Here is a 61468-nt window from a genome sequence, read left to right as displayed (position 1 = left end):
TCCTTTCCAACAGTCTCCTGTACCAAAATTTCAAATTCAAAAATTTATGCAGGCATTTAAAAAAAACCATAGTAGTACCATTTGATGCTTACAGCTTAGCTTTTGTATCAATAAGAACTTCTCATGTTTAAAAATTACCCTGAAAAGAATCTGGAGATATTATCACTGAATACTCCTTTGTACGAGCAATCTAAAGCTGTCAGGGAAAGCTGAGAGGCATGATGCATCAAACAAAATATAGCAAACTCCCATGTCTTCAGCATCCAACCCCACCCCCACTAATTCTAGTAAGTCCTAGGAGTTTAGAATTACTTCACAGTACCAACAGTGGTGACAGACATTTATAATAATGCTCCTAGGCCATTCCATAAAGTCTGGAAATACATCTTCTAAATCAAAGATTAAATGAAGCGTAAGCTCCAACTTTCCAGCTTTATTTCACAGTTCTCTCCTTAATCCATTCAATGCTCGGTTCTACATCAGACTACATCCCCACCCCAATACCCACCCACCCATGCTCTCACAATTTTATACCTCTTAGAATCCTCAATGCACTTCAGATACCCTTATCACGTCCAATCTCTCATGCTAATTTGCACTAAAACTTATAGTGTACCTGTCTCATCCACTGGACTAGACTGTAGAGTCCGTTAAAGAGAGAAACTTTTATTTTTCAACATATCTTCTCACTGTCTAAAAAAGTGCTGTGCAAATCAAAATATTTAGCAAATGAATACCGAATTGAATGATACCCTGGCCAAGATCCTTTAAATACAGTTCCCACTCCTGTCCAGTCCTTGCCTGCTTCGCCACCCTGATCCCAGCAGCCCAACTGCTGCCCAACATCACTTAGAGTAGTTGCCTGTCTGGCACAGGACTCAATTCAGATGTTACCTTCTGCAAGTGGTTCTAGTTTTCCTAGATGAGGGCACAACACCATGATTTTCTTCTTTCTGCTTTCTATGTACATTTCTTATTTGCATGTTTTCTCCCATTAAACTGCTGGCTCCTTGAGGGCAAAGATTGTTGTTTTTGCCTTTCTGTGTATCCCCAGCACTTAGAATTGTTCTAGGCATTTCTAATAAATGCTTGTTGACCTGTAATTGACTTTCTTCTGGTTTCAAAACATGAGTTGATACTTCCTGCTTGGAACAACTCCTTTATTTACTCTCTTGATCCCATCCTGGGGCAGCTAGGTGGTGCAATGGATAGAGTACCAACGCAGGAGTCAGGAGGATCGGAGTTCAAATCTCACCTCAGACACTTGACACTCACTAGCTCTGTGACCTTGGGCAAGTCACTTAACCCCAATTGCCTCATCCTGGGTCATCTCCAATCATCCTGATGAATATCTAGTCACTAGATTCAGATGGCTCTGGAGGGGCAGTGAAGCTGGTGATGTGCACAGCCCTCCCTCACGCAAAACAAAGTCAAGTGCAAGTCATGTCATCATTTCTCTGATGACATGGTCTTCTTCAGTAACAAAGGACGAACACATACACACACAACTGCCACTTTTAGCACCACAGCAAGTGATCACCAACAGTGAGCCCAGCATGGGGCAGCACCACTGAGTGGTACAAGCTGCAACACTTTGATTCCAGTCCAAGTTGGACTCAACAGCATTGTCACACACACCAGGCTGGGCAGCCACGGGGGTTGAGTAGGCCCAGTCTGAGCAAGAGTTGGAGCAGACATTCTAGGGAAATGATCCAGATGTACAGCTATCTGGTTCACTACCAGTCTTCAATACAAGCAGAAATGGACTCCAGTTTATTTTATTTCCTTATCTTAACTTGCACAAACACATTAGTCATCTAAATTGGTGCAATAAAATTTCAAATTTAAATCAGCTTTCCAGTCAGCAAATAATCTGCAGTTCGAAGAATTCACAAACTAAGCAACAATCGTTATGAAGGTAAATCTGCTTCCAAAAAAACCAAATCATAATCTATTTGCTTTGGAGGTGCCCCTATGCAAAATCTTAAAAATGGATCACCTTCATTTGCATGGAAGAGCAGAAATTCATGTTAATATCAGTTTTATGTAATTGTGACTGATGTCCCCAACTTTTAAAACATTAAATTCAAGCATGTACCAATGGTTTAACTACATCTAGTAAATATTTTGACAGCCTAAAAAAACCAAAAGATTCTTTAAGAACATGCTTTCATTTGTGTAATTCCTGAATTTTTTTTAAAATCTGGACCTGGTTGTTGAAACCAAGACACCTACCTGGGGCCATATGTCCAGATTAAGATAACATAATGAGTTACATCTGAATTATGTTCAACTTGGTAGAAACAGATTTTCCCAATTCTAATCCTAATTTGAAGTGTGAAAAAGGTCTGGGGTAAGCTATCATTCATCCAAAGGGGCACTGCTACATTGTACTTGAGGCCCTTAAAAAGACCTGCCTGGTATGGTCCTGGTGGCAAAGGCGTATAGAAAGAATTATGATGGCCCCAACGATACCATTTTTAGGGCTGTATCCCAAAGGGATCATACAAATGGAAAAAGGACCCACATGTACAAAAACATTTACAGCAACTTCTTGTGGTGGCAAAGAATTGGAAATTGAGGGGATTGTCATCAATTGGGGAACAGCTGAACAAGTTGTGGTATATGAAAGTAATGGAATACTATTGTGCTATAAAATAATGAGCACGGGAACTTCAGGAAAACCTGGACTTAAATGAACTGATGCTAAGTGAAGGGAGCAGAACCAGGAGAATATGCTATGTACAGTTACAGTCATATTGTATTTTGACTAACTTTGATAGACTTGGCTAGTCTCAGCAATGCAAGGTTCTAAGACAACTCCAAAAGGCTCATGAGTGTAAAGGCTATCCACATCCAGAGATGGAATTAGAGTCTGAATGCATAGTATTTGTTCTCTGTTTTGTTTCTTCTTTCTCGTGGCTCATTCCATTCATTCTAATTCTTCTTTACCACATGACTAATGTGAAAATGTTTAATATGAATGTATATATAACTTATATCAGATTGCATGCCATCTTGGGGGAGAGGGGAAAATTTAAAACTCAAAAGCTTGTGGAACTGAATGTTGTAAACTACAAAGAAATTTTAAAAATTTATAAAAGAACTATGATGGGCTCTAAAAAACATAAAGCCACCCTTTCTTTTGTATTTGTCTATGCAATATAAAAAGATCTCTAAATAACAAATGAAAACTATCAGGTTTTTCCTAGGAGATTTTCCCTAAGATTCTTGGAAGTAAGGACAGATAAAACTTCAAAGAATCAGAAACCTGAACTTATTTGCAACTCAAAAACAATCATTTTCATGAATCATCATCACATTTCACCAACAGTATTCAACTTAAATAATATTTATTAAATTTACTATTTACACAATTTTTTCAAAAAATTTCACACTCCCAAACTAGATAAGGAAATTACTTAACAAAAAGAAAGTCAATCTTCAAAATAACTAGTGATTCTTAACAGATGCAAACAGTAAAGGATCTATAGTTTCAATATAACCCGGTATGAGTGTTTATGACTTACTCTCAAATGATCTGACTTGGCACATAAGTTTTGGGAACCAACTAAAGCACAAAGAGGTTCAATGATTCATCCGGGGTCAAACGAGCTGTAAGTGTCCCATGCAGTATCTGACCTGCACTCTATCCACTACACCTGGCTGCCTCTATAAATAATACAAATGAAAACTAATAAAAATGCAAAAATGGAAAAAATAGTAATTAAAATGTTTTTTCCCAAAGGAAGAGAATAAAAAAATTCTTCCAAAAAGTAAATTGCATGAGATTTAACTAATATGAATTAGAAGTCATCCCAGAAAAAAAACGTACAAAAATAAAATTTTAAATAAAGTTCACAAGTCGTGTGAACATTCTTTAAGAGTTTCATACACAAGGTTCATACATGGTTCCATTTTTAGTACATCACATTTAGAGAAAATAAGTTAACACAATCATCTGAATTGGCTGCCTACACACTGGACAAGGCTTATTTCTCTTTTTCAGCTTCTTAGCACATGTAAAACATGCCATAAGATGTCCTGTCCTTCCATGAACAATGCATCCATTTTTAGGTCGGCTCTGACAGATGACACAGGGCTCTACTGTACTAGGGGGAAGAATGGATTCCACACTTGCTTCTTTGTCTTGCACTTCTTCCCTCTCAAATTCTCCAGCATCTTCCTGACTACTACAGATGATACTTTTAGATGTCGATGGCTGAGAATAATCCTCACTTTCTTGCGAGTCTGACGTCTGTACTATTTTTTCATCACTTTCCTCAACACATGAATCTTGAGAGTCATTCATTTTATCTTTCTTACAATCTGGAACATCAAAGCCCTCTTCCTCCCCTTGTGTGGGGCGTTCTAGTCTGCCTTTATCTGACACGTCACCTTTCCCCTCAGAAAGCCAATTCTCTCGCAAAGCCCAGCATCTATGGCAATGTGGTGGAAGTGGAGGGTTCATTTTATCACAGGAAGTACACTTCCAATAGTCCTGCAATGAAAAAAGAAGTAGAACTAGTTTCAATAGTTCTCAAATAACCAGAAATAACAATGCTAGTCATGCCAATTTATTCAGCTTGTTTGTTAAAAATCAGGTTTTGCAATAAAAAGATTTGGTAGCTTATTTTGTAAAACATTTCAAATTCTACCCCATTTTTAAATCTTAGCAACTTCTCCTGAAACCTGAAATTGTGGGTAAGTGGTCTTTTCACCTTTTGGAGATTCTGACGTGAGGCATTCTATTTCTCTTTGTTGTAGACCTTTTTTCAATAGGACTCCATCCTTATCCGTATCTGTCAGGAACCATCTGATACCATGTCTATTTTGATTGGGTAGTATTCAGAAGAATCTGTTTTAACTATTGCCCCCCCTCCCCCTTTTTGTAAAATAGAGAGTAATGCAATTTATAGGAAACTAGCCAACTTACATTTGTAGCCAGTTCCCACCTTACAAATGATTTTTGTTATTTTACAAATCAGGTTTTTTTGAAAGTGAAAATGAATGTCTTCATAGAAATATTGCTAGAAACAGAAGTTAGGTTCCCAGGGCAAACTCAGAAAAGTCTACTTTATAATACAGCCTAATTAATAATACTAGATATTGAGAACACTGAACAATGGAGAGGTGGAAAAGGCTGAGAGGATGGCTGGAATTATGAATGAAAATCATCTAATGGATCCCCCTCTAGTTCTCTTGCCCTGTGGAGAAGGTTAAGCCTAGATGAAACCTGTCTTTGACATCTTCATTACCATTGTACTTTCTCTCATTTCTCCCTCTATGTATCCTAATGTGATTCCCCCTTAGCATTTCCTTATATTATCCTCAACTCATATGTGCCCGCCAATGTTCTTCATGTCCCCAAATTACCTATAATCCTTTCACTCTAAACAAAATTCTTCTTTCAAATATCAAGCTGCGTTAGGAAGAAAACCTAAATTAAAAGAAATTAATTCTGAGCCTCAGCAAACCTCCCAGGAGTGATAGCTCCATTTTTTTTCAAAAGGCTTGCAAATTCAAACGAATCCCTGGTAGTCATTTCAGGGACAAAGTGAAATGAAAATATTTAGTAAGCATACGTTTGGAAGAGAAAATATTTTGGAATGGGTACAGAGGTTACTAAACAGTCTGTTATCTTTAAGTTTGTCAACTGCTTAGCTCTAGAGAGCTAAACTAGAGAAAGAAGCCATAGTAATTCAGCAGTCTCTCTTCTTAACACTAAGCCTAACTTTTACTTGTTTCTTATGCCTCGAAGATCTACGATTTCACTCATGTGAGCATATTCTCACTGTATTGACATACATATGCTGCACCTTAGCACAGGGTTTCCGACTTATCACTTCTGGTGATAAAATTCTCTGATCTTGAGAGATCTTGGGTTGATCTTGAGAGAACAGACTAATAGTGCTTCACTTGGCCTAGACTTCTCACCTTGGTAGGAATTTACTAAATTTGCTAAAAAGTCTGAGTCTCACTGGAATAACTTGAAAATTCAGGATTACCTGAATTATATAACAAGACATTAAGCTAGGATTTTAGTGAAGGTCCCTCACTACCATCTTATGAGAAACAATACAGAAAACAAGTTTCAGTAAAAGGCTTTGTCTGCAGGTTTGGTGTTTGTTGAGATGGGGTCAAAGAGAGAAGCAAGAGAGAAACAAAAATCAACCTTCCCTCCTGACTCTTTTGTTTCTGCTAATAATACCAAACTCTCAAAGGAGTGGAACCACCTCTGACTCCCCCCATTTCCTTCTACCCCCAAATTCAGTCATTATAGTCTCCTCATACTTCCTCTGAAACACAACATCCAAAAATTCTTCCCATTCTTATTGCCATTCAGGATCTTTATTATCTAGAGTAATGAAATGATTTAAACGAGCTTTCCACCAATCCATCCTGCACATTAGAGCCAGTGTTTCTCATGTCATTTCCCTATTCAAAAGCATTCAATGGTTTTCACTACCTACAACATAAAAGTCCAGACTCCTCAGCCCACCATTCCAAGGCCTCCACAACAGACAATATTTAAGAAGTGAAGTATTAACAGTGAACACAGCATTGTGCAAGATCCTGAGGAAGGTATGAAGTTTAGAGAAAACATAGCCCTCACAGAGCTATTCTAGTAGAGGCATAAGACATACATACTACTAGAATGCAAAAAAGTATATAAAACGCTTGTGTATTAAGGAAAGATTTCATAACCAAGTGCTATGTAAAATTTGAGGGGAGAAAGTCATTGAGGGGAAATTAGAAAAATCTTTATGAATGATGAGCATTCTAAACTGAATTGGAAAGGATAGGTAGAAAGTCAAAAGTGAGGAGGAAGGGAAGGGAAGAGAATAAGCATTTATACAGCACCTACAATACGCCAGGGGCTGTGCTAAGCACTTTACAAATATTATCTCACTTGATCTTCACAACAACTCTGCAAGGTAGGTGCTATTTTTTATCCCTATTTTATAGTAGGGGAAGACTGAGGCAAGCAAAGATCAGGTGATTTACCCAGGGTCACAAACCTAATAAGTGTTTGAGAATGGATTTGAACTCAGTTCCTCCTGACTCTAGTAAACCCTCTCTTCACTGAGTCACTTAGCTAGATAGACATGCTAGGTAGAGAAAATGGCTTGAACAAAGGCAATGAGGTACAAGACACATTCAAGAGATACCAAATAATCCAGTTTAGCTGGAGCATTGAGTCCATGAAGGGAAACAGTATGAGGTACAGGTAGAAAAGCAGGGTGATCAGTATATAGATTCATATTCAGCACTTTTTGTGATGGTAAAGCAGAGTGTCCATCAAACGGACAATGACTAAATTGCAGTACATGAATGTAATAGTATAGAGTTACACAATAAGAAATAGTAACTATGAGAATAACTTAGGAACAACTGCATAAAATGATACAAACAGATAAGTAGAACCATACATACAACTACAACAATGTAAATTAAAAGAAAAAAAAAAACCTGAACCCTGAGTCACTAACAAACCAATAAGGCTCAGTCTGAAGAGAAGCTGGAGATAAGGGCAGAATGATGCAAACAATGTCAAATGCAGTTATAACTGATGGGTGAAAGCAAAATTCTTGAGCAGTCAGGTTTAAAGACCAGAGCAGAGGCATCAAACACAGCGTTCACTGATGCACCACAACGCTTCCAAGCACTCCCTGGAACCAGAATAAAATGTGCCTGGGAAATGTTACAAAATAAATAACTACAATAAAACAGAGGTAACCTAAGTCAATAAGTAGCCCACAGGGATCTTGATGTAGAAATCGGTGGCCCCTATATTTAGTCTGACACCAATGGACTTTAAAGCACATCATCTCACAAAACCAAGCATGCCCAGTGTCTACAATGCTATCTTATAATATTAAAATGGAAGTCATAAAAGAATGTTAGAAAATAGTTTTCACTAAGTTCTTTTAAAATCATAACGGTATATGTTACTGTTTCTGTTAGGATGAGATAAAACTATTGCTAGATCTACTATGTGACTATGTACTTCAAAATTTTTATATACAGTATGTTATATGAAACAGCTTACTCAACTTGACCTCAACTATATCAATATTATGAAGTCATTTTAATTTTCTAGTTTTTGTCTTCCAACATTACAATGAAATTTAAAGTTTTCTTTTCAAGTCACACAGTATTATGGTGTTCTTACAATTCTCAAATACCTTTGATCTCAATGATTTGGACATTCCCTCTAACAGAAATGCACGTCACAACTCATCCAGGCCTTGCACCACATCCTTCCCTAAGTTCACCATGGGGGGACAATCTTCCTTAGAAGTTGTTTGGCACAAGGATACTGAGTGCTGTGTCATCCCCCTGCCATCCTCTGTCCTCAAAATGTAGCACCCAGGCCACCTTTTTTAACCTTTTTTCTTATTCTACATACAAAGAGAGTATTTAAAGTCAGGTAAACACAGATATCCCTATGGTGTATACCTGATTTTATAATCTTTTCTCTTCTTTAGCATACGAAAATACACTTTACTACTAATCTATTCTTAGAAGGAAAGAATAACTAGCAAGATTAACCAAATAAGAAGCTAAAACAATAGTTTTAACAAAATCTTTCTCAACATCAGTTAATTAATGAACAGGAAATCCTAAGTGTGCGGCATAAATGTGAGCATTTAACAAAAAAATATTAATCACATTCCAATAAACAAATATGTAGCAACAGATGACTGCCTTACGTCATTAATGTATATTGTAATGTTAAAAATAAAGTAAATTCCACAAATTTTTTTACTTCTTACAAAGTGGATATACTTTTCTAACCCTACTCTAAATTCACATCTCACTGTCATTTGCTTTTGTATCGCAGGAAATCAGATTTTATACTTACAGCTAAGGATATTTCAGGATCTTCATCAAACGAGTCAGTGTCACTATCCTCTGCCTGATATAAGGTTACCTGGGATATCTAAAACAAGGCCCAACAACTCCATTAATACCAATCTATTACTTCATTTTATCTAAACAAGTTCCCTAGATTTACTAGAAGTGGAGTTTCGAAAATGAAGAGCTGACCCACAAGCAAACAGAAGCACAGCACTGGAGCTGAGCAGAGCCCAGACAGGCTCCGCAACTTGCCAAGGGCAAGTAATTTCACCTTTCTAAACTTCTATCTACAAAATGAGAATGATACTGCTTGTGTTAGCTACCTCTCAGAATTACAAGGTAAACAGACTTTGCTTTCATGCATGAAGGGTGATGAAGACAAAGATAAAGAAATTTCTGGAATTTTAAATGAACCAATACATTCAAAAATCGGGATTAACATTTCAATTTGCTGTACAGAATGCACTAAAAACAAGGAAAACACTTCACTTATTTCTTAAGCAGGTATGTTAAAAAAAAAAAAAACCCACCTCATCATCTTCATCTGTGAGTTCTTGTCCTTCTTCATTGTGGCTATAATCTTCTGAATCAATAGACTCAACTTCAAACTCAACACTGAATTGGTCTGAAACTGAATCATCTGAATTTTCACTTAATACACCAGTATCAATATCCTAAACAAAAGAAAAGGAATTTTAACTCAAGCAAAAAAAAACGATCCACAGTTTCCTAACTGCTCTCCCTTACTTGTCCAATCCCGCCCCCACCTTAAAATCCAATCAGCACATCAAACTAATTCTTCCAAAAAAACTTTGTCATTTCCTTACACAAAATTGGACAAAACCTAGACTCCTTATCCTGACATTCCAGGCCTTCAAAAACGCTAATATTTAAAGCTCTTCTTACACTTGATAACCTCAAAATGAACCATCCTCTCCAGGCAGACTGTCCCTACCTCCAAGCCTTTGCTTTAACCTTTCCTCCTATTTGAAATGTTTCCTTCTTCTCCTCCCCAACCACATCCCACTCCTCCACAGTCCTTGAGGGTCAGCTCAAGTTCCATATTCCTGGAAAACCTTCCCAATCACACATCTGAAAATTATTTGTCTCCTTTGAATTACTGAATTACAGATGTACTATCTAATTTTCCCAAAAGATTACGTATTTGAGGACAAAGACTGTCCTCTATACTTTCTTAAGGCCTCCCCCACAGAACTAGCACATGACTTGTGCACACTTGGGTCTTTAATCTGTTGACTTAGAAACATAAACTTTATACAGTTTAATAAATAGGATTACAGGTTGAATTTGGAGAGGTAAAAGAATGGTCCAATTTACATAATTCTAGCACTTACCAGAGGGCTTGCCCAGAAAATACAAATAACTGGCTATGTAAAATAGTCTAAATTTGAGACTATTGATAAAAAATCCTGCTAAAGGTTCTCAATTTTGAGACAATTGCCTTTCCCAGCTATCTCTGAACATTTCAGAAATCAGGAGAAACTAATGTTCATCAGTATTATGTGCCTTATACAAGGTACAGCTTAAAGATGAGTTTTTGGACTCTGAGCCAAAGAGCTATTAAATTTGTTAACCAAGGCAGGTGTGACAAAGACCCTTACTGTGGAATGAGATCTAGTCACATAGCTGAGTGTAAAGAATTGGAAGTCAGAAAAACTGAGTTTGAATCTTAGGTCAGTCATTAACAACCGAGTGACTGTAGGCCAATCACTTAACTGCTTAGGTTTCAGTCTCCTCATCTGGATTATGAGGTCTACTAAAATATTTCTAAGGTCCCTTCTTGCTTCTCAATTCTATCAACTATGAAAAATGCAAGTAACATCTTCTTGAAGAAATCAATGGAAACTATATGACACTCATTAACCACCACAGCTTCCACGGATTTTGAATCTTTGCACAGAAAATGCAAGGATCACACTTAAAGAAAATACTTTAATGAGATGATCAGCCAGTCCCTAGCGGATGCTGCCATATCCCAGAGAAGGCAGAGGTGGAATGGGTAATTGTTTTCAGCATACCACTTCTTTAATCAATCATCCAGATGTGGCTGGAGACACTCTAGAAGCTTGATTATAATTACATGGCCATATGCTATTAGAAGTCCACATTCTTCATTTGTAACACAGTCTGATTATGGCACCAGCAGCTATACAATTCAATAATATAGCACTGGCACTTATGAAAATAGTACCAAGTTTGTACAGCTCCAGTCCTAAGTGCAGCAGGTGAGGACAGCCAGTTCAGTAGCCAGCATGACTGATGTCACATTTCCCTAGCTTGGGGGAGAATTCCAACCAATGAAGTTACCAACCCTCCCTCAAAGAAAGCCTTTCCTTCTTTTCTCTTCTCCCCTCCCCTGCCCTTTTGAATCACTATGATTTGTCTGTTATACAGATGAGTTAGAATTCACTTCTAATTTTTCCCTGACAAAAATGATTCCAGCCAGGTTACAAATTTTGAGTGTGTAGCCATATAAAGAGAGTTTGAGGAAATAATCTTTTTAAACTTCTTGCATATTGAGAGAATTTTAGCCCTTAGTTAAGAGAATAAAATATTTTAGGCAATTTAATCCTAGCCCCTTTTCTACACTACAAATTTTGGAAGTAGAAATGAAGGTTTAAATGCATAACAAGGAAAGAATGCTGCTATGCTCTAATCTGATTATTTTACTGGAGGGTAAAGGTGAAGATGGGCAGCAAAACATTTGCTATTATTTCCTAAGTTCTTTAAGAAAAAGCAGGAATTAAGAAATATTAAAGAAGTGCTTCTCAGGAGACTGGCCTGCATATTGGACTTACAGCTGATCGCATGTGAAAGGAAAAAAGGAGTAACCAAACTCAAGGTAGGATGAGTTTTCTGATTCTCCCCAGCTAACATCCACCTTAATAGATCAGCCTAATTAGATACCTACCTTACCAAGGAATGGAAGAAAAACATTTAAATAATACATAAATGTGTTAAGCTAGAAACTGGACTACTGTACTTCAATTATTGCCAGAATCGTAAGGTGATTCTTAGATGTCAATTTAAAACCATATATTATTTTCTACGCTATCTGAAATGCTGTATCTCAGCTACAAGGTGGGTGCTACATATGTCAATCATACTAAAAGGAATCAACAGTTTCCAAATGTCCCATATATACAAAAATATTGACAACAGTGCTTTTAGTTAGTAACAAAGAACCAGAAGGAAAGAACATCCTTATATCTTTTTATTCAGAGATTTTAAAAAGATAACAATGGTTCATTGAAGAACTCTGCGTATACCTTTTTAATCTCTGCAGTTTTATAAGTGAGCTGAGTATTATTTCTCAAATATTCTTTTGCAACTCAGCTTTTAGAATTTATAAAGCATTTTAAAAGGGAAAGATTCAAAACGACATGCATTCAATTCACTATCTATTTGCAAGCTGGTAGGCATTTCCTATTCCTAATGAAGTATGCTGCCTATGTGAAGTTTTTTGGCATAGGACATAAAGGGCAGACTCTCAATCTGGCAAGAAAAAAATTATGCTTTATGTCTAATGCCCAACAAACTGACATCAGTGGGAGAAACTGAAAACATCCACTTTGACATTCTAACTATGAAATATGAATAGAATACATAAAAGAGGTCACAACTACATGGATGAGCAGCTTGTGAATAAAAAAGCTGGCTGTGTTTGGTTTCATTGTATACTCAAATTATTTCAAAAGATTCTCAAAATAAACATAAGCAAATATACCACCATGAAGATAAGTAGTTCATGTCGCAATATCTACTACAGAGAGTAGTAGAGAAATTCTACTTAAGAACTTGACAATGTTCTTCAAGATAAATCAATATATACTTTGAAATTCAACAACTTCAATACACAAGTGAACACGGGTAGAAAGTGAAAACTACACTGGCACATATGGCTTATGATTAAAAAACTTAAAAGCCAAAGTGAAAGTAGACTCCTAAAAATTCTCATACAAATCTTAAGTACAGTCGTTTAGAAGAGCCGGAAAGGCACTAAACAGGGCAAGAAACATTAAAAATTCAAATTTGCCATTTTTCAACAGACAGGAAACAAATCACATCAAATCAGCTGTCTGTGGAATCAGCTGACCAGATAGAGCAGAGGCTGAAGTAAGCATCCAAAAAGGATAAAGGTATAGACACTGCATACAATTACAGTAGCTCCTACAAATCCAGAACATATAAAGTAGACTTAAGAAATTGGATATCACCATTTCTAGCCCAATCTCTCATCTCAATTCTGGTCTGTCCTTAATTATATTTTATTAGCATTTAGGTAAAAGGGATAAAATTGCCCTTATTTCATTTTAATCCGATTCCAACCTTAACACACAACAATCGCACTCAACAAACAGGCTCTCTTTAAGTTCTATTAGTTTTCTAAAAATTCCAGTTCCCTCTTCCTCCCCTTTGAGATCAGTATTAAGAGTGCTTACCCTTTCTGCTCTCTTCCTATTCTTTGTCGTTTGTTCTCCATTTTCTTCACCTTTGATGCTTATACTCAATTTCTCTTCTTCCCTCCTCCCTTCTCCCTCACCCCTAAAACGATCTCCCTAGAGTGATTACATTGAGTTAAACTGTAAAACTCACTTTGGTTTTCATACCTTGACGATGATCTGCCTTCTTGTTGCAAAGCTGCCTTAAGACTGGCTCTCTCCTCCACAAATCCTTGAAATCCCCGTAGACTCAAAATGACCACCTTTTTTGTCTTCAAAAAGATTCTATTAGAAACTTAGCACAAATGGAAAACTGAACTGGATTTGGGATGAAATTTTATAGCTTTAATTTTTTAGAACTAAACTATTTCAGATTCTGTCCTTTTTCTTGTTTTGCTAGAAATGTTATATAATTCAAACTGATGTTTTCTGGTATGAGATGCTTTTCTCAGTGACTTGCAAAATCATCTCTTTATCAGGGCAGTCGTGAAGTCTAACAATGATGTATCTAGGCAAGATTACCTTAGGATTAACTGTTCCATTAACTTATAATCTGTCCCTCATTTTCAATATATTCTCAGATTTCCCTATATAGTTTCCCAGAACGTCATCTTGTTTTCTTCAGCTTCCAGACACTGAGAATTCTGATATTCTTTTGCCTTGTTCTGGCTTCCAGATACAATTTATCCAACTGTTCTAAATCTTTGTCCAGTTGTGAAATTTTTTGAGCATGTTTCCCTTTCTTGGTTTCTTCAATTTTGTCCTCCAGGGAAATAATTCTATTTTAAACATGTTACCTTTTTCTTCAGATACTTCTAAGCTGTTGTTTCAGAAATCTCAGGAAAGTTCTCATTCAGTTTCTTTTCATTTTATTTCAGCTCCTCCATGGCATTTTTCTTAAATTCATTTCTTCCTTAAATTCCTTTACTACATCCACTGTTCCAATATCCATTGTGTCCTAAAAAGATTAATGCTTCTGTTTTGTATTTTATACATTCTATTTGTCTGGTGTTTATGTCTCTACTCTTATATTCATTTTGATTGTATCAGAACCTTTTCTCATGTTTATTAAGCCTTGAATTTTTTCCCCCAAAAGTTTTCTCTTGAAAAATGATAGTGTTTTTCACCCTTTCAGGCATTTATTGACACAATTTTTGGCTCATTTGGGATACTGAGAAGGTTCTCCATGGATCTTTTACTCCTCCATCTTCACAGAAGTTCATTAATCACATTTCTTAAAATTTCAACTCCTGTACAACAGTCATCACAACAAAAGAGTGGGGAAAAAAAGCCCATAAAGTATTTCAACCAGCAAATACTACCTCATTGGCAGGTATATACTACCTCAAATGGCAGCCAAGGGCAATACAAGTTGAATACAAACTCAACTGTAAAACTACAGAAAAATGTTGGAAAACTACAAGCAGTATTACCTCAAAACAATGAAAAGTTGTTAAGAAAACAATCCAACAAAGATGTTGTGAGATCCAGATTAAGCCAGTTCATCCTGAATGAATTTGCAGATAAAACCAGATGGAATCAAACACAAGTAAAATAGCAGAATTGTGAGGATTTTTTATGGTAGTATATCATTCCCATGAAAAAGATATGAAATCATCATATTCAATTCAGGCTTTGTGAAGAAGTGACAATTGTACTTAAACCACAAGTTGGGAGCCATTAGAAATGGCCAATTAGACACAGAAAAAATCCATGCTACAGGAAACAATTCCTGAAGCACTCAAGGATCAATTAGCAGATAATCAAAAGAGGTGAAGATTCCTAAAGACTGAAAAAGTTACGGATTTTGCTCTTACCCTGCTCCCAAAAAACAAAAAGCAAAAATGGGTAGGGGAGAAAGGAAAGGAGGGAATTGAGAAAACAGCAGCAACTAGCACCCCATTTATTCAAATGGTCACAACAGTGCATGATCACATCAACAGTAACCTCAACAAAAACCATTTAAGCGTTATTTTCTTAGACAATTTTCTACAAAAGACCACAACTTTACAGTCAACTCTATTGACTCAAAGATACAGAGAACACAATACACCACTATTTATTTTTCACTGATTTTCTTCTTTGGAGAATGGGTCTCCTCAACCAGTCCAAGATGGAGAACATACAGCAGCCACTAAACAAGCCTGATCCAAAACCGACTGTTATGGAAGCTTCACTCTGCTCCGTCTACGACCTGCGCCACTTTGCTCCTCCTTAGGCAGCCTGGTGGTCTTCCACTCCCAAAGGCTGACCACATTGGTGCTGCACTTAGCACACACCATTAGCTTCAGCCACACTGCAGCTCAGCACTCCCGAAATCAAGGGGATCCATCAACCTACCCCAGTAGCAAGGATTATAGATGTGCATCATCATGCCTGGCTATTATTCAGTGATTTAAAAGAATATGACTCAAAAAACAAAACAAAACAATGGAGACTTGAAGTCTCCTCAGATGTGCATCTGGGAGGCACATATCAAAATCACATAAGACTCACAGCAAACAAGACATCATGAAAAATATACTTTACATAAAGTCTGAATGAAGGATTCCTTATCAATTACAAGCCTATCCAAATGCTTCTAATCAGATGACTGTACTTTTTGCATCATCCCCTGTAACACTACACAAAACTTCAAATAAACTCACAGCAATGTGAGGCTGGTCTAAAAATCCACAATTGGAAAAAAATAGTGGATTAAAATATTGCCTAGATAACGCCCGATGGCCAATCAAATAAGTTTGCCAATGTTTGTAGGATAGGCGTACCAGATGGAGAATGAGCTTGGGCATGAATTGGGTAGGGATGAGACTGGGATGGGTTACATTTGGAAATCAACAGCATGTATTCATTAGTTCTAAATTACCTGATGATGCAAAAGCCTGTTTTAACACCAATCAATCACACATACCAAATGGTTCTGAATCATAAAACAATGATCATGCATAAGAAGGGAAGTTATCAATGGGAAAATTCATTGTATTCAATAGTTCATAAAAACGAGATGTCTGTAAGATGCTTTGCAAAACTTAAAACACCATGTAAATGCTAGCTGCTATTATCATCATAATCACAAATTATCTAAAGAGCTGTTGCCCAATAGTTAAGCAGTCAATATCAAGTTTTCAAAAGAATTACAAACTGTGAACAAGCATACAAAAACATGTTCCAAATCACTATTAATAACAGAAATGCAAAGAAAACAATTCTGCAGTTTCATCTCATACTCAGCAAATCATCATAACAAAAGATGAAAAGAGTCAATGCTGGAGGATCTATGAGGAAGACAGCACTGCTGATGGACCTGCAAACTGGTCCAACCATTCTGGAAAACAATGTGGAATAAAATGTAGGAGAAAAATTCTCCTAAATTGTTCATAATCTCTGATTCAGAGATCCCAATGCTTAAGAGTATAGTCCTGGGGGGTGGAGAGGGAGACAAACAGCTCTCACATACACAAAAACAATCATAGCAACACTTTTTGTGGTTTCAAAAACTGGACCCATTTAGCTGAGGAAACAGTTGAACAAACTGTGGTGCATGAACATATAATATATTATTGTAGCATAAAAAACAATAAATATGAGAAATTTAGAGAAAAAACACTAGATAATGAAGAAATGCAGAGTATGAAATAAGTAGAAACAGGAGAATAATAAATTGCTGTGGTCCAGTTGTGTCCTATTCTTCTTCCTGACTCCATTTGGGGTTTTCTTGGCAAAGATACTGAAGTGGTTTGCCATTTTCTTCTCTAGCTCATTTTACAGTTGAGGAAGAAACTGAGGCAAGTAGGGTTAAAATGACTTGCCCAGGGTCACACAGCTAGTAAGTGTCTGGGGTCAGATTTGAACTCAGGAAGACGAATCTTCCTAACTCCAGGCCTGGCACCCTACCCACTGTGCCACCTAGCTGCCCAAAAAGCAATATATATAAAAATGATAAACAACGCAAATTGAAACTACACTAAAATAAAGCCAAACACAAAAAATTTAATGATCAATATGGGCTCCTCCCCTTCCCAAGGAGAAAATAAATATATTTCTCTTCTTTCTCTGAGAAGATAAGGAACTGTGGGTTTGGAATGATGTAGACTACTGTCAAAAAGTTGCTGACAGTAGTTTTCTTTACCCATTTTTCTTTGTTACAAGGCAGGGCTCATTGTATATATGTTGGGAGGGAAGAGGAGCTATAAACTGAAATGGTGGCAATGTAAAAACATAAAAAATCCATACAAGTCATTATTCAAAACAATTCAGCTGTACTTCAAGGCAAGGTTTATTTGGTTTATCCCTTTACTAGTGAAAATGGATTCTTCCCTCAGTTGCCATCCCCCTTCTCCAAACAGCCCCCATGTCTCTTTCCCCCAATAATGTTTTCACAATACCTAGATTAAATCCCTATTTGCCCTAAAAATCAGCCCCCCCTTCTCTCAGTTCTGACCCAGGAAGGCTGCCCTACTCCTCCTGTCTTTATTCTCTCCAACCCCTAAATCTAGGAGTAAAAAGGACCTTTGACAGGCTCAGCATACACCAATAATCTACAACCCTTTCCTTTTTCTCACAAGGCCTGCCCCTTGAAGCGAGGGTAGAATTTTGGGATCCAAGTTGGAATGGGTAAATTTTGAGCCCAGGTTCTAATAGTTCAATGAAGGGAGCCTGAGTTTGAACGGAGCAATGAGGGTTCCAAATTCCAACAGATTGATCAAGGCTCTGAGTTCCAATAGACCAGTTGAAGAACAGAAAAATAAGTCATAAAAACTTCCTACTATCAGTGAAAGGAAAAGTATCCAAGGAGAGGTAGCATGGAACTTCTTAACCTTTTTGTATCATGCCCTCCAAACCCTGGCAGTCTAGTGAAACCCATGGACCCCTTCTCAAAAGAATGTTTTTAAGTAATTAAGGAAAATGCTAAATTTCATTTGGAAATTAGTGAAAATAAATATGTAATTCTTCCCCCATCTAAGCTCATGGACAACCTGAAATTTATCCATGAATACCAGCTTAAGAATCAGTAGTAGACAGAGTTGGTCTCAGAACTCAGTGTCCCAAGCAATTCCATATGGTTTTAAGTTATAGAATAGGTGCTAATCTGTATTAATAGAGGAAGCCTCCTCACCTGGGACTTTACATCAATAAGATCACAGGGTAAGACTACAAAAAAGAAAAAAAAGACCCAAGTGTCCTGGCACAAGGAGATGATAATTACACTATACTATGACAGACATGTCAGACTATATTGGAACTACTATATCTAGCTCTGGGTATGACATTTTTTGAAGAAATGGTGAAAAGTTAATATTCAACCAGGAGTAGAACTGTAACAGGAGGAGTACTCTAAATCATTGTATTTTTCATTAAAGGAAATAGGAATGTTTAGCCTAGAAAAGATAACATTTTATAGGGGATATGATAATCTTCAAACACATGAAGCATTGTTATGTGAATGCAAGATCATAATTGTTTTACTTGACCCCCTAAGACAAATTGATAAAAAATTACAGAGAGGTCATTTCAGTACAAACTAAGGGGAAAAAAATCTCCTAAAAGTGAGAATATTTAAAAGTGAAATGGGCCAACGTAAAAACTAATGGATTTTCTGTCAGAGGAAATCTTCACTTAGGCTAAATGATCAATGATTAGGCATACTGGAAACAGGATTCATGATTTGGAAAGGAGTTAGATTAGAGGATCTCTAAATTATTTTTTAACTCTCAGCCTATGGTCCTCTGATAAATAGTATAAAAGACTGTGTCAAGGATATTTATTATAGTTACATAGTGAGATAGCCAGGAAAACAGTTAAAATAATACAGCTAATTTCAAAGATAAAAGACAATGGCCTTCAGCTAGATGGATAAATTGGATAAAGTGGAAACCAAAGCCATGATTTATATCTCCCACCATGCTCAACACACAGTAGGTACTTAATAAATTGTGATAGATTTGAATAAAAACCAAGACTGATACTGTCCTACCATACATAATGTCACATCCGTATTTCCTTCCTTCCAGTTAAATCTGCCCTTTTTTACTTCCAAACCTACCACGTCACCTATGTGGTAGGTGTTGAAAATAATGGACAATGACATACTTGCTGGTGGCTGAAACGTATAGGCATTGCCTTAAATTATGATTAAGCTTTCCAAGAAAATATGCAAATTCTAGTAACTGAAAAAACTAGGAAATATACCAGTTATGGTGCTCAGACTCATATGAAGAGCTACAAATATCTAGGTTAATGAAATTTGGGGGGTTCTGCCCTGGCTTTTTTAACTTTTACAATCACTAAAGCAGAATTGCTACAAGTTTCTAAAACCATATAAGCTTGATTCTCTTAAGTATCTTTCATCACATTTAATATTAATTTTATCATCAAATCTCTAACTCTCCATCCCCAAGACTGCATCTAAGTGGATGTTATTACACAGTCACTCCCCTTAAAGGGAAAATCTTATCACAAATTCAGAAGCCCATACTCCTGTCCTTTGAAAAAGAGTTTCTTTCAAACCCCCTTTACCTACATTTCTGCTGACAAGATAGCTAATCTATTTTAACAAGTAATGATTACCGGACTTGAAGGGATTTCTGTTGAGTCACTGCTACCGCTTCGTTCACAGCATATCTCACTTATGACACACAGGGCACAGCTTTCACCAAATGTAAGGGAAATACTATCTGACTTATGTCGTTTTCTGTGTCTTTCACCAGGCAACTCTTCGGAATTTTCTTCTTTTGGTGAAAAAAAGAAAAAACTGTTAATTTATACAATTATAATAATTCTAGAAAGTGTTCTGTGTACCTTTACATTGACAATTTTTTCACCAAAAAGTTAAAATTATAGGCATATGGACTAAAAGGTAACAGTAACATACAAACACGTCTGAAAAGAAACATCTACCAAAACACCTCCAAATGAGTCTTATAAAAGGTCATCAAACATATCATTTTTGCAGACTTGTATCTCCACAAGTAATGATTTATAAAATTCACTAAAGAGATTTTCTTCTTTCAACTCCTCTGTATGTTGATAAATATTGTATTCTAGAATATGAACTTTTATCACTGGCATCTCAAAAAATAAAAAAAAATTATTGCTAAGGTGGCTTTAATTATTTCAACTTCTTCAGAATCCTATTTCTTCAGCAGGATATATCAATATAAGTGAGAGCTACTTTTAAACAAAAGATTACCTCCATGATTTAAAACAGGCCAAGATAGTTGCCAATGACTGCAATGACTTGTGCGCACAAGACAAACCATTGAGATGTAAAAATGTTAAAATTACTAACATTTATTTATACCTTAAAAAAGCAAAATTAAGCTTTATTAACATTTAATAAACAACTTAGTACCAATATCCTCACTCAGATGGGTCACATATCACGATATGTGAGGTGTTCTAAGGGAACAGTGAGAGATATACCACACAGAAGGGTTGAGATTAGTGCCCTCATTCACTGATTTGCTTTCCCCATTATTACAACAAATTGCAGTTTGTTTTCCTGGCTGAGTGGATTTACAGTATTATCTAGGTTTATCTACACTAACCTTTGCAAAATAGGCAAGTGATTTAAAAAGATTTCTGCAAAGAAACTATGGATTGAGGATAACACTAATAATGCGCGAGCACAAATGAACATGAATATGGCAGGGATGTCATTCCTCTTACTCCTCCATTAGCCAAATTACAAAATGAAAATGACAGTACAATGAACTGTAATTAAATAAGACAGAAAATCAATCAAAATCCTTTGAAATTATTCGTAATCTTTGAAAGATGGATCTCAATCCATTATCATTCATGTTTTACCTTGAATTATCAAGATTTTCAAAGATAATAAAGCACATATTCAACTGCTCTCACTCTAAGTATTGCAATTTTATGTACCATTAATAAAAAAAGTTTAACTACTGTCCTTTACCTGTCATACTTTAACTTCTGTTTTTGTGTTTTTATAACGTATGTAACATATCAGTGCAATAGTTTCATGTAAGCAATTTATATGACAGTGTACTACGCTGAGGGTATATACTCAAATGTTTTTACAGAAGTACAATAACAGAAGTACAAAATCAATAAAGCATAAGTGTTGTATAAGCATATTTGTGATTCAACACATTTCTAATTTTCTCCTTTTACATTTTCTACTCAAAGATATCTTCATTTTTCATTTTCTCAAATGAAAAGTTACCTGCCACTGGGAAAAACTATACTTAAGATGTACTGCAGTAAAAATAAAACATTTTAATGAGAAAAAAATGAGAAAGAATTTAAAGAAAATAATTAGCCAGCCTTAAATAAATGAGCCCATATCATATATCAACAGAGAATGAAAAGAAAGAACAGAGATCCATCCACTTAACAAAGGAAAAAAAATCCTTCAAGCAACCACCATCAATACAAAAGTTAATTTCAAGGGAGAAATGAAACAAAATTTTGAAACTAAGTTAAATATCACCATGTACCTGCTTCACTATGTGTTCTCCTTCTGGATGAGGTAGTTGGTCTAGTATTCAGATTTGGTGATGGTTTCTCTTCCTGCCATTCCTGAATAGACTCCTAAGTATTCAACACAGATGCAAAATAAATACTAAGCTTAAGAATACCAGTCAGCTAGAAGTCAAACAATTTCCGGGGCAAATGAATTACTGTAGTAGAAAATGAAAGGTTAAAGCTCACCTTTTGATCACTTCCGATTTCAAGCTGACAGCTGGCTTCATTTGTTGATGTATCTGGACTAGCAAATTCTTAGGAAAAAAATATATAAATTAGGTGTTTAGAAAAGACATTGAATTGGGAAATGCAAAACATGAACCTCTTACAAAGTTGAAATTCTTGTCAAATATGCTCCTAAGAGCTGGCACAAATATATTTCCTTAAAATAGCATTTTCCCCCCGAAAAATTGAGAAATTAAAAATTCGATTAAGATTTTGAGTTAAATTTCAGAGGTTGTATGACCATGGAAAAGTTATTTAACCTCTCTAAACTTGTTTCTTCTACTAAATGGGGATAATAGTATGTAAAGTACCTACCTCACAATGTTGAAAGATTAAATGAGATAATATGAGACACATTTTAAGGGTCAGTCATTATTATTATTAACACACACATGAAGTGAAACAGCCCACTATGTTCGCATAAATTTACATGTTTTTCTTTGAGAAAACAAGAATATTTAAGAACTCAGAAAATAATATCTGAAGACAACAATCTCTATAGCTCCCTACAAAGGCTTTAAAAATTATTAGAGAAATAAAAACAAGAGAAAAATCATTCCAAATACTAAGTTTTTTAATGCATTAACATATTAAATGTATTTTGGTTTGACAGATGAAAAGTTCTAAAATTTATATTACACAGTGTAATAATTATTTTTGAATTCCTGTATTAGGAGACAGTACCACAAATCTCTATTCTGAGTAACTTTCTTTCAGATAATTGAAACGTGAGGACAGATGGATGGCTACTTTATCTACATACAGGCAATACTGGACCTCTCAGCCATGACAGTAATCAGAGGATATGGGGAGAAAGCTCAGGCTGCAAAGAAGAAAAGTTTGGGAAGATGGAAAGCAGTAGAAGCTCTGGTAAAAGGAGATAGGGGCTGCTGGAGATCCAGGTTGCTTCACAGAAAGAACTTGGAGGTAACAGTCAGGTTCTGACTTACAATAAACCAAAGAGAAGATATAACTGTAAACATTTAGGAAATCACTGATTAAGACTCATATAAATTCAAAATGAATTTAGTAGCTCAAATTTTAATTTTAAAGTAAATTTTCTGATATTTTAGAAACAAGATTAGGCCCAAGCATATGTAACCATCAAGTTTGTTTTGAGTGACAATTTTACTGAAGTTTTTCAAAGCTATGTAAGTAAAAAGACTGTGTTATAAGGAAGGAATGAGGTTAACAGATAAAGTAGTATGGTACAGTGAGAAGAGGGCCAGGTTTCAAGTCAGAGGACTTTGGTACACATACTGATTGTGCTATTGTGACCCTAAGTAAGTTATTGCATTTCCTTGGGCCTGAGTTTCCTGTAAAATGAAAGGCATCTACCATGCCTTTGTGGTCCCTTCTGGTTCTAAGCATACAATCCCATGATCACAGCTTCAGTGAGCTTTTGGTGATAGCTTATATCCTCGTAGAAGAAAGTAGTCTTCTTACTTCCTCTATTTCTAAGCCCTATGGAACTGCATAAACAATCTAGGTCTAGACCTAAAAACTAGTCTGCTTTTAAGAATCTGAAACTGAAAGGAACTCCCTATTTTTTTTTTTAAACTTGAATTCTTTTTTATTAGATTTGCATGAAAGTAGGCAAATACAGTGTGACTAGCCTTTTAGATTGCACTCCCATCTTCAGCCAGCATTTCATTCCCACTTATTTAAGATATTGTACAGAAATCTGAAGGCAACTGTCAGATTTCATATTCTTAATCTTGTGTTCATACCCTGAACATAAATAGGAGAATTTGGAGTCAGAACTTAGAAAGGAATATGAGTTTAGTTTGGAGCATATTGAGTTTGAGATGTCAAAAGAACATTTAAATGGAAACATTAATATACAATTTTGTCCTTCAGGTAAAATTGTTACTATTACCTCCTCTCTACTCTATAAGGAGGTTGGATACACTGTAGATTAAAGACAGACACTGAGAAGGCTGGAGATAAACTATTCAGTGGTCTCTTACAGCATAATAACTATTTTCACAAGATCCTCTTAGACAAAAGGTATCTTTACCACTCTAACTGGGACTGGCATATAACCAGAGTGACCCTGACAGCATTTCTCCAAATGAAAAAGCTGATGAACCTGCTTCTTGAGAGCCATGATGATTTGTCAGGGAAATACCTCATAGAGATCTTCGAGTATATGTAGAGATTCCTGTCTCCTAGTTTTTTGATTGGCTGTGTACCTAGGAACTCCCTATTTTACACACAAGAGACTCACACAAATTTCACTGGCCAAAAAACATCGTTGCCCTACAAATTAAGATTGATTTCAAGGTAATTTCCACTCCTTATACAAGACTTAAGGAGTTATGTCTAAATTCTGTTTGTTTCAAGGAACAGGAAATTCCCTCATCTAGAGATGCCATATGCCCAAGGTTTTATTTAACTTCCATAACTTTTTCTGCCAAATATGACAGCACTCGAGGGTAGCACTTCTAACCTACATGTCCTTCTGAGATGAAAAATGAAATTGATAGTTATAAAGCCACCAATAGCTATTTGGAGAGTTCACTGTAGCTTCTATATTATAGCTACAAAGAATCTGGGAGCAAGGACAACACACAGGCAAATATGTATGCAAAAATCGAACCCAGGAAAACTCTAGTTCCAGGCCAGCCCTAATGAAGTGGGCAGATTCAGTCACAAGTAATCCCTGAGCAACTTATAAGTTTCAAAGGCATAGGCAGCATGGCACAACAGAAAGTACACTGAAACTGGAGTCAGGAAGACCTAAATTTAAATCCTGTTTCTGACACTAAGTAGAATGTGGTCATGGGCAATCATTAACCCGTCAGACTTCATGGCCAAAGACAGACCCAGGCACATGCAGAGCTACTGTGAGGTTTAAATGAGATAACAATATTTAAAGTGCTTTTTAATCTCAAGCATTATATAAAGATCTCAATTATTATTATCATCTTTGTATTCTCAGAGCCTCTCCCAATGCCCTTTTCTTTTCACACAGTGTGCTTAATATTTGTTCATTTTAATTGAACATAGAATATGTCTTCTCTTGCAGCTGTGTCTTGGGATGACCTGGGAAGAAGCTTTGGTTTCTTCTAGATAGGAATTTCAGGTAGAGGCTGGGGAGCAGCTATAAGGCAGAAATTCAGGTTTAGTGATTCCGAATTTCTAGTCAGTGCTAAAACCAACCTGATTTCCCGGGAAAATCTTGAATTAACAAGGCTATGCTGAAATAGAACCACACACTGGGGACAGAGAAGCAAGTTATCATTTACTCAGACACAATGATCTATGTGGTACTCTGTTAGTATACCAAAAAGATACATACTTATTCAATGGTCTCATCCAGGACCACTGATTATTATACTATTAACCAGGACATAAAATCCACTTTTCAGTGTTCTAAGTTCTAGCTATATTGATTACCTCTACAAACCAAGGACTTCTAAATTACTCAACTTTCAAAATAAATCAATAATTTCCAACTTAAAGAAGGTCATGGTTAATTTTAAATTTACACATAACTGATTTAGAAGCTGTAAAATACTACATAAAAAAAGTTTCTTTGTACTGTTCCATGAAATTATTCCATCAAATTATTAAAACTACTACTCCACATAATTAATTCTGCATTTAATGAAAACTAGTTATGAAATGCTAGAATGTAAACAATTCAAAAAATACTTTGGAATTCTTTCAAAATCAACTTACCTTGTTGATTGACTACTATCAAGTTTCTAGAAATCATTGCATACAATCTCCTGGTGGGAGTGGGAGAGAGATAAAAAAATATGTCTGTGATGAAACATCTGCATAGTGGTTGAATTCAAATTAATATAATCCAAGATTTAAATAGTTTCAAACGGAATCAACATATTAGGGCCGATAGAGCACGCAAGTGACAGAGTTCAATGCTCTCTTAATAAAGAACTGACCTCTCTTAATTAGTACTAAAGTAAGCCAACAAAGAAGACAATTTTATGAGTCCTAAGGATTTAGAGAACTATATCCTTCTTAGTACTATTTCTTCTCGATTTGTCAAAACAAGGAAAAAAACATAATCTTTCTCACAGAGAAGAATCCAACCTACAAAGGAATTGTATTCATTTCTATTTTATCATTCACATTAGGCTAATCACTTGATGTTCTTGTTTTATTAGTTTAACATCTACAAAAGAACCAAGGATCACTTAAGTAACTAGGCACATGTAAAGAACAGTTGGTGACTACCATGCATGTCATTATTACATATTTTCTAGTTCCCAAAAGAGAAGGAAAATTAGCATTACCAGCTAGTTGCCTGCTAAAATGTTTCTATTTACTTCCATTTTCCTAATGAGTAATTTTCTTGAATGTTCAATCTCCTTCTATATATGAAACTTCTGGTCAGAAATCACTTAAAAATTGAACTGTACACAACAGCAGCTACAGCATCAAACATTACCTAACATGAACATATCAGAAATCATGTACAAACAAGGTAATGAATTTCAACTCTACAAGAAAACACTGGCTCTAAGTTACATTTAGATGTCAAAACAAAAGTTTCACAGCAGCATGTCAAAACGGGAAATAGGCATTTTCAAAAGTAGTTGAGATGTAAGCTATTTACAGACTTAGTGATCAGTAACCTGTTATGGTACAGACGGGATAATGCATTTGGAGAAAACAAAAATGCAGAGCTGAAGAATTAAATTTCAAGAGTTTTCATAAGAATACAAGTTTCTAAGACTATCTCATGACGTTTAGCATGACATATAATTATAGAAAATCTTTCACTAAACAAAGATGATCCTACAGGTTAAAAAAAGACACAAACCTGAAGTCATAACGGGATTTCTAAACGAAGTCAACAGAAACAGCTTACCTATGCTCTTTCACAGAAAAGCTTGGTACCCCAAAGAGATCTCCAAGAAGGTCATCTGAACAATAGACAATGTGCTGTTGCTTTTTATCATATAATTGTTTTGACATAATATACTGGCCAAGGTAGAATAAAACCTGAAATAGAAATGAAATCTATGACTAGAGAGAAATCAATGCCACAATCTGAAATATATATATAGCAAACAGGCTATATAGTATTAGTATCAACCTCTGTACCATATCTACCAGGAAGTTCTCAGGAATAGGTTTGATGCCACCTAACACAGAATTTGAGAAGTGGGAGCAATAGGGCAGCTCTCTAGTCCAAGTTAGAGACAAAAGGAATCCCAACTGTAACATACCCAACAAGCAGTCATTCAGTCTCTGCCTGAAGACCTCCTGGGAGTGGGAGTCTGCCACCTCTCATTCCACCCTGGGAGATCAGTTAGAAACTTTTTCTTAAAGCTTAAGTTTGCCTCTTTGCAATTTCCCCCCCGGTCCCTGGTTCTGCCCTGTGTGGTCCAATGAAACTAAGGACTGTGCCTCCTCCACGTGACAGTGCTTGAACTTCACTGTCACATCCCTCAGGTGGCTTCTTCTGGATAAACACATCCAGTTCTTTCCACCAAACCTCAGCAGTCATGGACTCAAAACTCTTCTTCCTGACTGCCCTCCTCCTGCATACTCTCAAGCTTATCACCATCCTTCTTCAAAAATTACTAAGAATCCAATTCACTAAGTAAGGTCTGACAAGGTTAAGAGTGGTGAGATTTTAATCTTTCTATAAAAACGTGTTTTTCAGAGAACTGTTCCAGAATGATGTGTAGTTAAAGCTGATAGATCTTCTGGATTCATGTCTGTGATACCGCCATCAAAAGTAACTAAATTACAAGAGGTTTCTAAACTACGATGACTTAGCATCTTTCTCCTGTGGTAGTCAGTTTCTGTTCCTTTGCAATCACAAAGCTCGAGAGCCTACGAACACACTACCACGAGACAAATCATCTGCTCACTAACAACAACAGAGAACAACCTCAGGAGATCCCAGAGAGAGGGCAAGTTAAACTCTACCCACATCCAAGGGGGCCTTAAGAGTACAAAAACTGATATTCTCATGAGTCATCAAAACATTCATGTTCTGAGAATTGAATTTTGTTCTGACAAAGATGGCTAAACTAAAAACTTGACCACGGACTTCTAACGTCCCTATCTTCTCACTCCAGTTACCACAGGACAGACATGTCTAAAGAATTCACTGCTTTCCTGGATTCCCACAATTACTTAAATTCCTAAGTATGAGCTCTCCCTCTCCACCTGCAAGGCTATAGCTGTGAATAAACACCCTATGATCCACAGTCTCACTAGCCCAGCTACATTTCTTCCCTCCATGTTTTTTACTTACAGCTGCTGATGCCCCCTCCTCTTATGTAATCTCCTCTCTGTCCTTCTGTTCCTGCTCTTTTACGGTTCTCCTGCCAGTCTAAATAATCTTCCTCAATTTTCTTTGCAGGATCATCACCCACTAACATGATAAAGTCCCCGAAATTCTGTCCTGAGTGCTCCTCTCTTCTCCCTTTGACCCCTTTCAGTCATCTCATAATCTCCCATGGATTCAGTTATCTCTGTGCAGATGACTACAAAATCAACATCATCAGAAATAGTCTCTTGGATTCCATACAACATTTCCAACTGAATGATGTCCAAACATACAGAAGAGAAACTCATCTTTTCTCTACAATCTGTCCTTCATCCAAATTTCTCTTTCCGTTGAGAGCTCCATCCTCCTTACAGTCAGCCAGATTCACAATCTTAGATATCTTTGATTCTCATCACTTTCCTCATCCAATCAGTTGTCAAGTTTTGTCAATTCTACCTCCATAAAGTCTCTTATGTCATTCCCTTCTTTCAGACACACATAGCCAGCACCTTATTTCAGACCCTTATCACCTATTACCTGGACTATTCCAGTAACTTCCTAAATGGTTTCCTTTATTCCAATTTCTCCCCTTTCCAAACCATCCTCCAGGTAACTGCCAAAATAATCTTCCAGCAAAAGTCTAGCCATATCATTCCTGTGCTAAATGCTCCAGGTAGATGAACTCCTCAAACCTGGGAATCAAAACCCTTTCCAGTTCCTACTTCCCCATCTCTCTTCCAGTTAAACTGGTCTAATTCTGGTTCTCTAAACTTAGCTAAAGCCCAGAAGCCTTAGACTCCTTCCAGGTACATCCTAAGTGCCACCTCTTTCTGAAAGCCTTTCCACTTTTCCTAATTACTTTTGCAATTAGTTAATTAAATAGGGTATTTCCAATCTCTCAAAAGAAAGCACTTTCTTCAACATCAAGGATTATTTTCACTGTCTCTGAAACCTCAAAACTTTGCATGTTTAAGAAATGTGCAATGAACTGAAAACTAAAATTCCCTTGGAGGCAGAATATGAAATGGGAAAAAAAAAGTAAAACTCACTTTATTGGTCCCGAACAATACCATTTGACTTGAAGCTTAAAAAGAAGCATGCAGGCTGGAAGTACACACTGCTGAACGATTCCCCTAGTTGGGGAGGTAAAAATGGTAAAGATATTCTATGTTTCTACCCTCTTCTTTCCTCTTCCTAGAGAACAAAAGCTAAGAAGCAACTCTTCACTTCAAAACTGGCCTTGAAGGAAAAGAAGCACCCTAACCCACGCTCAACCAACTGATATGATCATCCTTTCTCTTTGTCAGAGAATAGTGAAACCTATAATAGGCATAGAGTAAAAGGAAAGGCCTCAGCAAAAAAGTCTCATTCCCTCTCTTCTACCCATCAACATCCCAAAAGACATCCTTTTGGACTAAAAAGATCTTTTTTTTTTAAATTAAATTACTCTGGGAAGGAGAATAGTGTAATGATCACATTAGTGCCAAATTACTTTAAATAACATGATGAGAATAAAAATGCTGACTTAGGAAAAGGAAAAGAATTCTAGAGCAGAGGAGGATTTGGGAAGAAGTAAGGCCACAACTTTGCATATAATACCACTGTAGGCAGAGTTGAAATGCTTCCAATATAATGCTTTCTATTTTATTTATAAAGGATAAATCATGAGTTAAAACATAGTTCACATTATACAAAGTGCCTATAGGTAAGCTAGCTCAATAGTACTCCAGGTACATACATTATCTTCTCTGTGACCTCCCTGTCTCTTCCACTTGAAACCTGATGCTAGTATTTTCCACTGAGTAGTAGAATCAGTATATTAAAGTAGTGTTACGCACCTACAAAAAGAGTCAAATTCCTTCTACTATCTCATCTCCCTAGCAGCTGAACAAATTCCTCCACAATGTAACCATTTCACCATGACTGTAAGTTATATTATGCTGAACAAAAAAAATTTAATTGTATTTCATCTCAAAATACAATGTACTTCTTTCATAATTTCTGAATATACCTTACCTCCTTCAATGTGAATGTTTCTTTCTGTGCACCAGCAAACTTCAACAACTTCAAGAGCAATGGTTTTGGTCTAACCTATAAAGTACAAACATCATCTATAACACTTAGAAAATCTTTCTACAACCAAGAGTTTCTTAGTATGTAACCACCTAAAATAATCAAATACATGAAATCATAAAGTGTGGTGTGGCAGTGCTAGATTTGGAATCATAGGGCTCAGGTTCAAAACCTCTTCCTGGGTCTCAGCTTCTTCATCTGTAAAATGAGGGAGTAGGGACTAGATGGCCTCTAAGGTCCCTATCAGTCCTTAATCTACCATCTACCCAAGACTACAGATTACCTACATTTAAGTTTGATCAAGCCACATCATGGACTGTCATGGAAGTCTAAAATAGGCAGGAATGAAAGAATCACAGCATCCAGAATCCTAAGATCTTACAAAACAAGCCTCTTAGTTTTACAGATGAGGAAAAGGAGGTCCAGAGAAGTAAAGCAATCAGTCCTCATAGTTATGAGCCTGTAAGAGTTGGAGCTAGAACCTAGCTCTTCTCCTCCAGATCAATGGTCTTTCCATTACCCTACAATGCTTCCTTAGGGCCTGGGCACTTGACTTCATAGAGGACCAAACCTGGGAAATACAGGACTTAAGCTCAAGTCCCTGCTTTACAAGTTGCTATCAGCTTAGACCTTGGGCATGTCACAACTTCCGTGACTCAGTTTCTTCCTCTGCAAAATGAAAACGTTAGACTAGATGACCTATAAGGTCCTTTCCAGCTACAGAGATATCAGTCTATGTAAACTATTCCACAAGGGTGTGACTTAAACTCCTGCCACTGCCAAGTCAAAAACTTAGCCAAAAAAACAGCCTTGTGGATTTAGTTTAACCTAATGTAATAACCCCCAAAACATAACTTTCACGTGGTTCTTCAAGGCCTCAAATTACTTTTTCAGGACTCCCCTATCTCAAACATTCAGCATGTCAATGTCTACTAGATTGTGAATTATGAGGGCTGAGACCTTCTCTTTTCTATTTTGTATCCCCCACAGCACCTAAGACTCTTGCAAACAGAACGTACTCCACGTCTGTTGAAGAAATATACTTCATACTTCACCAGAAAGTAGTTCTAATTTAAAAAAAAAAAAAAGTTGTTCTAATTCTTACCAACCCTTTGGTTCACGATTAAACAAAGGTACACTCTTCTAAACAGAGAGCTTCTGGGGTTTTTCCACTCAAATACTAACAATTACACTGCTCAATTTATGCAGCTACGATGAGGTAACAGCTTGAGATCCAACCCGAAAAACCTGTACTTATGGAAATAGCTATTCCATGTTCAACTAAAAGGCAAATGTTCATTCCGAAAAAATCAACTTTAAAATAAAATATAAAAACAGAGTAAGTACAAACTTTCGTAAAAAGATATCTGTAATACCTTTTTTTTTTTTACCAGAAACAAAGCACATAATAATAATGATAGAATCATAAACCTCTGAAATTTCCTATCAACTCTTTTTATGCCAGGCGGCCAGTTAGCATTTTAGCTCGTGTCTACTACGTGCAAGAGGCCCTGTACCCTAGGTTCAAGGACCGACTTCTCAGGTAAGGAGGAGACAAAGACTTCTCTTATTCAAAATGTAAACTTAGAAAGAAAAAGTGCTCCCAAAGGTCCTTAATTTCCCTCTAAAGACTCCATAAACCACATCTTGACCAGTCATCCTAACCTGAAAACTTCAAGACTTCTCAGGACAGCTCAGAACAGGACAGAAAGAGAAAGAATAAGACTTAAAGCCTAACTTTCAGCGCCTTCGCTAGATTTAGGGGGGGGGAACCTCACTCTGCTAATGCTCCCGTTAGGAACAAGCCTACACGGTCGGATTGGAACTTCTCTTTTCGGCCTGAGGGGGACAATCGGATCGGGGTCCACTTTACAAGAGGAAAACCCTAGGAAAGCGGGGCTTCGTCACTTGTAGCTGAAACCCCCACGGATGACGGGGCGCAGGGAGGCAGAGCGCTGGGGACAAGCAGACTAACCAGGGTCTCTTGTTCCGAAGCTGGCATGTGTGAGGTGCTTAAGGCACCGTCTGCATCGGAAGACATTCTGGTATTGCACACTTGCCTAAAATCGGGAAAAGAAGCACAGACGACACAAGCGTGAGAAAACCGACGCCATGGCACCCGAGGCCCCAAAGTGGACGAGGCGTGAGAAGAAGCGAGAGACCCGATCAGAGAAGCCCGCGCCCCTCACCTGGGTCAGCACGGGAAGAGCTCGCCGAGGTCCGCCGGAGGACAGCTCCTGAAACCCAGAGGCCGGCAGGTGGCGGCTTCCATACCCGCGGCCCGCGGCCAAGTCGGGCCTTAGCTCCCCAGCACGGCCGCCGCCTGACGGGGCCGAACATGACCACCCCGAAGAGGAAAAGCTCGGTCAAGCCGCGGGCTGGCCCCGACCTCGCCCGACGACTTGCCGAAGAACCGGCCCCGGTTCGCCTGCTCTGCCCCCCACCCCCACGGGGGCCCGCCGGCCCCGACTTCCGGCTACCTTTGTCCCCGGATGCGAAGACCCCCTCCTCAACACCGTCCGCTTCTTCCTTTCCCTTTCCCGCCGGTGGCCGCCGACCCGCCCCTTCGTTCGCCCCCCTCCCTCCTGGTCCGAGGGAGACGTGGCGGAGCCCCAGAAAAGAGGGTCCGCCGGGAGGGCGCCCCTCGACCCCCAGGCCAGGCGAGGCCCCCCGCGGCTCCGGCCTCACCTCCGGCTCCAGAGCTGAGGGGCGCTTCTGGCCGTGCTGGCCACGGCCCGCGCCCCCGGCGGAACGGGGCCCTACCGCCCTGGAAGGGCGGTTTCGGACTCCAGACCCCGCTTCGCGGACCCTGGCCGGGCTCTGGGGGGAGGGGAGAAGGCCCTCGGCGCGCTAAGGCCCCCGAGGGAAGCCCAGAGCGGGCCCGCGCCGAAAACCGCATGGGGTCTTCGGGTGCGCAGCCGGGCCTCGGGAGCGAGCACGCACCCCTCCCCCTCCAAGGGCCCGCGCCGGAAGCCGCAGGGATATCTGCGCGTGCGCACACCTCCCTCAACCCCAAGCTACCTTCTCGAGCGCGGCGGTCCATCCGGGCCTCTGCGCGCGCCGCCGAGCGTTCTACGCGCCTGCGCAGCGGCTGCCGTTCGAAGCCGATCCAATCTCACTCGAGCTTTCTTTTCGCCCTTCACGTGTTTTTGTTGACGCTGCTTCACCTCGTCAGTAGGGCGCCAGGGCAACGAACAGCTCCGGCTTGTGAAGAATTAAAAACAACATGAGCCTCAGTAAGAACGATTTTTTAAACAGCGGAGAGCAAACTCCAGAGTTCCCCAAAGTGTTCCCAGTTTCCTGACCGAAGCTTTATTTAGTCATAAAGTGAGGAGCGGCCCTCAAAATGGGCTTCTTCAGTCAGCTTTTTACCAAAAAAAAATACTAGCACGCTATTTTAAAAGGTACAGAAATCAAAACCTTTTCGGGCTTCTACAGTTTAACGAGCTCCTGGAGATGGCAAAATTAAGGTTGGCCGGGCCTCCTATCGCGACTGTCACGATACCTGGGGCGCCTCTCACGATGCCTGTCGCGACTCAACACCTAGGCGTAACCCTTCCGCCTCAGCGTCCGTCCGCATTTACTGGCGTGGTTCTCAGACCTGTGTGAGCTCGGTCCCAGAGACTGTGGTGGAGGACTTGGGGGGCCCCCTGCGCCCCTGGGATCCCCAATTGATCCCGTCTCCATCGTGCTTGTACCTAGCTCTTGGAGCGTAGTTGTTCCCCCATGGGAGGGTGAGCTTCTTGAGGACAGGAGCTTTTATTTTCCTTTCTTTGTATCTGCGGTGCTTAGCCTAGACGCCGGTATACAAGAGGTGCTTAATAAATGTGTGATGGCTGACCCGACCAAACAGCCACTCTCACTGAGAGAGACTTCTCCCTGCCCTCCCCAACAAGAGCCTGGTGGAGTGAACATGGAAAAAACCAACCCGTAACAAAACAGCACCAAGGGAAAAGGCTGGGTGAGACACCTTCCCGAATTCCCTGAGCCCGAAGTAATCCCTCCCTTCTCTAAGCTACCGTAGGGAAGACTTTGTCCTTCTGTTAGGGCGTATTCTGCGTTATGGCATAATTCTGAACATGCACACTCCGTGAGGCAAGGTTCGTGTCTTACTTCTTTTTGTGTGTCCTCAGAAGTTGGTACAAAACAGGCACTCCAGGAATGCTGATTGAATAGACTTTGGTCAGACATTTTAGCACCGTAGCCATAGGGGAAGAAAGGAATAATATTCTCTTTTCTTCTGGAAGAATGCCCTCCAAAATCCACTAGGGAGTTAGGGAGGAGTCCCTTCTATTGGCATTGAGTGGGATAGACTTGGTGAAGACTCCTCAGATTGTGGTTTTCTCCCAAGGGTGAGGTGGGGCCTGGAGGCTGGGGGCTGCAGTGTTTTTGGAATAGAATAGTTCCATATAAGGTATAAAACTGTGTGGTGTACTGGGGTCTCAATGATTCGACAAAACTTGCGTAATTCCTCGATGTCTTCATTTCAAAGGGATTGGTTAGATTTCGTGTCTAGAATGTAAGACCATATCCTCAGCTAATGAGGATAATGGTCAGTGGGGGGAGGAGGGACTTGCGTTAGGGTTTATAAATCACTGTCCTGATTTTTGTCTTCGGCTTTCCTACTCCTACAGGTGAGCCCCGCTTCTCGAGAATCGAATAAATCACTTTTCTGTCATCACTTTGAGAGGCCTCTGAGTAACTGATTTATGTAGGGACCTGAGCCATCCCACACATATGCATTCAGCCTGTTGCCTTTCTTTTTAAGTTTTTAGGTCAACAGAATCAAGGCTGATAAAGATGTAGCCAAGAACTATAAAATGAAAAAAAAAAAAGGTCAGGCATGCAGCTGAGAAGTAGAAAGCAAAATTATCATTCTACTCTGGTCTTCTTCTGGGTGACCAAGAGTCCTCAGTGAAGGCAAAATTTGCACCAAAGGAAACGTGTTCCTGGCTCCCTCCCAGGAAATGTCGCAATATTTGTAAACAAAATAAGCAGACAAAGTCAGCTCCCTAGCAATTTATTTTCCCTCCAGAGTTAATTTAAGCTTGAATGCCTTCCAAAAGAACTTGAAATAGGGCCCTCTGTCTATCTTGGGATAGTGGAATCAAAGTTTGAGTTTTGTCTCTGTAGGTTGTCAGTCAGGGGTGTCACCCATCCTGGCACGTGGGGGTACTGACTCTGGCATCCCAGAATTGTTCCTTCCTCCAGCTTCATGAGGGAGATACTAGGCAGCAATCTCTAGAATCAACAAAATACACCACCCCGTGATCAAGAGGGTGGTCCTTGTTGAATTAGCAGAGGGAATAAAGGAGGACTCTTAGCCTGGAGCCCTGTCACTAGCTGGCTGAACCAGCGATCACCTCAGATCAGGCAGAGTGAAATGACAACCAATTGAAATGGTCCTTAGCTGTACTATTGCTGATTGATAGCTCATTCAATCAGTGATTGGTCAAAAGCGGGGGAGGGAATCAGAACTCTTGGCTGATTGACAAGTGCATTCAGCCAGTGACAATGATGAAAAGACAAAGGGAGGAGGGTGAGAATCAGATCTCCACCCCCCTGCACTTGTATGGGTCTCATTCTGCTCTTTTGGGCTCTGTAATAGATAAGGTCCCTATTGTTGTCTCTGCCAGACTGACTGCCGTTCTTTCTTTCCTTCTTCATTTATTTATCTAAACATTTTCTTTTTGTTGATCATTTCTAGATTTATCCCTTCCTTATCTAACAAACAATGGCTTGTAACAGACTGAAAAAAAAAAGACAGGAAAAAAAGCAGTTTAGCAAAACCAAAGGTTAACCCACAGAAGAACTGCCTCTGATAATATACACGATTTCATACTTTCATCAGTCCTCAACCTCTGCAAAGAAAAGAGAGAAGCAGCACATTTTTTTTAAGAGGAAAAAATAGGAAAAAAGCTGGCCATGAGATTCTCATACTGAAAAATGCTGTATGTATGTAATCCATGGTAAATGGAATATGAGAGCCCAAGGGAGGGAATCCTAGAATGTCAGCTGGAAGAGATCTTGGAGATCCTTTAGTATAACTTACATCTGACCAAGAATGCCTTATAACACTCCCAACAAGTGATCCAGTTCACCTCCAATGAGTGGAAACACATTACCTCCTGAATTCCATATTCCAATTCTTGCGGAGTTCTCTCTGTTTTTTCCTAATATCAACTCTAAAACTATCTAGTATCCCCTGTTTCTAATTTTGCCCTCAGGGCAAAGTAAAAGCAGTCCTTTTTCCAGGTGACAATCCTTTAGATATCTGAAGACAGTTTTCAGGGTCCCTTCCCCTGCCAAGTTTTCTCTTCTACAGGGTAAACACCTTGAGTCCTTTCAACTGATCCTTAAATAACACGGATTTGAGATCTGCCCTTCCCCATTTTACCTTGATTTAAAGGATTATTCGGTTTCTCAATGTCCTTTCTAAAAAGTGGTTCTCAGAATGGAACACCACACTCCATATATCTGGCTAAAAGTCACGTCATAATAAAATCCTTAGTTCTGACCTTAAAGGTTTCACCTACCAAGTTTCAGAGTAACTTCAGGCTCTTTGTTTTAAGCCAGGCTGATCAATGGGGCATAAATAATTCATCACCTGGGGGTGCCTCCTTACATACAAGGCTGTACAAATAATTTTTTGATGTACAATGAGGACTCACAATCTGTTTAATAATTAAAATGTTTGCATCTATTTAATATCCAAAGAAATGAAAAATCCAAGGCAACAAGCTTAATGTTTATTAAATGGGCAAATAATGTGGTACAAGTCATGCAGAATCCCTTGGGGTGTTGGCATGTCCTTGCGCTCAAGGGAAGTTTATACATTTAAAGTTGTCTCTGGTACCACAGAGAGCAATTCATGTTATTCATTAGGTTTACTCCACCCAGGTGTATGAGTTTCTAGCCAAAAGGAAATACCACAGTGAAATCCAGTGTACACAGAAGGGACCAAAAAAGGGGGTGGTGGTAGTGGAGTAGAAAACCCTTCTAAGCAAGGGAGGCCATAGTCCTAAGGATCATCATATCATAGATTTAGAACCAGAAGGGATCTGAGACCATGTAGTCCAATCCCCTCATTTTGTATATGAAGAAATTGAGAGTTAACAAGCATAAATGACTTGATCAAGGTCACTCCCACAACTGGTGAATGTCAGAGCTGGAATTTGAACTCAGGTCCTCTTTTCCAGTATACCCAACTGTTTCCCTAATCAGTACATCATGAAGGTCCACTATATTCTGACCAGAAAAAGGAGGAACAAGATCTCCCTTGAAGGGGCAAAGACCCCTTTCCCCCATCTCCTACCCCCTTCAAATCAGAGCAAATGCACGGTTTTGACAGTTTACAGTAGAGGTAATGGGTAGCTAGGTGGTACAATTTATAAAGCACTGGGCTTGGAATCAGGAATCTTCCCGAGTTCAAATCTGACCTCAGACAATTAATAGCTATATGACTGTGAGCAAGTCACTTAACTCCGTTTGCCTCAGTTTCCTCATCAATAAAATGAACTTTGTCACAAAAACCCCAAAATGGGGTATAACTGAACAACAAAGATGAATGCTCCTGACTCCAGCCTGGCATTCTATCCATTTACCACCTAGATGCCCTAAAAGTAAATAATGCAGATTAAATTTAGAATTGTGTGGCTACTGCTCCCTCCCAGAACCCATTTGTTAAACATTTGCCAGGACACCTTTGAATTGCTTCATATGTATTACTTTAGCTCTATAGGAATGTACTAGAAGGCTGAGGGAATGAAGTCATGATCAGACTGGAGGCCAGCTGAGTTTGGGATAACAACAAAACTATTACTACTAGTAGTACTAGTACTGCTACTTCTGTGTGTTTCATCCTTCGTTGCTGAAGAAGACCATGCCATCAGAGAAATGATGACATGACTTGGACGTGACTTTGTGCTGAGTGAGGGAGGGCTGTGCAGATCACCAGCCTCACTTCTCCTCCAGAGCCATCTGAATCCAGTGACCAGATATTCATCAGGATGACTGGAGATGACCCAGGATGAGGCAATTGGGATTAAGTGACTTGCCCAAGGTCAACACAGCTAGTGAGTTTCAAGTATCTGAGGTGAGATTTGAACTCAGGTCCTCCTGACTCCTGGTCTATCCACTGCACTGCCTAGCTGCCCATACTACTACTGCTACTACTACTACTACTACTACTACTACTACTACTACTACTACTACTACTACTACTACTACTACTACTACTACTACTGCTACTACTACTACACCAGCAAATGGTATTTTTATAGCAAAATGCTTTACACCCATTGTCTCATTTGACCCTCACATTACAGCTGCCTGGAAGTAAGTGCCCATAAAGACACATTTACAATACACCAGAATTCTGTTCTATTTTGATCTCTGGGGTGGATGAACTCTCTAAGTCTGTAGTTTAAATTGGGCTGAATGTGCACTGCATTACACTGGTTACAGGGCAATTAAATGGCACAATACATAGAGTGCTGGGTCTGGAGTGAGGAAGATCTGAGTTCAGATGTGACCTCAGACACTTAGTATCCCTATGTTCTTGGGCAAGTCACTTAATCCCATTTGCCTTAGTTCCTCATCCGTGAAATGATCTATAGAAGGAAACCACTAGCAAACCATTCCACCATCTTTGCCAAGAAAAACCCAAATGGAGTCACGAAGAGCTGGGCATGATTGAAATGACTCAAAACCAACTCCCCATTCTTACTGATGTCATCTCTTGACCTTCAGGCCACTGCCCGACCTTCTCAATGATCTGGGTTCATGATTTCCGTTTTTCTCTCCATTTCATTCTCTTCCATCATCCTAGGGGATGTCAGTGTTCATAATGGCAACCCTTCTAACAATCTGACCACACAATATCTCAGCCTAAAGACCCTTTTTTTATCCAACACATTTCATTGACACTATTACACTCTAGTCTTCACCATCTCTTGAAATTGCAATACCTCCAAGATCCTGAACTTTGAAATTTCTCTCTCTGACACGACCTTTTAATTCTTCTGTCTCTTCTACTCTCCTAAAACCTAATCTGCACTTTTACTTATGGATTCTTCACCATGGATTCTTCACGTAGTCTCCTAATTCCTATACCACACTTTGGCTTTACAAAGCCAAAAACCATTTTATTAGCTTCTACCTTAGAATCACTTGAACTTTCCATGGTCTTCAACCATTCCTGAACAGAAAATTATCAATCCTAAGTGGTTCAAACTTCTGATTTCTCTACTTCAAGGGGTATTGCTGGTAAATGCCACAAAATGAAAATCAACTTTCACCTTCTATACCTTCCTCCTAACTATTTGATAACTCTTCTATCTTGGCCTTCATTGCTCCCCAGCTTTTTCCCCATAGAGATTGTTTTAAACCTTTTCTTTTTCCTCTTCTTTATCCAGCTAAACTCCACACTGAGAAGGAGATTATCTGAAGGAAACTCGTATTATTTCTTCTCCTAAGAACCTCTCAGCATAATCTTTCCTGTGGCCACAGAAAGAAAGCTTCCAGTCTGTAATAAAGCAAACCACCTTCCCCTTGTGCCCCTAACCGATTTGCTCGAGAACCAAGACATTCCTCTCCTGCATCTTTCTGTCACACCCTTCTCATGCACCGACAATCATGCTCAAGTCTTCTGAATTCCAAATAAACTTTGCTTTACTATTCTACTCCTACCATTACCCCATGTTTCTTCCCTGCCACTGCCAAAATAAAACTACAACATCTATTTATGTGACTTCCCAGTCTTTATCTCCAGCTCTAACATCTTCAATGTTCTCTGTTTCCCAAGGAATGTCCCACTGGTACCTTAAACTCAGTATGTCCAAAATGGCACTTGTCATCTTTCCCAATATACTTACTCCTCCTTTCGACTCCCTATTGTCTATGGTAACATAGAGGCATTATCGTCATTTTCCTTACTGCTTACATTTTATTAGTTAACAAGCCCATCTCTGTGATATCTCTTGAATCTTTGCCCTACTCTGCATTCCCAATGACATCCCCCTAGTTCAGGCTCTCACTGCCACCAACTTAGACTATTGCAAAAATCTTCTTAGTAGATCTTTCCTCTTTTCCTTTTCTAATCCATCCTTTATCCTACTGCCACACTAATCTTCCATGAGGACCAATGAGTAGAAGTTGTAGAGAAGCAGATTTTGGCTAGATCTAAGACAAGAAAAAAATTACTTCTAGTCTGAAAGTAGAAGAAGCTACCTGGTGAGGTTTTGGAGAAAAAAGACTTAGAGGTCTTCAAGCCAAGGCTGGACAATCACTTGTTGAGTATGTCACAGGGACTGCCTTTCATGTATGGATTGGACCAGAAGGCTGTGGACATCCCTTTCCAACACTAAAATTCTCTGAGTTCCCAATTACTGGAGATCATCCATCAGAGACTGGATGATGAGAACTTTGTAGAGAAATTAAGGAAGGTCTCAAGTATTTGTTAGAATAGATTACCCCTCAGATTCCTTCAGTGCTAAACTTCTTAAACACTAAATATTTGGAATATGGTCTGTCTTTCAAAAAAAAATGCTAACCAACCAATAAAAATAACAGCTGCTCAATATGTGATGTGACTTTTCCCATCTCAGATTTTTCAGAAAAATTGTTCTTTGTTGTACTATGTCAAATTTATCACTATCCCCTCCCTCTAGCCCTAGGCAGCTCTAATTCTTGGGCTTTCCTAAGAGTTTACTTTTAGTTGCCATCACTGCATTTCTCCAAACTGCATCCCTATGAGCAAAACAAGTCTCAACCCTAAGAAGGAAGCAAGTCAGTTACTGGATTCCAGAGATTGTTGTTTTAGAGCCAAGCAATCCCTCCACCCATAGCCTGTCTGATATGAATTTGTATGGGGGAAAGACTTGTCTTTTCAAAGTAAATTTGAACCACATCAATTATATGCTTACATTTATCGTATAGGATCCAGGCAGAAGAAGAAGATAATATTCTCCAAATTTGTTAGTTCTGAAGGGGCATATATGGTTCCTGCCCTTAGCCTCCACTATTACATTTGGTATTGGATTTTTGTTCACATCAAACACTTGACCTTTAATACCTAAAAAGCACACACAAAAAAGGTTTATAGCCTGTGAGAATAAAACTTTTTTTCATTTAAAATATCTTGCCAAACTCTTATTGGAAGCTATTTAGATAATCAGATAACATTTTGTAGAAGAATCCCTCTCCCCCAACAATATTAACTTTGAGTAGGAAACCACAGAAATGTCTTTGACTCAGGACCCTCTAGAGACCCAACTGGTGCCAACACCTGTAGGATGGTTAAAGGCCAGAGGGGAGAATTTTAGGGGAAGGATGAAGCAGTCCAGTGGTTCAAATTATGTTCATGGAGAGTAAACCACAGACCATGAGAATTGAAGATGGAGGTTGCTCAAAGGAGAAGGCAGGAGGTGGGAATGGAGGTCATATCAGGCAGTTCAAAAGCTGTATAGACTGAGCATATATGCTGTAAAGTTGGAGCAGTAGTTACTGAGGAGATGACAGTTTTGCCTCACATCACTTCCTTATCCAAGATGATGAGAGTGGAGGCATGAGAGCCACACCCCCACTTTGCTCTCGAATCCCACTGTCAGACTGCACACCAGGAGGATAGCATTTTGAAGCACGCAGCTCCTTCCTTGATCTGATTCGTGACTTTTCTTTTATATCTGTTTTCAGTTTCCTTCATGACTGAATACTATCGGCATTGGCATTGAACAGGATTTTGATTGGCTGTTTGATCAGTTGTTGACGTTCTTTCCATTTCTTATTTAAGTTACAGTAGTTTTGTTGGTGTTTTAGGTCAGTTGGGTGGCATAGTGAAGAGTGTGCCCAGCCTGGAGTCAGGAAGACTCATCTTTGCCTGCTTAAATCTGGTTTCAGACACATTAGAGTCCTGATTTTTCTGCATCACCTTCAGCATTTGATGTTTTCTTTGTCTGTGATGTTAGCCAATCTGAGAAGTGTGAGGAGTATCTTAGTGTTGTTTTAATTTGCATTTCTCTGATCAATAGCATTGGAGAGCATTTTTTTCCATGTGACCACTGATAGCTTTGATTTCTTCTTTTGAAAACTGCGCAGGCAGTTTTCTTAAGAGTTTAACTGGAGAACAGTTGCCCATCTGTGGTTGTAGAGGGAGTTTCCTCACCAGGAGTAATCAACGAATTCACAATTTGGACCAAAAGACTACTTCATAAATGTATTTTAAAAAATTTCTTCAACTCAAATACTTTTTGATTAATACCATCTCAGGATCTTAGATCTAGGATGGGAAGATTCCTTATAAGCCATTGAGTCCAACCTCTCTAATTTAAATTTTTAAAAAAGTCAATTTTATCTTCAGTTCCAAATAGCCTACTCATATCCACTGAGAAAGGAAGAAAAACAAAGCCCATTACTAATAGGTATAGCTATGCAGTATCAGTCTCCACATTAGGGAGGGAAAGAGAAAGAAAAGATGTTTCATTTTACTCTCAGCCCATCACTTCTATCTGAAAGTAGATTGCATGTTTCTTAATAAGTCCTTTGGGACTGTGGTTTATCATGTTGTTGATCAGAGTTCCCAAGTTTTTCAGGGCTGATTATTTTTACAATATTGTTGTTATTTTATAACAATAATATATATACACACACATTTATATATATATGTATATATGTGTGTATATATACACACACACACACGTACACACACATATATTCTGGTTCTGCTCACTTCACTTAGTGTCAGTTCATCTAAGTCTTTCCAGGCTTTTCTGAAACCATCTCCCTTCTTTTCTTACAACACAGTAGTATTTCATCACGTTAATAATATGCCATAACTTGTTCAGTCATTCCCCATTTGATGAACATCCCCTCGGTTTCCAATTCTTTGCTACCACAAAAAGTTGCTGTAAATGTTTTGTGTACATATCAGTCCTTTCCTTCTTGCTATATGCATGGGAAAATATGGAAGGTAAAGTAAGTTGAGGTATGAGATAGCAGTTATCATCACCATCATAAATAGCTTTTATACAACACTTTAAGGTTTGCAAAAGTGCCTAATAAATATCTCCTTTTGTCTTCACAACAATTCTCAAAAGTAGGTGCTCTTACTTTACAGATAAGGAAACTGAGGCAGATACGTTAAGTAACTTTACCAGGATTAGAGAGCTGGAAAGGATCTAAGATCAGTTTTGAACTTGAGTCTCCCTGACTCCAAATACTAAGCTTTAGCCATTGACTCCACAGCTTGCCATTTCTGACCTGGCTTCATTCATGAACACCCTGGATACTATGGCTATACCATCTGCTTATCTTCTTCTAGCCAAGCAACAAATGACAAGGTGGGCAGACATCAGAAGTGCGAGAGACAAGTAGTCTTGCCTTAGGTCAGTGTGGCTCAGGTCTTTAATGTTGATATAGATACTATGTGGCCTTTTTCTCTTTTGTTCTCTTACAACAAAGCAGTCAGGGGTGGACAAAGTTCTTTTGCTAGACTGTATCCATTGGTGAACAAAACATCCCCCAGGTTTTTATTGTCCAGCCTTTTAGATTGCTGGGTGGTCCTGGACCACAACTTGAAACGTCAGGGTTTTTTCTTTATGGGAAATCAGGGCACAGTATGTTTTCCATTTAAGATTTCTAAGAAATGACTGAAGACTGCCAAATAGCTCCAGAAATTATCTGAAGTTCCTCAAGCTCTAAATTCATGACCTTTTACCCTAAAATCCTCTTCTGGGCCCAGAGAAGAGATTTCCCAATAGGTGAAAGGATTTCCCATTCTAATCTAAGCCTCAGAGCCCCCAGGAAGCAAAGACTTTATCAAGTGAGGGGAATGGGTTGGATAAATTCTAAGGTTCCACCATGTTCTAAAGCCTACGATACTGGAATCTACAAAGAAGGCTTAGCTTCTAGAATTTGGCTCTAATACTTGTCTAAGGCTAACTCTCTGTGACACTGGCCAAACTGTTCTCTTCTTTCTAGGTCTTTAGCTTCTTTCTATGAAAAATGCAGCTGTTAGAAGAAATTATGTGTAAGCTCCCCTCTAAGCTCAGTCCTTGAAAATGCAATAGGAGATCCGATGTCGCCTGAGAGTGGCACAATAATAGAGTGGTATTCTCCCGTATTGGAGACCTCTGGTCATTTTGAAGCAGTTTCACGTGTTATCTCATTTCCCCCTCATGTGAACTCTATGGATTAGATAGAATAGGACTTACTGCCCCCATTTTTCAGAAGAGGAGCAGACACAGAACTTGCCTAAGGTCATGCAGCTAGTTAGTAATAATGATCTCTCACATTCATATAATGCTTTAGGTTTGCAGAATCATTCTCACGATTTATCTCATCCTCACCATAACTCTGTAAGATGCTATTATTATCCAGATAAAGAAACTGCAGATGAATGAGGTTAAGGGGCTTTCCTAATAAATGTCTAAGGTGGGATCTGAACTTAGGTCTTCATGATTCCAGCACTCTACCCACTGTACCATCTAGCTAACTACCTTTAACTGTAGTCAGTGATGGAACCTATGTTTCCTGCTGCCAACATCCAGTGCTCAAAACACTACAACAAGGTTTTTATACGTAGGGTCTAGTCTGAAGTAATAGCAGTCTCAACCACTTCAGATACATCATGTCAAATGATGAAATTGGGTCATTGATGGCAAAGTCACCAGACACTTCAATGTCGAGGTCAGAGCTGAAGAGCACTAGAACAGATGCCCATTGTCAGGAAGTTCAGGAATCAAGATTTCCCATGGACTTCAAGTCACAAGGGCAGAAAAGACATTCCATGGAAGACCCTGAAATCGAAGCCTCACGAGGAAACCTTGAAAGCGGTTGCAGTTGCAATGGGAAATATCAGTCTGAAACCACAAGAGGGCAGAACTGTTTCACCAATCCATCCAGTCATTTAATTTAATTAATTAATTTTGTTTTCTGCAATAAAATTGCAGCTGGAAACCTCCCCCGGCAAGAATCCAGGAGAAATCATGTTCCTTCGCCTCCAACCCTGACCGTGGGGCACCATGAAAGAATTACAGTTAGCGTGCAAAGACCCCAATTCAGGATTCTTAAAGGATAAAACTCAAACCACATGTTTTTTTTCAAAGCAGATTTGTTTCTAAGCTGGAAGAAAAGGATGAGACCTGAGTGAAAAGCGCTCCCTTGTTCTCACTGAAAGACAAAAGAGAAGAAAATGCTGTAGTGACTGTATCTTTCTGAAATTACCTTCAGTCTTTGGTTGACTTGACTCAAGGGGACTGTAGATCTTTTCTTTCCTAAACTAGTGTAACCTTTTCTTTTTAATAATTAAGTTATTTGTTTTCAGTTTTCTGCAATCACTTCCATAAGTCTTATATTTTCTCCCCCTCCCTGAAACGGCATGCAATCTTATGTGGGTTCTACATATACATCCTTATTAAGCACATTTTCACATTAGTCATGTTGCATAGAAGAGCTAAAATGAATGGAAGAAATCATGAGAGAAAACAAACCAAACCAAAACAACACAAAGCAGAAATGTTCTGCTTCATTCTGTGTTCTGATTCCATAGTTCTTGCTCTGGATGTGGGTGGCATTTTGTCTCAGTAGTCCTTTGGGAATGTTTGTATTGCTGTGAGGGGCTGGGTCTACCAGAAATAGTCCTCACACACTGTGGCTGATACTGTGTACAATGTAATCCTGGTTCTTCTCATTTCACTCAGCATCAGTTCATAGAAGTCCTTCCAGGCCTCTCTGAAGTCCTCCTGTCCATCATTTCCTAAGCCAGTGTTTTCTCATTCATTAAAGTCCTGGAATGGTCAGCATGGGGTATACAGTCTGCTGGTCTTCTAACCAAGCAAGAAATGACTCCACGGGCTGAATTTTGTGCCAATCACATTCTGTGTGGATAAACTACACCTCCCTTCTACATTCTACGAGTAGGATCAGTTATTTGATATGCAATGCATAAGCCCTTCTCTTTGCTTCCCTTCTCCCCTCCAGAATGCCTTTCTTTGGTTGTTTATGGTATGCCAGAGAGAGAGACTCTGTGACTGAGACCCAGGTTCCTTTACCCCTATAGTCCCTGAAGGGAGCCAATATGGACACACCTCCTGAATCAGAGCAAATGAGAATTAGCTACAGAAGAGAACTCAAACATCATGGGAAAAGCACAGACCTGAGAGTCAGGAGGCCCCAGGCCTGTCATTGAATAATAGCTAGCATTTAAAATTGGCAAGAACACTTTATAAATATTGCATCATTTTACCCTTATTACAATCCTGGGAGGGATTATTATCCCAGTTTTACAGATGAGGAGACTGAGGCCCAGAGAAATAAAGCGACTTGTCCAAGGACTCAAATGGAAGTAAGTGGAAGAGCTGGGATTGAAACCCATATCTTTTGATTCCTCCATCCTCTGCTGCTTGGCTAAAGCTATGGATCAGAGAAAAGACAAATGATTTAGGGCATAGGCCTAGAGAGATCATTTGCCTTTTCTATAACCCACCCCCTTACAGAGGTGGACTCAGGATGCAGAATGAAGACGTACTGTTTTGAACATGTCCAACATGGTAAATTTGTTTTGCTGGCCTAATTCTGTTTGTAACAGGGGTTACAGGGCACGGATGAAAAAAATTTGAGAGAAAGGTATTAGATGAGGAAAGCTAGAGGCTGAAGAGGAGGGGATTTTCAGGCTGAAGTGATTCAGGATGAATGTGAAGGGTGGATGAAATTTTAGGGTCATGATAAATTGAGGGAAGACAGATCATATATTTCATAATGAAACCTTTTTTAGTGATATTTATATCCTCTTGAATATACTTATATTTTATGACTCAACTTAGAAAACAAGCTTAGGGGGTCAATCTGCCTAAGACTTGGGTCATTTTTTTCTTTCATATCTATTTCTTATTTACTTTTAGTGAATTTTTTCTAAACTTCTATGTCCTTTCCCCCTACACCCCCTTCTGAACATATCCTAGAAAATATACTCTTGTGGTACAATTCCTATGGCAGACAGAAAGTAAAGGAGGAAGGGAAATGGATGCCCAAAGTAGACATACAGTTACGACCGAAATGACAGAAGAAGGAAGCGGGTAATTAAGAACTTGAGCATATACAACGTGTACAAATCCAGGAAGCCTAACAGACCCAGGGGATTAAGGTTTGGGGGCTCAGCACTGGTAACCAGAGATCAATCAAGGTTTAGAATTTAGCAAAGGAGAAAGACATGGGATGATGGGCAAAAACCCTAGAACCTAAGTGAAGATGGAAATGATACCTTCTCTAAAACAAACCAAAAAAAGGATGATGTAAAATGATGGCTTTTTGTTGAGGATTAGGGCAAGAACTTGGCAAAAACCAAAACCAAAAGCCCAAACGCTTTCTTTCCTCCCTGCACTTTACTTGACGTTATAGCAGAAAAACATTTGCCAATTTCTGATCTTTCTTCTGGACGTTCTAAATAGAAGCAGATGATACCAACATTTAACAAAGTCAAAGAGCTTTACAAAGCCCACATGAGTGAAGACTGAGTGACAGCTGGGGTGCTGAACTGTACATGATCCCAGTTAATATATTGCTCTTTTGTTCATTGTATTTGACCAGCAGCTGTGGGAAATACTGGCAAAGGACTTTCCGGAAGCAGGCCAGGTAGAGCCCCATGATACTAGCTTGGATGCATTTGGCAGGATTTCTAGGGGGGAGGGGGGGATGCTGGAGTCACTGTTGGTCCCTTCCTACCTTGGAAAAGAAACGGACAAAAGGTCATCAAGCAGGTGTCCAGTTACCCCTCTGGAATGTTTTGGTCCTCAAAGACCTCATTTTGCCACTTACCACTTATAACCTCAAGGAAGTCATTTGAACTCTTAGCATCAGCTTTCCCAGATGTGAAATGGGGCCAAGAAGAGTTGTACTGGGAAACTAAAGTGAAATATGGAAATTTATGAAGTTCAAATTATGAAGTCACATATGCAGGTGGGCTTTTGTTAATTTTTTTCTATAATGGGTAATAAGTAACCTAGGATAGGTCACCATTGACTTATACGGTGGGATGTGAGATGTGAATTCATGGAGGACAAGGACAATGTCACCTTTTATCTTTGCAGCCCCAGTGCCTCCTAGAGCGTCTTATATGCCAGATTCTTGTAATAAATATTTGTTGAATGAGCGTCATCCCTTTCACTAACACAGGGTGTTCTTGTCTTGAGGCCAGTTTCCAAGTGACTTGATATTTGAACTTGGGGCCCACTGGAAATCAACACTTTTTGTCCTGTCTTTTACCCCAACTGGCTGACATAGCACCTTCCCAAATATGGAAGGATTCCTCTCTAGCAGAGAAAATTCTTCACTTCTAGTTATGCCTCCTAGGAAAAACCATAATGTAGCCAGGAAATTGGTAAGTTCGCATTCTTATCCCACAGGTTTTGCTAGAAGTCATACTTGGCGTTAGCAAAGAATTCATTTGAAAATCTTACGGACCTAGATGAACCTGTTTCATGAAGCTGATTAGTGAGTCTCGCTTCTTATTCCAAAAGTCTGGGAGATTTTCTTCTGGTGGATATTTGCAGCATGACACCTCCAACGTAATTTCAAAACACTGGGCCCAGATGTAGTTGTAATCTTGCATCCCACCTAAACAAAAGCACCAGACAAACAGAAATGGGTGAATTAGGCAGCTGCAGATGCTTGTGTTACAGGAAAAGAAGAGGCATATCGCTCACAGTGATAAGAGCCTGCATTTGATGGCAGAGAATGTGGGTTAAATTCTGTTTTTTTCTGCTGAAGACCGAGGAGATCCCTGGCAAGTCCCTTGACCTCTCTAAAATGAGAGGGCTGCATTAGACTGTCTCAGAAGTGCTTACCAATTAGTATTGTTTTCTTTTGTTTTCAAAGATGACCAGCGACCTCACAAATGATGTCTTGACTTGCCCTTCAATTGTATTTAAGAGAGGCAGAGTTGCATAAAGCCTCATTCTGTCTTCCTGAGTCATCAAAGTCCAGTCACAAGACAAAAGTCAAGATGACTGGTGATGATCTGGGGTGCAGTGGATGACCATGGCATCTTTGATGTCTGACCAAGCTCTAAGCACTCCACAGAGCCTGCCTCACCTTCTTCATGACTGCTGGAACAAATTGTTCTCATCTGCCCATTCCGATGGAGGAAGTCTTCACATGTTTGGTTTAGACATCCCCCTAATTCACTGATGAGGCCTGTTGGTTACCCTTATGGTTTAACTTGGGGAGTGACCACCTGCACATGCTCCAGCTTCTTGGAGCCACAGGTGAGAGTTGGGTGACAGGTGGATACCAAAGGTGGATGAGTAGCCCTGACAAGGGCTCAGCAAGCCCTCACACCAGAAGTACTAGCCTTCCCTGAACACCCCATTCACTCCATCAATTAGTGTACAGACACAAGACCTGACAAAGCAATCATCTAGGGGCAACTGGAAATGCTCCACTATGGCTCTTATACCAGGCTGCTGAAACATGTCCAAGATTGTCCCCATGTTACAAAATTTCCATTACAAAAGGATTCCTCCCTTAACAAAATGACTCATTGCTGGATCCTCTTAAGAGAGAGCTTCCTCAAGTGCACATCTCTTTAAGGCCAAAAAAAAAAAAAAAAAAAAAGAGAGGGCACACCTGCACTTTTGTAATGAAGGCTCAACTTCCTGGGCCATTTCTGGGTCAATCATCACCAGAGTAACCTTCTGATAGAAAAGCAAGGCACAAATTTTGCTGTTACTGATGCAGACTGAACTGGGGGTCCCCACTACTCCAGATGTTGAGGGTGTTCACTCTGACACTCTTTTGCCTCTCATTCCAGCACGTATTTTTAAGACGATTATAAATTTAAAGTACAATGTTTTATCTGATTTTAACTTAGAATCCTAGAAGAGTTGAAAAGTATGCACACATCACGTATCTTCTATGGTTCAGGGGTTATTATCCTCTAAGGGTTATGTGGGTAGATGCCAGAAGGTCCATGAATTTGGATGGGGAAAAAAATTCTAACCTCATTTCAATAGAACTGGTTTCCTTTGTAATCCAATGTATTAAAAACATGCTTTTGTAGGCTTCATCAGATTGCCAAAGGGGTTCATGATGCAAAAAGATTTAAGAACCTCCCCTGGACTAGTCTATATTCCATCTGTAGAATGAATGACTTCTAACGATCTCCCTGACAAGGTTTGTGCTGGAATGGTTCTAGCTCTGATTTATAGACAGTTCTGTTTATGTTGACTGAGATCTGCCTTCCTGTAATTTCCACCGAGTACTTCTGTGGCCAAGCAGGACAAATGTAATCCCTCCTTCTCACATGCTAGCCCTTCAGACATTTGAATATAGCACACTTCCTGCCAAACTCCCCATTCATCAGCACTGAAGACACACAAGTCTATCGAGACTCACACATGGGAATGAGTCCCAGAATTACTGTTGTGTGTCACTATGTTTCCAACTAATCCGACGCAATACGGGTTTGTTCTCGTACGCAAGAGACAGACAGTAAAGCTTGCCTTTCAGCCAGAGAATATTTCTCTTCTAAGTGTAAGGAGAAAACTTTGTATCAACAGTGGGGAGGAAGGTGACAGAAGCCTGGAAACAGAGGGAGCAAAGGAGGTGAAACCCATAGAAAGATGTGCTTAAGACACCTATTTATTTGGCTGCATTATCAATCCTACTGTCTGCTTGTTTTACATTCTTTCATGTGGCTGGCCCAGAGCCATCCTGCTGTAAAAAGTACCAACTTGTGTGTCTGCTCTCCGTCCTTCCCACAGCTGAACAACTGAATGGGGAGGGAGCTAGGAAAAGGGACTAGTGAGTATTCTGGCCCATCAGCACCTGGAATTCAAAAGAAGCAGTATCTAGGCTGCTATTTGTACAATCACGCCTCTAGGGGAGGGGACTCTTCCCATAGGGGCCTGACCCACTGTGGCCATGGAATGTTGCATTTTCTCATTTCTGCCTGGGTTCTTGATGACAGGAAACATTATTATCTATGTCAAACACAAACTCATCTACACTCTGTTAGCAAGGGATTGCCAGTAGTCTGCAAGGACTGGGGGGTCTTTGGATAACTGCTTATAGAGAGAAGAACATATAGCCTTTGGATTAAAGAGACAAGAAAAGAACCCAGCAGAACCAGAGAAAAACTAACCTTTGAGTGGGTACCACAAGTATCCATTTGTTATACCATCGGGGAAATTTATACTCTTTTCACAAAAGTTTCCTGTTTTCATTTCAGGATTCTTTGAAGAGTAGGTATACGCAAGATACTCGAACACATCATTGTCTGGGGTTAGGCTGAAGCCCCGTTTTGTCCCAGTCTCTGTAAATGGAAGACAGACAGATACATAGCAGTAAATTTCAACTTAAGCTGAGGACAGCTATAGCACAGCTCTGACAAATCCCCGAGGGGGCAATGTGATCATCCCACGCACAGTGAAGTGAATGGGTGTGCTATCTTCACACAAGGCAACAGAAAACAAGATAAACCTATGACCAAACCAGGAACAGGGCTGGGTTCACTAAGCATCTTGCTGTCCTGTTTATTCACTGTGAATAAGCTCTGGGAGCAGCTAAGCGTTTCCCAGGCAGGGGAAGGAAAAGCTAAATGAAATTTCCAAAGCATGGAGAATACTCTCTGCCTCCATCTCACTCCAGGGAACTCACTGGCTCTCTGTGGAGTCAGAAAATTTTGAGCAAGTGGGAAAATGAAGTGAATATTTGGCCTTTTATTATGTTGGGTTTGAACTGCTTTGTCACCCAATCAAGGCCAGAGTTTGACAAAAGCTTTGAATTCAGGGCCCGATCCAAAGCCAGAAGAGTTTTTCTGCTTTGAAGGGGAAAAAAAGTGATTTTGTTTTTAGATTTTGTTTTTTTTTTTTTTAAAACAACATGTTGTCTAGGACTAGTAGTTTCGAACTTAGATTTCCTGTTTCAAGTTTTACGGTATTACAATGACCTGAATCTTTGTTTCTCCTTGACAAAAACTAGTCACCTGGAAGGCTGTATAACATTTCTTCAAGAGGCTACTAGCAGCCCTGCTGGGTCTTTGAGACCCATTGTTTAGGGCATTAGGGTGACAGGGAAATGTATAGAAGGGTCTTCAAGGTTTCTCTGGAACAATCCAAGGACAGCTGGGGATATATGTATGGAGTAAGGTATACTAGGTGGGTGGGAATCCCTTTCCTCTTTTCTCTCCTGCTCTTTGGCAGCAGAGTCTAAGTGGGAGGGGGTATTATGGTGGCTGCCAGAGGAGCTGCCCCCTCGTAGCTGGTGGAGCTGCGCATGTGTAGCCAGAGGAGCTGCGCATGTGGAGCCAGAGGAGCTGCACCCTCGTAGCTGGTGGAGCTGCGCATGTGTAGCCAGAGGAGCTGAGGCCTCGTAGCTGGTGGAGCTGCGCATGTGTAGCCAGAGGAGCTGCCCCCTCGTAGCTGGTGGAGCTGCGCATGTGTAGCCAGAGGAGCTGCCCCTTCGTAGCTGGTGGAGCTGCGCATGTGTAGCCAGAAGAGCTTGCGCCCTCCCCCACCCCTACCCTCGCCTCCCTCTGTGACCGAGTGAGCTGGCGCCCTCCCCCACCCCTACCCTCGCCGCCCTCTGTGACCGAGTAGGGCGCATTCGCATGCGCCGGGGTCCCTCCGCAGCCCTGACCCTGACCGCACATGCGCGCAGGGTCCGGGAGATAAGGGGGGGGGGGCGGGAAGAGAGAGTGAAAGAGATAGAGAGAGAGAGAGAGAGAGAGAGAGAGAGAGAGAGAGAGAGAGAGGGAGGGAGGGAGGGAGGGAGGGAGGGAGGGAGCGGGGCGAGACCGAGAGCGCGACCCAGGTCCGTGCAGTCCGCGATCGATCGACAGATCCTCCTGTCCTCCAGCCGCGGCGGTACGCTCTCACGGAGTGCTGGTCGACCCGCCCCGCGGCGAGCAAGCAGCGCCACGCCGGCCGCACGGCCGGCCCCCTCGCGCTCGGTTCGGGGGGAGGGGAGAGGAAGAAAGAAAGAACCGTGACGATGCTTTTGTCCACTTCCATCCAAATCTTCCCACACACCTTTTCCCTATAAAAAGGGTTCGTCTCCTCTACCAAAGCAGATTCTTACAATGTCACCCACTTTAACCAGCGTTTTAATAAAACTTGTCTCTGACTGAAGGAAGGCTTGAGTTGAATACCTTTCAGGTGGGACTCATGTCTTTTGCCCTTGGATTTCAGGGTTCCCAGCGTTCCTAGACTGCGACAGTCTTATGTTTCCTGGGGTCCCAGTCATTGTTTTTAAGTCAGGTCTCATTAAAAATATATATACACATATATATATATGTGTGTAAAATTAATTCTACACTTTATTTTCAAAATTGTCCTGTTTGTGCTTCTTCTGAACTTGCTTCTGTTCTCTTGTGTGAATCAAAAGAAGTTTTCAAGGCCATCTTCATGTGGGCATCACTATTGTTAACCCAGCACCTCTCCCCAACTAACCCAGAAAAGAAAGGGGAGAAAAATTCCTTGTAAGAAACAGATAGAATCAAGCACAATAAATCCTCGCAGTGGGTATGTCTCTATGCCTTGTATCCATCACCTCTGTCAGGTGACAGGTGACGTTGGGTGATATCATTGGTCTTTGTTTGGATCACAGTTGCTAAGTTTTCAAAGTTGTTTTTCTTTACAATGTGACACTTGTCTAAATTATTCTCCCGGTTCTGTTTGCTTCACTTTCTACTCTCTAAATCCTCTGAAGTCATCTTCTTGGTGTCTGATGGTGCAATCACATTACAGTACGTTTGTATACCAAAATTTGTTTTGCCATTTTCCGATTGTTTAGATCTGATCTAAGACATCCCCTTCTAGTCTGGTTTTTCATTTTCTTTTTTTCCTTACTTTCAATACTTCTTTAAGAACAATAAATGGTTTTGTTTATAGCTATCCTCTCCCCAGAATTACCCTTCCTCTTAAAAGTGCCCTCATCCTCAATTGTTTCCATGTTGAATTTAATGTATTTCCTACAACAAATTGTGGATACTCAGTTTTCCTCTGTCTTTTGGATACAAGTGAGTTTCATGTGATTCCCACTCCCCCACTCTTTCCTTTATATACTTTTTTTTTTGCAACCTTTAGACAGCTCTTTAACAAATGAGTTTATAAACTAGCAGAATCTGAATTACAAGAGAAGTCGTTTTTCTATGCTGGTGTTACCGAGTTTCATAACGTAAGCATGCAATTAATTTTACATTAATAGCACTAGGAAATATATGTCTCTTTTTATCTATACACATATGTACATACGTGCGCGCACACATATACACAGCTTTCCCAGTTTAGTTTGACAACTGTTATTGTTATTGTCATCAGGGGGCAGCTAGGATAGAGCACCAGGGCCTGGACTCAGGAAGCTCTGAGTTCCAATCTGGTCTTGGACACTTACTAGCTGTGTGACCCTGGGCATTTGCCTCAGTTTCCTCATTCGTAAGATGAGAAGGAAATGGCAAATCACTCCACTACCTTTGCCAAGAAGTTTCCAAATGGAATCAGGAAGAGTTGGACTCAGCTGAAAAATGCCTGAACAACAAAGAGGGTAGTAAAAACTAAAACCGAAGGGAGCGTGGAAAATCACAACAGCCAACATTTGCATAGTACTTGGTATATGGGCAAGACCAGATGTTAGTACTCTACAAACAAGAGCTTCTTACCACATGCTTGTGTACTCGTCTCTCGCCCTTCCCCTTCTTCCTTTCTTTGCTAACCCATTTCTCTTTTTACCTTCCCTTCTCTTTCTTTGTGTTAAGCCCTCAGAACGTTACCAATCCACACCCTAGATCTCTGTGTTTATTATTCAACTTTCTCAATACCCTTTGAAGTAATTAAGGGTTATGGGCAATGCTCCTTTTTCTCCTCTTAGGATATTAGCATTATATCACGATGCCTGGCTTACTGGGTGCTTAATAAATGTTTGTTGATTGATTGGTTGCTTCTTTCCAATTACTCACATAAATTTAACATCATTTTGCTCTTAGGTGGAACTACTGAGAAAACACAACTCTGAAAGCTGATTCTCTGAGACATGCTTAAAATGAGAATTTAAATCGGTGAAATCCTTTCATAGCTGGATAATGAATCAGATTTGTTCTTGCAGTTAAAAACCTTAAACTGCAGTTTATTAACAATGTTTAATATGGAAACGTATTATGGGAAGATTTGTTGTTGGATTTTTAGGTTACATTAAATTTGAAATTTTTCAATCTAATATTTTAGAAGGAACTGATATCTTCGTTATCAATATAGCTATCCGTAACCAAGAAAAACTATAGGGAACTGATTTAGGAATGCATGTTAAAATGTTGAAAATAAAAAATAAAACAATTTATCTAAACAAAAAATGTTAAGTTCTAGCATATTGCAACATTCTGGTTTCCCCTTTAAAAATGTCAGCTTATATCTGCCTCCAGAGAAGGAAATGATGAAGTCTGAATACAGATTGAAGCATACTTTTAAAACTATTTATCTTGCTATTATCTGTGTTTTCTTTTGCAACATGGTTAACATGGAAATATATTTTGCATAACTGCACATGTGTAATCTATAGCAAAGTGCTTGCCTTCTCAAGGAGGGGGGCAGGGATGGAGGGATGGAACTTGGAACTCAAAAATTATTTAAAAAATGAATATTAAAAATTGTTTTTATGTATAATTGAAAAAAAATAAAGATATTCTTTTTTAAAAAGTCAGCTTATCTTCCTGCACTCAGGAAAGTCTACAACTTATAATTGTGTTAGTTCTTTCTTTTATAGTACTAATAATGATGGGAGAACCTGGAGCTACTAAAACGTTTGAACCAAAATGTTGGAAAACATATAATGGTTAGACAACCAAGACTCCTGAGGCAATTCATGTCCCAATTCTTTCATTTCCTCCTCCTATTTCTAGTTTACTCCCCCCCTCCTACTTTTCTTTCTCTTTTTCTTCCATTTCTCTCTTTCCATTCCCTTTCTGTGATTCTTTAGGTTTTCTTCAATGACTACACCTAGATCCACTTTTTTTGTTACTGAAAATTCTGAACTTAACAAATATTAAATAAAATGAGTATTTTCATATATAAAGCAAATAGGAAAAGATTGTATGTGAAGTTACAAGTTTCTACTATGTGCTTTTCCTTTCAAGGATATTTTAATCTCTGCATTGTTACTTTTAAAGCTGTTGTGCCTGAGTTTCCTTCCGACCTTCCTTCTATCCTCTTCTGTGTATTAAAAAAAGGTGATTTAGTGATCTTTTCTTTTTTTCCTTTGGTGACCCTATTGCCAGCCTCTCTATCCCCTTCAATTCTCTATATCACCTGCCTCACTAGAAAAAAAAAAAAAAGAAACAAATCTCCACATTGGTCAAGTCCAAAAATATATGACTTATTATGTAAACTGAGTCCATAACCTCTGTCTGGTGGTAGAGGCTTCATCATCATTCAGATGTCTTCTTAAAATAGCAATAAATCAAGCCCTAATTTTTAGCACCAATTTCAGAGGTGTAGATTTTCACAGGGAAAAATTAACAATCAGCACTAAAGGGCCAAGCATACCCCTGCAGTTATTATAGAATTCATTTTCCTAATTCTGCTTATTTCATGCCCCATCAATTCATACAAATCTTCTCAGGTTTCTGTGAAATTGTCATTTCATCATTTTTTATAGGACAATCACATTCCATCATATTGCTATACCACAACTTGTTTAGCAATGAACTAATTGATGGCCACCCCTTAGTTTTTAGTTCTTTGGCATATAAATATTGTTGTATATATGGATCCTTTTCCTCTTTCTTTCATCTCTTTAAAATGTGGACCTAGTAGTGCTATTAATGGTTCTAAGAGTATACAGTTTAATGACTTTTTGAGTAGTTCCAAATTGCTTTCCAGAATAAATAGCACAAGAGTTCATTCAACAGTGCATCAGTATACCTGTCCTCCCATAGCCCCTCTAACAAGCGTCATTTTTTTTTATTTTTTGCTTTCTTTACCAATATGATTGACATGATATGGAATGTCAAAGTAATTTTAATTTGCATTTTTCCTACTTTTAGTTGTTTGGGTAATAGATTTCCTCCTTTTCAAACTACCTGTTTTTAGCCTTTGACCATTCAATTATTGGGGAATGGCTCTTGTTCTCATATTTGAATCAGTTTCTCATATGTCTAAAATATCAGACCTTTTTCAGAGAAACTTGGCATAAGGATCCCCCCTAATTATTTGTTTTCTCTTTTTTCTTTTTAATACAAGTTTTTATTGATATTTTCTGTTTGTTACATCACCATAATAGCCCATGTATCCCTCCTCCTCTACCTTCCTAAGAGCCATTCCATATAATAGATGGTATTTTTTTAGAGACAAAAAAAGTCAAAACAATGTTTCCTTTCTAATTTTAACTACATATTTTTTATGCAAAAACTTTTAAAATTTTATATAAGAAAATACTTCCATTTTTACTCAGTTAATACTTTTCTATCTTTTGTTTGGTTATCAATTTTTATCCTATCCATAGTTGTGTAAGGATGGGGATCCATTGATTACCCCGACTCCCACTTAAATGCAATTACCTTTGTTAGGAAAATCTTAGAACTAAGTTTGGAAATTATTTGTAAACTTCTTGAATCAATCAATCAAAGGCTTTTTAAAATTAGGTATAACTGGTTCTGTTGGGTGAGGTCACATTTGAAGTAATTTGTATAAACAAGAATCTATCCCATAATTGAGGAGAAAGTTTAAGGAGGTGACTATGGAGAGGAAAGAACAGGGACATCAGTAGTTCGACTGGAAAGAATTGGCAGCACAGGGACAACTAGCAAAAGGAGAAAGAGAAAGTAGGATTAAGATGTGACAGAAGAGGGAGAGAATGAGGAGAGCCATGCCAATATGATGAAAACAACAATATTACTTCAACTCATTTTCTTCTTTAGTATTATACCAACCAAACTATCAGAGGATGCCTTTATGAAGCTAGAAAAAAATAATAACAAAATTCATTTGGAGGCACAGAAGGTCAAGAATTCCCCAGGAAATAATAAAAAAAAAATGGGAAGGTAGTCTAGTAGCACTAGATCTCAAACTACATTACAAAACAATGGTCACTGAAACCATTTGGTACTTGTTAAAAAAAAAAATAGAGAGCTTGATTAACCTAGCAGGTTAAGTACACAACATACAGAAGAAAATGAACATAGAAGCATAATGTTCCATAATCTCAAAGACCTCAACTATTAGGATAAACACACTGTTCAAAGAAACCAAGAAAACTGAAAAGCAATATGGCAGAAATTTGGCATAGGTCAACATTTCACACCATATATAAGGTAAACTTCAAAGGGGCATATGACCCAAACATTGAAAGTCACATCCCAAACAGATTTGAGGAGCAAGGAAGGACATATCTAATTCTCTTTTAATCTCTCAGGCTAGGTTTAAGAAGAAGCATGATCCAAAAATCTGCTCTTGTTCTCATCCCACACTTTGTTCTCATAGTTAAAATTTCTAGATGTGAGATGGGACAAAAGACATAAATTGGAAGCTTTAAAGAAAAGAATAACAGTGACACCTCATTTATCCAGAGTCATCAGAGAAAAAGGTGTTCCACTTAAATGGAATAAACCTATGACATTCATGGAAAAGTGAAGTTATTCATATTTCTTACCAAAAATTTGAGACACTTGTCACAGGTTTATAGAATTTTTACCTGAAAAGTCCCTCAGAGATTATCTAGTCCACTTCCTTAGTCCCTAAAAACAAACAAACCCTCAACTAGAGATTTCAGCTTTCTGGTTGTTTGGATTAAGGAAATATAAAAACTGGCTACATTTTAATTTGGAGATTGTTGGTTAAAATATTTTTACTTAAGAGACTTCAAGGATGTGAAGGATTTTAATAGGTAAAAAAAGAAGGAAGAAGAAGAGACCATAAGAGGTCACATAGTACAAGTCTCTCTTCAACATTTGAGAAAACTGAGGCACAGAAAGGGGAAATGATTTGTCCAAGAATATGTAGGTGACAGAGGTGGAAATTATATCTATTGGAGAAAGTGAAGAATCTAGACTGACAAAAACAGAGGACAGATGCTAGCAAGAAATAGATGACTAATAAAACCTTCAAAATGTATTTTCTCTCTTCTTTGGTCCTTTCTATATCAGGCTTTAAAAAACAGCTATGTTGCTTGCCTTTGTTTAATTCTTGAAAATATTAAATAAAATGTTTTTTAAAGTTGTCTCTCTTCACACACTTTCTGGCTTAAAATCTTTATGAACTCATAGGTGTGACAATGCTGAGTTAATTCTGCCAAAATACTGGCTATTTAGCTAATTCATATTTAACCACACATGTTCTATTGACAATCACAATACTTCACTAATACAAATAACTGAAATAATACCATTTTCTTCCATTGCATTTTTACTGCATATGATTGAAACGAAATCTATACTTTCACTGACTTAATTTCAAAAATTTTTTGCTATTTTTAATAAACAATATTATTGTTCTAATTAACAAGTGTTTATTTTCTTTCTCTTTCACTCATCTCACCAGCACTGAACAATTAAAAAAAAAGAAAGAAAAAAAAGAAAACCCTCCTAACAAATCTTCAAAGTCAAGCAAAACAAATTTCCACAATGGTCAAATCCAAAATGTCTTCATCATTCTTTATCTAACGTCCATTATCACCCTTCTGGCAAGAGGTGGTTAGTAAACACACTTCACCTTTCTTTCTCTGGTCTTTCGTCATTGCATTGATCAGAGTTCTCACGTCACAAAGCTTTTTTTCTCTGTAATGTTGTGAATTGTATTAATTGTTTTGGTTCTCCTCACTTCATTCTGCATCATAGTTTCCTCTGAAACTATTCCATCATTTTTTATGACACAATAGTATTTCATTTATTTATATACTATGTTGGCCATTCCCCAGTAGGTGGGTACCTCCCCGATTTTTAATTTCCAGTGTTTAGGTAAGATGAAAAAAGCTCATAGAAATGTTTTGTATTATATGGGTCCTTGTCCTTTTTATCAGTTTGGGGTATCTGTCCAGTAGTAGTACTGTTGGGTCAGATGGCATGCACACTTCAGTGACTTTAGGACATGGTTCCAAATTGCTTTTCAAAGTGACTGGACCAATTTATAGTCCTACCAGCAATGCATTAATGTGCCTCTTTCCTTCCTAATCTCACCAGCATTTGTCATTTTTCCATCTTGTTATCTTTGTCAATTTCGTGGGTGTGAAGTGGAACCCCAGAGAGTTTCTAACTTGCATTTCTCTAGTTAGTGGTGATTTGGAATATTTTTTCACATTTTATTTTTTTTATATGGGAATAGTTATTAAATAGCAAATGAGATATAAGTAACTGAACGCAACCTTCTAGTACCCCTCCATTTCTACAAGTCCTTAGATAGAGCAACATTCAAATTTGCCTGATTTGAAAGATACTCTGGTTTTCTTTGAGTAAACAAAATAGCGCAAATCAATACAACCCCTTTTTATAATTTGTCATTTTATGTTAATACAATTTCATGCTAATTTTAGCTTTATCCTCCATAGTTACTGAAAAAGAATTCAGCTTATCTATTCACGCAGGAAAAAGCAAGTGGGTGAAAAATGCCTATTGTATTATGATATTCAGCGAGGTGGACAACCCACAGAGCTGTCACAGCATAAACAGGAGGGTACAGGTTCTCAGATCTGCTTTTTTAAAAGGAAGGCAACTTTTGAGGGGCCAGCAATCTATTTTAATCAAACACATAAATCATTCACTTAGTTCAGGGGGGAAAGTCAGCACCCTGAACTTCAGGGAAATATAAACAGAAATTACAGCAGAAATTGCAAACAGAAAGACCAACAGACAGTCCTTTCAAATGTCTGTCATAAGCAATACATACACCACAAATCAACAGACAGATCCAACTGTCTATTGATAATGGTTAATACAAAATTTTGAAATAATCTCTTTGTTCTCTCTGAAGCAAACTCAGAGAATGCCTCTTCCTATGTCAGCAAAAGCCAACCAAAGCTGACTCTGCATTCCTTGGAGACCTTTAACCTATGACATATCTTGAATAATGGGTCTTTCCTTTGTATCTTATTATCTATAGACACATCCTATGTTATG

At 38.9% G+C, this 61468-nt stretch overlaps 2 protein-coding genes across 6 annotated transcripts; both read right to left on the bottom strand.

Annotated features, from left to right (window-relative positions):
• Positions 1-3336: 3336 nt before the first annotated feature.
• Positions 3337-33179, bottom strand: LOC140516594 (E3 ubiquitin-protein ligase Mdm2-like). 5 transcript variants are annotated; one of them, XM_072627554.1, is made up of 11 exons: positions 32568-32700; positions 32354-32438; positions 30322-30396; positions 26890-27023; positions 25734-25783; positions 22008-22075; positions 21794-21887; positions 19896-20056; positions 9396-9539; positions 8870-8947; positions 3337-4501 (listed from the first exon to the last, which is right to left on the bottom strand). In XM_072627554.1, exons 2-11 carry the CDS (start codon positions 32417-32419, stop codon positions 3935-3937), a joined length of 1437 nt encoding a protein of 478 aa, XP_072483655.1. In that variant the 5' UTR covers positions 32420-32438; positions 32568-32700; the 3' UTR covers positions 3337-3934. The 5 variants fall into 5 exon arrangements, with proteins under 5 accessions (XP_072483655.1, XP_072483656.1, XP_072483657.1 ...); XM_072627555.1 differs by lacking the exon at positions 30322-30396; XM_072627556.1 differs by lacking the exon at positions 32354-32438 and having other exon boundaries at positions 32568-32662.
• Positions 33180-41217: 8038 nt separating this feature from the next.
• LOC140516685 (carboxypeptidase M-like) lies at positions 41218-54150 on the bottom strand. Its single transcript, XM_072627672.1, has 5 exons — positions 54118-54150; positions 53169-53409; positions 51515-51685; positions 48835-48987; positions 41218-41452 (listed from the first exon to the last, which is right to left on the bottom strand). Exons 1-5 carry the CDS (start codon positions 54148-54150, stop codon positions 41292-41294), a joined length of 759 nt encoding a protein of 252 aa, XP_072483773.1. The 3' UTR covers positions 41218-41291.
• Positions 54151-61468: the final 7318 nt, after the last annotated feature.

The sequence above is a fragment of the Notamacropus eugenii genome, chromosome Y, assembly GCF_028372415.1.
Source record: "Notamacropus eugenii isolate mMacEug1 chromosome Y, mMacEug1.pri_v2, whole genome shotgun sequence".
Lineage (NCBI taxonomy): Eukaryota > Metazoa > Chordata > Mammalia > Diprotodontia > Macropodidae > Notamacropus > Notamacropus eugenii.
This window is presented reverse-complemented; position numbering and strand designations above follow the sequence as displayed.

Bases quoted from the DNA above. Each gene is read 5' to 3' on its own strand.
- LOC140516594 (XM_072627554.1), bottom strand. From the start codon at position 32,419: ATGTCTTCCGATGCAGACGGTGCCTTAAGCACCTCACACATGCCAGCT. The intron at 25,784-26,889 runs GTAAGCTGTTTC...CACTCCCACCAG, and splicing joins TTTTCTGTGAAAGAGCATAG to GAGATTGTATGCAATGATTT. The intron at 8,948-9,395 runs GTGGGTTTTTTT...GCCTTGTTTTAG, and splicing joins TCACAGATGAAGATGATGAG to ATATCCCAGGTAACCTTATA.
- LOC140516685 (XM_072627672.1), bottom strand. From the start codon at position 54,150: ATGGCAAAACAAATTTTGGTATACAAACGTACT. The intron at 48,988-51,514 runs GTTAGTTTTTCT...GCTTTTGTTTAG, and splicing joins CTTGTGGTACCCACTCAAAG to GTGGGATGCAAGATTACAAC. The intron at 41,453-48,834 runs GTCCGTAAGATT...TGTGCTTTTTAG, and splicing joins CATGAAACAGGTTCATCTAG to GTATTAAAGGTCAAGTGTTT.